Raw genomic sequence first — 60948 nt, 5'->3', positions numbered from 1 at the left:
AGCTTCCCTTTTTCCTCTGGTGTCCGAAGGTAGACTCGACTGTTAACCTCTCACACATTTAGGAATGGAGCTCCAAGGTGAGGAGAGAGGGAGGTGTTGCTCAAGGTTTCTGCATTCCCAGTCCAGCACCCTGAAGGAGACCTGTCCACTGCCCAGCCTCCCAGCAGGTATGCCTCAACAGGTGTACTTCATGCTTGGGCTAGTTTCTTAATGCTCCAGGGCTTGTCACACGCTTCACCTAGGGCCAGTCTCCAGGGAGGAAGCAGGGCCCTTCATCCAGCAAGTCCTAGCGAATGAAGCCAAAGACCACGGGAACCCCAGGGTCACCAAGAGCAGAGAATGATGCGGTGCACCTCAAGGCTCATCTATCCACGAGCCAGCCTCCTGGCGCTGGTTTTATCCCACCAACCAACAATGTGTCCTACCCAACTGACAAGATTTGCCTCCTTTAATCCTCTCCACCAAGACAGAACTATCAACCTCTTTCCGGGTAATGGAGTCCAGTGTCATATAAACCCTCAACAGGATAGCTGAAACTCAACACTATTTTGTTTTTTAAAGAGAAGTTTCACATGAACATTTCATTTATTAAAATAGTTTCTGTAAACTCTTTCAGAAGAATATACATTTTCCTTGCTTGAGAAGCATTTCAAGGCACCATAAGACAATGGTCTCTTTAAGAACACCCCTCTATTCATGTGTGAAAATTCCATCAGAAAAAATACACACACACACACACACACACACACACACACACATACACACACACACACACACACGAACCCGTACGTGATCTCAGCCACCAAGAAAACAGACACACAGTACAGGGCCTGCTGTGGCAGAATGATGGACAACTTTGGAGTGCATCTTACTGTTGATGTCCCAAAAGAAGAGGTGGACTGAATGCTTGTCACTGAAAAGAACCCGTGGAGCAGAGGAGGGGTACGCCTCAGAACCTAAAGTCCGAGTAAACGTGGCACCGAGCGTCTCTCCTCCACCTTCTCTCTCTCTTCACTTCTTGTCCTCCTCTTCACTCAGGGTGGAATTCTCCTGCAGTGGGGACGTCAGCTTGTTCTGCAGAAGGGCCGCCAACTTTTTGGAAGTCTTTTTGAGAAATGTGCTACCTGGATGGGCACTGTTCACATGCAGGTACAGGTCCTCCTGGGTGGGGCCCGTGTAGCCACAGTCCTCACACACATAGAGTTTGTCCCGACGCTGCTTGTAAGCATACTGCTGCTGCACACCGTGGATCTTCTTCAGGTGGGACTCCAAGGAACATCGCTGGGTGAAGGCTTTGTAACACACGTCACATTTGTAGGGGCGAATGCCTGTAAGGATGAGGGGCAGACACGTCACCAGCTGGTCATAGCCAAGCCCAAGCTTCCCTCCTAGGAAACCATTGAAGTTTCCCAGGACCAAGATCCTTGACAATGTGAGGAAGGCAGGGCCAGAACCATCCTGAAGGGTCCTGGCATCTACATGGACAAACCTAAGACAGGTGGGCACCAATGAGGGAGAGCCCAACACTGGACTCTGGGAGAAAGGCTTAGATTCTTCCCACTCATCTGACTTAATGGTTTCGTCTTTTAGTGGCAAGGTAAGCCATATTTTCATTTTTGTACTGTGGGTTTCCTTGGAAAGAGACACGGAGACAAAGATCCTAGGGTAAGTTTACCGGAGAGGCCATCCCAGGAAGCACGGGTTAGGCGGTGAACGAGAAAGACGGGGAAGAGAGGAAGCCAAGCAGGGCAAACTGTGCTGGGCATCACAGGAGGCGGTGCAGAACACACTTACACTGTGCTAAGCACTGCAGGGAACAGACGAAAGGAAGAACTAGCAGTAGGTGCCGGGGGAACAGCTCAGCTGGTAACGGGCTGGATCTGGGCGCAATCCCCAGAACCTGTATTTACAAAGCAAGGGATGGGTGTGGTGGCTGTCAGGTCCAAAGGAAATTCCATTCGATTAATGTTAAAATTCTGACCTTTAGAAGTCTTAATGTAACAATAGCACAGTGGGAGGGAAAGAAATGTAAAACATTTCTCATTTGCTCAGAACTATGCTTGTAGCCATGTTAAATGCTATGTAACTCATTTACAATGGCACACACCTTTAATCCCAGCATTCAGAGGCAGAGCAAACAGATATTAGCGAGTTCAAGGCCAGTCTGGGCTACACCATGAAACCCTGTCTGCTGTTTCTAGGAATCAATGACAGGTGGATCTCTGGCACTTACTGGCCTGACAGCCTAGCCTAATTGGCAAGTGAGAGACCCTTTCTCAGAAAGGGGGGCTGTGGGAGGTCGGGGGCACAGTGAGAAGACTCAACGGCTAAAGTCGTTAGCCACCAAGGCTGACCAGACGGATGCCACCATTTGTATACCAGAAAGCACATGGTGGAAGGGAAGAAAGAATTGGCTCCTATAAGTTGTCCTCTGACCTCCAAACTCACACATGGCAAGCACAGGCAGACACACACAGAGACAGACAGACAGACAGACAGACAGACAGACAGACAGACAGACAGACACACACACACACACACACACACACACACACACACACACGGGGGGGGGGGGGGGGGGGGGAGGATAGGGAGAAGATAGAGATCAATAGAGGACACCTGATGTCATTGGCCACCACGGCTTATGCTCACACATAAAGATGACTCAGTGTGTTGTTTTGTTTTTTAAATGAAATGCTGTGTGTAGTGGTGCCTTATAATCCCAGTTAGAGTATAGGGGCCGCCTGGGCTACTCTATACAGATAAATTCCATCAGACAGAAGCAGGGGGACATTTAAATCTAAAATCAACATCAGGTTCAGAAGCCCATGTCTGTAATCCCAGCACCTGGGAGGTGGAGACAGAAGGATCAGGAATTCAAGGCCAACCTGAGTCACATGACAATAATAAATAAACATTTAAAAAAAATCTAAAAAGGCCTCCCTCACCTCATACATGTCTCTTCCCCTAGCCCAGGCAAGAGTTTCTTGAGACTGTTCTGCTTTATACAAAATAAGGAATACATATGTATAGGTACATATTATTAAATATATTTTTACATGTATTTCATTGCTCTGGACATGGTCTGAACAAGGACTGGGATAAGAGAGGTGCTTGGGGCATCAAGGCAAAACTGCTCACCAATTACCAGGAAGAGTATTTTTAGCCAGTGAGGCAATGCAAGCCTGTAACGCTAGCACGGGCTATATAGTGAGAGGCTGTCTCAAAACCAGACCAAACATCAAGCAGACTCTAGGTTCCGATGGGGCAGAGCTGAGAATTTGTCCCTTGTTGTTGCTGAGATAGGGTTTCACCTTGTCACCCTGGCTGGCCTGGAACTCAGAGCAGTCCATCTGCCTCTGCCTCCTGAGGGCAGGAACTAAAGGCGTGCACTGAACTTGGCCTTCATTATGATCTCTTCAAGTGCTGGAGAGATGGCTCGGCAGCTAAGAGAACTGGCTGCTCATCCAGAGGCCCCAAGTAAGGTTCCCACTATCCACATACACAGGAGACCTAAAACCCTCTCCTGGCCTCCATGAGCACCAACCAGACCTAGGCTGTGTGCTACACAGACATAAAAGTAGACAAAACACTCCCCACAATATATATATATATATATATATATATATATATATATATACAAATAAATAAACCTTTCCATACACACATAAAATTTACTTTGATTCTATTCACACCCCAATGCTATTACCTACTTTTTATCCTTCCTCATTGCCTTCCTCGTCTCAAATGATCCACTATCTACTTTTTAAAAAGCCCATTGGTGGTGGCCCATACCTTTGGTCCCAGCAATTGGGAGGCAGAGGCAGACAGATCTCTGAGTTCAACGCCAGCCTGGTTTGACACAGTGAGTCCAGGACAGCCAGGGCTACACAGAGAAACCTTGTCTCAAAAAACCAAACAAAACAATAACAACAAAAAACAAAACAAAACAAACAAAAACCAACCTAGATTCCACATAAGAGAGAAAACAAATATTTTCTTTAGAATCACTTATTTCACTTAACACTTCCCAGTTCCATCTTCCGGCAGGTGACATAATTTTGCCTTTTTAAAAAAAAAGATATATGATACTCCATTGCACGTATAAATGCAAGAAATGAATGCTTCTGGTCCTAGGCATGGAGCTTCCTACTCCAGGGGTGACCCAGATGACACTGGGCCTAGCATGTGCAGAACCATATCACCTTTCCTGTAGTATTTAACACATAGTCTGCACATATCTTCTATGGGTAGAGCACCCAGCAAGGGCTGAGAAGCCAGGGCTAAGAGATTTTGGGAGCCCTGCACCACCTGGCCAGTAAAGAAAGGGGCTGACTAGGAGGTTTTTTTCCAAGAGGACATAGTGTAGACGCTGACCCTGGTTTTGAGGCTGGGTGCCTCCTGATGTAGACACAGGAGACAGACCATAAAAGCTCTAGTTATGACACTTCTAACTTATAAACCTGATCCCTGCCCCAATGTTCCTGCTTCGTCTTCTGACTCTGTGATCTCATTCCTGCGTCTCATCAGAAAAGCTCCTTCCTGGGCTTGGGAATTAGCTCCCCATCCTGGAGCACTGCTGTTTTCCACTCCTTCAAGGGAATAAAGGTAGACTGGTGTTAAGGGGGATCGATACTGAGCTTCCCTCCCCCAACACAGAGACCTCACACTTCATCTCACTCTCTAGCAAAAGCCAATCTTGTCCTAGTCAAAAGAACAGGTTGGGAACTGAAAGCACCATCTGTTGCCAGACATAATTAACCTACTGACACCTACCTGAGTAGTTCCAAAGTCCAAGGCCATTGAAAAGCCAGGCACTGCACATCTGCCACTCATTAACGGAGTCCACGGTCAATCTGTTAACCCCTCCACGGCTCAGTCTCCTCACCCACAAAACACAGATAGTACTCACAGCCAGGGATGGCTGGTCCGAGGATTAACTGGATAGCACAGGCACAGGACCTGACCTGGCCAACACTAAGTATTCAGGGAGCTAGGACCTCAGTGTTTAGAATCCAGCTCCATATCCCTAAGTAGTATTTGTCTTTCAACTACACCCTTTCTTATGAATTACGTATTTCACAACAACAAAAAAAAGGATTAAAAAAATGTGGTTCCGGTTGGGGATTTAGCTCAGTGGTAGAGCGTTTGCCTAGCAAGCACAAGGCCCTGGGTTCGATCCTCAGCCTGGCAAAACAAAACCAAAAACAAAAACAACCCTAAAAAACAACAACAACAACAAAAATGTAGTTCCTAGGTGACTATTAGAGATTGACTGATCTTTTGAATTCTCTATCCTAGGCCTTTATTACCTAGTTAAAAAAAAAAAAAGTTCTTTTGGGGGCTTAACAAAGAGCTTTGAGTTGTTTATCCTAACCCTAAACTGAGTTCATATCCCACATCTCCAGGTAAATTCCTCACTGCTGGAACTTTCTGCCTGCTTCCCTGCTTCCTGTCAAGTGCTCCTTTCCTGACTCTGATCCAACTGTGAACTACAGCCAGAAGCTTTGACGCTGGCTGCCTCCTTGTGGGAAGTAGACAGAGGGCAGCCTCCCGGAAGGGAAGCAGGCAATGCCCATGAGCCCAGACTGGCCTGACCCTTCGGCCTAGTGAGTTCACTGGTGGGAAGTTACATTATGAGAGAGAGGCTCACGTTGGTGGGGAAAGGCTATGTGAGAAAATTCACGGTAGCATTGTCAGAATTGAATAAAACAGAAGGGGGTGGGGGCAGAGACAACCTGAAAATGGAAACAAGTAGTTCTACTGGGGAGCTAGAAAAGGCCTGTGCCTCTGTGGTGGAAATGTTGTCGTGATTTCGTTTAAATGGACAATGATGAAAAGGAGTAAGGTACACGCACTAGGTAGACACCAAGCAAGGCCCAAGGTCTAGTTCCCATGACAGCAGCTGCATGCCTTAACAACTTCTGGGAGAAAAACAAAACAAAACCTAAAAACAAACGGCCAATCGCTTCCAGAAAGGAACTAGGGTTGTACGGACGCTTGCTTTTTTTAAATCTTATTTTCAATTTCCCCCACACAAATACATTATCTTTTTGGCTGAAAAAATATAAGTTAAACTAAGAAGGGAACCATCGAGGAGGCAATTCTGCAGGCGAGCTGGGGAGTGGATTCCACGCTTCTTCAGCAAGCAACCCTGCCTTAAACTTCTGATCTGCATTTTTCCCAATCCAGTCAATCCTTCTCCTTAGGCTCTAAACAAAGACACCATTGTCTTCTTTGCTTTAGTCAGGCGGCGGTTTGTTTGCCTTCTGGCCTCTCTCAAAGTAGCCCCTGATGTAAGATAAGGCAAGAGGGCCCCTGTCTGGTGGGCAGCCCCTCCCCAGGCCTGACCTCAAATTGGAATTCCTCAGGTTCTCTCTATGGAACTCAGTCCACAGGAAAGGCATGAGCCTCTTACTTCATCTGGAGCTCCAAGGTTTTTTTAAATATTTTTTTGTCTAGCCCAGGTTGGCCTCAAACTCACTGTGTTTGGGGATAACCATGAGACTTGATCCTCTTGCCTCCACTTGGGAGTTTGAGGCCAGCCTGGTCTACATGGTGAGTTCTAGGTCAGCCAGAATTACATGGGGAGAACCTGTCTCAAAAACAAACAAACAAACAAACAAACAAAAAAACCCCACAAAATATATTTATTTTTATTTTATGTGTATGAGCCTACATGTATGTACATGTACCACGTGAGTGCAGTGCCTACAGAAGTCAGAATACATCAGATCCCTTAGAGCTGGAGTTACAGATGGTGGTAAGCTACCATGTGGGTGCTGGTAACTGAACCCAGGTCCTCTGCAAGAAAAGCAAATGCTCAGGCTGACATTAAATTTCAGTAATCCTCCTGCCTCAGCCTCGAGTGCTGGGATTACAGGCATGAGCCACCACACCTTGAGAAAGGTGAGTTACCATTCTCCCAGGCCCAACCAACCAGCTCTCCAAGACTAAGCAGAATCCCACTGATGTGCTTGACCTTGCCAACCAGCCATTTACGACAGTGGACACTTGCTACGGCTTTTGTCTGACATCTTCAACAGCATAAACATTCATTTTACCAAATAGAAAAATAAAATACTTCCTTTTTTTTCCCCCCAGGACAGGGTTTCTCTGTGTAGCTTTGCGCCATTCCTGGAACTCACTCTGTAGCCCAGGCTGGCCTCCAACTCACAGAGATCCGCCTGCCTCTGCCTCCCAAGTGCTGGGATTAAAGGCATGCGCCACCACCGCCCGGCTTGAAAAATAAAATACTTTCAATAAATACTGTATCTGAACAACGAGGTTGGCACCTTGGGGCATCAAAATGTGTGGCTGTACATGCCCACCAACTCCCAGGTGCTGTGGGTCCTCAAACCACAGAATAGCATAGGTGTGGACACTCACTGTAGAGTCCAGCATGTGTAAGCGTTGGTCAATATTTTTTCATTCAAACACACAGATCTCTCTCCCCAAAACAAATCATTTTTGCCAAGAGGCAGCCACTCTTAGGAAGTAACCTAGCTGGCCTAACTGTAGAACATTCAAAAGAACGAGCTATAAAAACAGATCTGTGGTATTCTTCTCAGGCTATGAACTGAACATACATAGTTTGTTCCTTTAATTACTCAGGGCTCCTCTGTCTGTTTTGATGTAGGTGAGTCTGGCTTCTGTGGTCCTATTCCTGACACCAGACAAAAGCAATCATCTCAGTCAAGTACACAGAAGACAGTGTTGGCTTCCCACCCAGACTCACTTCTTGGGCTGATGTGTAGCCCCAGGGGCCATGTGAACTGGTGGCTAACAGCTCCTGGATGTCCCCTTCTCCAAGGACTGAGCACTAGCAACTAACTGTCCCAATGCCCAGGAGTGAAAAAGTCTTCTGCTTTGTCTAATTAAAGTGGGTACAGAAAGGCCCTCTACAAACCTGTGCACAGGACAGCACTGAGGTATCCTTCAAACCCCAGAGCCATCTAGGATAGGGCTGAGGCTAGCACATTTTTCTCTTTCCCACTTGCCTTCACTGCTCGACAAGTTCCCCCCAGGGGCCCTCCATAAATCATTTTAATACAGAGCTGCTTCCAGGGTGCAGGATCCAAGACTGTTTAGAATGAAAACTACCACTCATTTACTGATATTTGTTTGTTTGCTTGTTTTTCGAGACAGGGTTTCTCTGTGTAGCTTTGCGCCTTTCCTGGAACTCACTCTGTAGCCCAGGCTGGCCTCGAACTCACAGAAATCCGCCTGCCTCTGCCTCCCGAGTGCTGGGATTAAAGGCGTGTGCCACCGCTGCGCCCAGCTCATTTACTGATTTTTGTCATTAATTCTGGTTTGTTTGTTTGTTTGTTTGTTTGGGGGGGTTATTTGTTGCTTGTCTAGAACTCATGATGTAGCCCAGGCTGGCCTGCAGCTCACAATCCTGTCGTCTTCACCTCCCTAGTGATTATAGGCATGTACCACCACAGCCAGCTACAAACACATCCTCTGCGAATTACTAGGTGTATTCCAGTGAGCCATCATCTGGACCTTACCCTCACTCCCTAGTCCGGTCACACACACAAACCTCGAAGAGACCGAGACATGGTCAGGGACAGAGAACCCTGTAGTTACTTTTTTCTTGGTGAAGCCATTCCCCTCCCCACCTCCCCCCACCACCTCCCCACCCCCGGCCAAAAAGGATTCCAAATCTTTTCTTTCATCTGCTTGTATATTAATGCAAGACATTTTCAGGTTCTAGTTTCCCTGAACCTTTTCCAGAAAGTTTCCTTTGTATTCTGAGTCTTTCCTTAAATGCCCTCTACAGTTTCCAGAATGAAAAGAGACGCAGTTGGTGGTAGGTGAGAGGCAAAGTTAGCGCCGATTGTTCACTCCCGTCTTTGCCAAACTTATCAACATTGCTAACAATTCTCTAATGGAGGTTCCTAGGATTCCAGCTAGGTTTTTAAAACGATAAGGCTTTGGACTCGATGCAAACATATCCCTCACTTAGCCGTCTGCTGTATTTGTGTTGAGTGTCTGTATCTTTGTTTCTGGCCTAAATATACTTAGAATAGTCAACAGCCAAACTGTGATGTTCACAGCTCAACCAAAGGCAAAGAACAAGTTCCCACTAAATTCTAGGATGATCTTTTGGAGCCAGTGAGATTGGATCACATGAACTAACACAGCTGAGAACTTTCTTATTACTTTATTTATTTATTTATTTATTTGTTGTTGTTGTTGTTGCTTTCGAGACAGGGTTTCTCTGTGTAGCTTTGGAGGCTGTCCCAGATCTCGCTCTGTAGACTAGGCCGGCCTCGAACTCACAGAGATCCACCTGCCTCTGCCTCCCGAGGGCTGGGATTAAAGGCGTGTGCCACCACCGCCCAGCCCATCTGTGAACTTTCAGATGTTGTTTTGTAGTAAAATCATGCCTATGGTAAAAGCCCAGGAGACAATCTTAGCCTGGCCTCCTCCTCCAGCCCCTAGCACCATCGTTGCCTGCCTAGGTCAGTGATGGACTCATGTTTATCACCAGCTAAGACAAATATAAGGCCCCAGCTTTACGGTCTTTGGAGGCATACCTCCACCAGAAAGGAAGGCTGACCATGGAAGTGGGTTCATGTCATTTCCATGGTGCTACTCACTGACTACTTTAAAGGCAAAAGTTACGATTAAAATTCTGGAAATGTTTACCCATCCATTTCAATTATTATAGTGTTGTCCAATAGAAATTAAGAGGCAAACCACTTTAAAATTTAGAAATTTCTAGAAGGAGCCAGGTACAGTGGCATGCACCTCTAACTCCAGTACTCAGCAGGCTAAAGTGGGAGAATGCAGAGGTCAAGGCCAGCTTACACCAACAGGAGACATTATCTCAAAACAAAAATAAGCAAACAACCAAATAAATAGAAATAGGTAAGATTCTTCCTCCCTCCCTTTCTCTCTCTCTCTCTCTCTCTCTCTCTCTCTCTCTCTCTCTTTCTTCCTTTCTTTTTTGGAACAGGAATTTCCACTGTATTTCCCTAACTGGCTTAGGACTCCATATGTTGACCAGGTTGTCCTAGAACTCACTGAGATCCTCATGCCTCTGCCTCCTGAGTTCTGGGACTAAGGAGATAATCTTCAATGAATCATTTTAAACTTTAAAATTTGAGATTGTTTTTCTTATTAAGTCTTCCAAATCCAGTGCCTTAAACCACATCTAGTTGTTATTAGTCCCAAGGCAGGGGCTTAGCAGCCACAGCCAGTGGCTATGGTCCAGACTGATGTGGTCCCAGATTTCCACCTCTGAGGTGCCTGTCAATTATAGAACTGCTGGTTCACAACCGCCCAGGGCTATTCAATGAGTTCAAGGCCAGTCTGGTCAACTTAGTGAGACCCTTCTAGAAATAAAAAGTTAACACAGCTAGGATTATAGCTCACTGTTAGAGAACTTGCCCAGTGTGTTCAAAGCCCTGGATTCAATTTCCAGTATGTATACATAAATTAATGAATTAGTCTTTAGAGACTGAAAAAAGCCTATAGCCAGATTCAAAGGAGGTACAGATCCCACTTATATTATCAGGTTAAAAAACGGTTATATATTAATTAGAAGTCCTGACCCCCTTGGAAAGCAGATTACTGGGAGAGGGTAATGACTTCTAGGTCTAGAAATAGTCTGATTTTTTTTAACTTGATTTTAATTGTATGCATCTGGGCCTAAGGACTTGTAATTTATGCATTTTTCTAGATATGTAATTTTGTTTTGTTTTGTGTGTGTGTGTGTGTGTGTGTGTGTGTGTGTGTGTTGTTTTTTTTCTAGACAGGGTTTCTCTATGTAGCCCTAGCTGCCCTGGAACTCGCTCTGTAGCCCAGGCTGGCCTCAAACTCACAGAGATCCACCAGCCTCTGCCTCCCGAGTCCTGGGACTGAAGGCGTGAGCTGCTGCCGCCACCATTTAGTTATGCCATTTCAACGAAAAGTTCAGTGTAGGCGGCAGTGGTGGCGCACCCTGTAATCCCAGCTCGACAGGCTCCAAAGCTACACAGAGAAACCCTGTCTCGAAACCACCACCACCCCCAAAAAAAAGAAGAAAGAAAGAAAGAAAGAAAGAAAGAAAGAAAGAAAGAAAGAAAGAAAGAAGAAAAGTTTAGAAAAAAAAATTTTTTTAGAGGAAAGGGATAGTCAGGCATGGTGGCACATGACTTTAAGCCCAGTACTCCAGAGGCAGAGGCAGGTGGATCTCCGAGTTCGAGGACAGTCTTGTTTATAGAGTGATTTTCAGGACAGCCAGAGATACACAGAGACACTCTGTCTCAACACCCTCCCCCACCCCACCCCCACACACATGAAAACAAGCCCCCTAAAAGAAAAGTATCTTTTGTAGACCACCTCACTTTGTAAAGAGGGGGACACTCTTGCCAGGCCAGGGAGGCAGCTCATGTCACCACCACTCTAAGAAAAATAAAGCATAAGAATTAGGAAGGAAAATGGAGTAGACTGGACCTAAGAAGGTCCCTGGCTGAGACTGAAGAGCCGAAATCTGTCTGACGGGAGAACCCTAAATTCTGAAAGAATCGGAGGGACAGGGGGCTATGAACACAGTGTGAGAGGCTATTGGGAAGGTGGGTGGTGGGTCAGGACAGTACTTACTAGTTTAAGAGGGGTCATGTTTGCCTGGCAGTGGTGGTGCACTTTTAGTCCTGGCACTCAGGAGGCAGAGGTAGGCGGATCTGTGTGAGTCTGAGCCAGCCTGGTCTACAGAGTAAATTCCAGGACAGCCAGGGATACACATAGAGAAACCCTGTTTGGGGGAGGGGGGAGGAGATGGGTCATGTTTAAATGGCTTGAGCTGGGATGGAATTGATAGAGATTTGATGACAAGACCCACATAGCGAGAGGCCTCACATGAAATGGAGGTGTCTGTATCTACTCTACCTGGAGTCGCAGAATTTTGAGCAGAGAAGTGGCATCCTTACAATTTTCCTCCAGGACTTACTGGGCCAAAGGTATAAACTGGGCCTCAAGTGGAGAAGCCTAGGGGCCAGATGTGCCTAAGATAAAACTAATGAAGCTTGTGACCAATCAGCAGGTTTTGGACTGAGGCAAAAGGTCATCCCCCAGACTCTCTGAAACACACAAGAGGAGGTCTCGGATCCAGACAGCCTGAGTTGGAAAATGGGCTCAGGGTGGTTCAGTGGTGGAGTGCTTGTTTAGCATGTGCAAGACCTTAGGTTCTGTCCCTTGCATTAAACAAAGAGAGAGAGAGAGAGAGAGAGAGAGAGAGAGAGAGAGAGAGAGAGAGAGGAGGAAGAAGAAAAGTTGGGAAGGCAAGGAAGAGGCCCCGAGGAAGCTCAGGGCAGCTGTTCTGCTGCCTCAGGAGGATCAGGAGCCCTGAGTCAGACTGACTTTAGAGGTTAGCCAGGCACAGCGGCACATCTGTGATCCCTGCACTTGGGAAGCACAGGAAGGAGGACAGAGAGTTCAAGGGCAGGCCATGTGACCAGGCCTTCTCTTAAAAAACCCAAACCAATGACAACAATAAAACAAAAGTCAAGTAAGAGGTACAAGGGGTTTGAAGCTGGTCCAAAGCATCCCATTCTGCCGCCGGAGTACAAGGGGTTTGAAGCTGGTCCAAAGCATCCCATTCTGCCGCCGGACTAGAGGGGCTGCGTTACAGTAGAGACTTCCTTCGTCAGCCTGCCTCGAACCCGTACAACGTGCCCATCTTACGGGAGCAAACTCAGGCCACGAGAGGTGGCCTGCATGTCCCGGGTGACAAGGCTGGCAGGTGGCAGAGTCAGGGGGTGAACTCAGTTGGGATAGCCCCAAATGCCTCATCCTGTGTCCATCCTGCTCCATGCTGCAAACCTGTTTCTTGGGTCAAGGGTGGAGGTGGGGTTGGGGGTTGGGGTGGACAGACCAGAAGTGAGCCAGTCACGCGTGCAGCCTCACCTGTATGTGTGCGTACATGCCTCTTTAGGTCGAAGGTGTCGTTGAAGCCCTTGCCGCAGAAGGTGCACAGGTGTCTCTTTACCTGGTTGTGGCACTTGAGGTGACGGTTGAGCATGCGCTGCAGGCGGAAGCTCTTGCCACACAGTTCACAGTTGTGAATCACGGAGTCGTTGCACGTGCCTGTGGTATACTGGGAGCAGAGAGAGAGAGTGTGTGTGTGAGATCCCAGGGGCGAGCTCTCTCAAGGTTGAGAGAGCTTCTCTCAAGGCTTCTGTTCCCCTAAGCAGGCTCAGCTTTGGGAAAGGTATGAAGACACCGGTACTGGGAAATGTTTTTGCACAGCATCCTTCCTTCCTCCCTCCCTCCAGCAGACCTCTGACTCCTATCTATGCACTGTCTTGCAGCAGCTCTTTTGGTTGTTTTTTAAGACAACGTAAATCCTGGCTGTCTTGAAACTGTGTAGCCCAGGCTGCCCTCAAACTCACAGAGATCCGACTGCCTCTGCCTCCTGAGTGCTGGGATTAAAGGCATTTTACAGCAGCCTTTTAACAAGACACGAGCATGTGATCACCTGACTGATGAAAAAGACATCCCCTATAAGGAGAAGAGAGGATCCCATTAGCTAGAGCCCCAGCAGCCACCTGGACCACAAGGAAGAAGCCAATGCTGAGAACAGAGAAACAAAAGAAAGGGGGCTGGGTCCTGCTGTCAATGGTTTCCAAAGACAGCACAGTCAACTCTTTTTCTGTGCCTCTGAGTACTGTTCCAGACATCAAGAAATAGAAACGGGGCTGGAGAGATGGTTCAGTGAATAAAGGCACTTGCTGCCAACCTTGATGACAAAGATTGATGACCCGAATTCAATCCCTAGGACCAACATGGCGGAAGTAGAGAACCAACTCCTGAAAGTTGTCACACACCATAGCATACCCACCCCCCACAATAAATAAATGTAATTCAAATTTTTAAAAAGGAGTAGGGGAAAGATGGAGATGATTTCTCTTCCTCTGAACCTGGGCAGGGCTCATGACTAACAGAGAGCAGAAATAATGTGTTAATTCTGGGATACGGGACACCTGGAAGCTTCATTGCCTCCTTCTCATAAGCCAGCCTCTATGTCTGAAGCCAAGGAAGCACAAGCTAGCCATGTGGAGAGCCAGAACCCCCTGCAGAGGCACCTTGGTGCTAGCTCTGCATAGTTGGATCTTCCAACCTAACCCAGGGTCACCACCACCTAGCCGACTGGCCCCAGACAATGCCATTCAGAAGAAAACTGCCTAGCTGAGTCACACCCCAGGGCCAGACACCCAAACTGTGCACAAATAAAATCATCACTTGGGAAAGTGACTCGGCCAGGATTCCAGCCTCCAGACTGTCCCCATCTCCAGTGCAGGATTCTCTCAGCTACATTTGCTGTCTCCCTGGACAAACACTGGATTGACCCTCTGTGGGATGTGAAACACCACACCTGATGTGCTCAAAGGTCAGATGTAGATGGTCCATTTGCTCTGCCAGAATTGTCTATAAAAAGCCCAAGGACTGGAGCTACAGCTCAGCAGCAGGGCACTCACCTGCACATGCAGGTCCTGTGGGTATCCCTAGTACTACCAAAAATAAATGAATAGCTGGGTGGTGGTGGGGTATACCTTTAATCCCAGCACTTGGGAGGCAGAGGCAGGCAGATCTCTGAGTTCGAGGGCAGCCTGGTATACAGAGTGAATTCTAGGATAGCCCGGGCTACACAGAGAAACCCTGCCTCAACTAACTAACTAACTAACTAACTAACTAACTAACTAACTGGAAGAATGAATAATTGGGGGGGGGATTAGTGGAGTGGAAGGCAGGAAGAAGAAAAAGAAATGAGGCTAGGCACTAGTCCTTGGAATTCAGTCATCCTTGGCACATAGAGATTGGTAATAGGACCCTCTGCAGATACTAAATGCTTCAGGTGCTCAGGCTCCTGATCTGAAACACTGTGGCTTGGACCTAGTATGCATATCATCCCACATACAGCTGCATGACCTAAACAGATGTCTATAGAACCTTGTACCAATGTAAACTCTATGTGACTAGTGTTAGGCTGTACTATTTAAGGAATAAGGACAAGAGACAAGAAAAAGATCTGTACATGTTTAGCATAGACACTGTGTTCTTTCCAAATGGTTGAATCCATAGGATATTGAAGTCATGGGTATAGAGGGCTGCTTGTATGTACTTCACTGCCCTTTATTCCAGAGAGCATATTACATTTGTGCTTCTGAAGAGTTCATGTGGACTCCTCCATTCAAGGCCTTGAGGACAGTCAGCACATGGCCACTCACACCGCTGCCTCCAGTTCCTCCATGCCCGAGGGCAGCACATAGTGTGCCGGGCAGCTGGGAGCAAGTAGAAGGATGCCAAGGAGGCTGTAGGATTCCAGGATGGGGTTTCCTGGGCAGTTTCCTCTCCTATTCATTCTCACTGGTTCAGAGCTTAATTTGTCTGAATTAGCACTGAAGTGACTGATGGGCCCTATGGTCAAAGCACCACTACCAAAGTGGCTTTTTCCCAAAAAGATGCAATAGTGGCTGGGATATGGAACACCAAGGGAGAGGGTTGCAGAGACACCAAGTCCTGCTGTCAAACAGAAATGAGAGGAGATAAGAAAATGGTAGGAAATAGCAATCTATGTCTGGTTCAGTGTGAGCTGCCAGGCCTGGGAAAGCAGTTACCAGACTGTGGAAAAGGGCAGTGTCTACCTTGGGGACTCAATGGGTGGGATCTATTCCAAAGGCAAGAGAGAGCTCTGGAAGACAAAGGAGGAAAGACTAAATGAGGCCCACTGAGAACTCTAGGCTTCTAAATAACAAGTCTACAGAGGGCAAAGGTCACCTGACAGCGTAAGGAACTCTCAACCAAGACAGAGACAATTGAAGTGTGGTAGTACACTCCTTTATTCTCAGCTCTTGGGAGGCAGAGGCAGGCAGATCTCTGAGTTTGAGGCCAGCCTGATCTACATAGTGAGTTCCAGGACAGCCAAAGCTACATAGTAAGACCCTATCTCAAAAAAATATAAAAATAACAATTAAAAAAGAGAGGGCTGGAGAGATGCCTCAGAGATGTTAAAAGCACCTGTTGCTCTTGCAGAGAAAGGTCCCAGCACCCACGTGGTGGCTTACAACTGTCTTTAACACAAGTTCCAAGGGATCTAATAACTTCTTCTGATGTCCTTGAGCACCAGGCACACACATGATATATGTACATACATGCAGCAAAACATTCATACCCATAAAACAAATAAATCCTAAATTTTTAAAAAGAGAGACAACTGGCCAAGGATCACTGCCAATAACTAGTTCCTGCCATATTGTATCACTCCTTATAAGGGAAGGTGTATTTGGTTTGTGGGTGTATTTCATATGTGGTGCTTTAAAAATTTGGTCTAAGCCAGGCAGTGGTGGCACAGGCCTTCAATCCCAGCACTCGAGAGGCAGAGGCGGGCGGATCTCTGTGAGTTCAAGGCCAGCCTGGTCTACAGAGCAAGTTCTAGGATAGCCAGGACTGCTTCACAGAGAAACCCTGTCTTGAAAAACCAAAATAAAATAAATAAAAATTTGGTCTATAATAGCAAGAGACTGGACACTACCTGACTGCCTATTAGTACAGGCTTCAAAAGAAATGATGAGAACGCTAAGCGGTCCAGCAGGGACATCTGGCTGCAACTTCCAGAGAAAGCTGGCAAGAGCTATCCAGCCATTCCACAGACATAGAGAATATGATAAACATTATTTTAGCTACTAAATTTGGGGTTACTTGCACAGAAGAAATGGGTTAACAAAAACAGTAACCGTGGGCTGGAGAGATGGCTCAGCAGTAAAGAACACATACTGCTTTTGCAGAAGACCTGAGTCCAGCTCCCAGCACCCATGCATGACAGGTGACTCCAGCTCCAGGGTATCTGACACTGTCTTCTGGCCTGAGGACACCTGCACTCATGTGCACACCACCCTCATCTGCACATAATTGAAAATAAATTGACTGGAGAGATAGCTTGGTGGTTAAGAGCATTGGTTGCTCTTCCAGAGGACTTGGGTTCAATTTCAAGCACTCACATAGTAGCTCACAACTGTGTGTAACTCCAGTGTCAGGGGATCCAAGACCCTCTGCTGCTCTATATGAGTACCAGGCACTTACATGGCACACAGACAGCCATGCAGCATAAATTCCTCTACACATAAAATAAATACATTTTTAAAAATAAATAAATCAAAGTAAAATCCTAAAAAATCAATAGCAAACAGATTTTTCCCAGAATGTATCATACTGCTTGCATTATTTTCCTTGTTAGTTTTGGAACTGGAGATGAAACCCAGAGCTTTTGTACATTAAGAAGACAGTCTTAGGGTTGGGGATTTAGCTCAGTGGTAGAGCGCTTGCCTAGCAAGTGCAAGGCCCTGGGTTCGGTCCTCAGCTCTGAAAAAAGAACACAGTCTTATCAAGCAGCTGCATCCCCAGCCCCAAGGTGCCACTTCTCAGTCCCCTCTCCCAGGATGGGATGTATGACATAGAAGACATGATTCCTGGACCAGTTCTCCCTCCCCAGGTCCTGTGTCTGCTGTCTGGGCCATCTTCATTATGCTCACACAGATATACAACTAACATCCTCTCTCCTCAGTGTTCAAAGCAGAAGTATCCAGTCTGATTTATTTACTTGGTTCTACAAGTAATAAGTTACATCATGAACCAAAACTCAGACCAAAATTACATCTTCCCCATGTTAATTATAAAATGGCTGTGGCAGACTGGGGAGATAGCTCACTAAGTGAAGTGCTGACAAGCACGAAGACTTACTTAGATGCTCAGAACACCTAAAAAGACGGATGGAGTGGAATATGATTGAATCCCAGAGCTGAGGAGACCCAGAGAAGGATTCCTTGGATAGGCAGTCTAGCCTCACTGGTGACCTCCAGAACAGGGAGAGACTCTATATATCAGAGAAGGTAGACAGTGTCTCTGAAGATGACACCTGGGGTTTCCTCTGACCTCCACAGGCTGTACCCACACTTACATGAACATGCTTGTACCACCTCCACATACACCCAATAAACAATCATAGTGTATAGAGAGGCAAGAAATGCCAAGAAATTGAATAAATATTTAGCTCTGATCATCTGTATGATATGAAATGCCATTTAATATCCTAGATCATGCCAGGCATGGTGGAACATGATTTTAATCCCAGCACTTAGAAGGCAGAGTTGGGGGGATTTCTGAGTTCAAGGCCAGCCTGATCTATATATACAATGAGTTCCAGGACAACCAGGGCTACACAGAAAACTCTGTCTTGAAAAACCAAAATCAAAACCCCCGGATCACAGTTCCTCTATGTGTAAACATACTCAGTGGTACCACACAGTCTCCTCAGGAGTGTGAGAAGCTAAGACCAGAGCCAATGCTTTACGACCCACAATCCGAGAATGTAAGCAAGTAATTTAACTTCTCCAAGCCTTAATTTCATCACCCATAAAATATGAATAATGGGGGGTTGGGGATTTCGCTCAGTGGTAGAGCGCTTGTCTAGCAAGCGCAAGGCCCTGGGTTCCGTCCTCAGCTCTGAAAAAAAAACAAGAAAATATGAATAATGGTATTTTCCTCTTGGGAGTAAATTAAATAATTTAAGAGAAGAAAGCTACTTATTTAAAAAACAAAACAAATCACAACAAAAGTAAGTCTTATTACACTTAGAGCAGTTCCAAATTTCTATAATGCTAAAACAAAAGTAACTGAGGGCTGGCGAGAGAGATGGCTCAGAGGACAGTGATGCTTGTAGCCCAGGCTGATGATTTCTGAGTTTGATCTATGGAATCCATATGTGAATGGTGGACTAAGAACCAACTCCCACAAGACATTTACACACACACACACACACACACACACACACACACACACACACACCCAACACACACACATAAGATAATTGGTCAAATTTCCCTGTTCCTTAATCTGCTTTTCAATTTTGCTCTCTCTGATGGGAGAGAGAATTCACCTTTAGTATGAGTCGTAAGCCCAGAGTCCTTCACCCTAAATTCTGCAATTCAAAAAGCTGAGGCCACTGACCTTCTTTCCCAGCAATGTTGAAGTAAACATAGACCCTGTTCCCCTCAGGGTCAGTATCATTCTTTTATTAAAAAACCTTTTTAGCCGGGCGTGGTGGTGCACGCCTTTAATCCCAGCACTTGAGGTAAAGGCAGGTGGATCTCTGTGAGTTCGAGGCCAGCCTGTTCTACAAAATGAGTTCCAGGACAGCCAGGGCTACACAGAGAAACCCTGTCTCAAAACAACAACAACAAACCTTTTTAGATTTAATTTTTAGTCTGTGTTTTATGGATGTTTTGCCTGCATATATGTATGTGCACTACATGTGTGTCTGGTACTCTTGAAGAGTACAGAAGAGGGTATCACTGCCCCTAGAAGTGGAGTCATCGAAGGTTAGAAGTCACTTTGTGGATGCTAGGAGCTGAACCTGGGTCCTCTGCAAGAGCAATGAGTGTTCTCAATGACCGAGCCATCTCTCCAGCCCCTTCCCCCCCGACTTGTGTTTGATACAGAAGCTACTCATGTGTTTAACCTCCGGGTGCTGTTTCAGGTCTTCCAGGGGGAGATCTTCTGGAAATGCCCCCTGGTCTCACCTTATCTGAAGTCAAGGCTTTGCCAGGGCTTATTAGTGAAGTAGAGAAACTACCACAGAGGCTGGGAAATGACATCAGCCTGGAAATTAATTCAGAGCAAGATAAAGAGAGGATGAGTGATTCACTAAGCCTGGGACTTGGCTTGTCTCTGCTCACAGCCCTGTTCTCTGTTGGATCTCAGCTTTCATTTAATAAAAGAAGCCAAATTCCAACTAAGTTCTAAAAAGCAGGCCTCCGTGGCCAGAAACAAAACAAAATACAACAACAAAAAACCAACCCCCAACAAACTAATCATTGTGTGAGGACTGACGGAAGTGTCCGAAGCATCCAGAGAGGCAAGGACCCAAGCTGGATCTGACACAGACTTTCCAGGTGTCTAAGATCATTGCCTGCCAAACTGCTAAGGGAAAACCCACCCAGGAGGGACGGCCCTTTATGTTCTTGTGATGCTTCTACAGACCAGGCCACTAAATTAATGCTTCTATATCCACAGGAGAATCCTGAGTCCACAGATACTCTCTGGTGGCCATTTGGGGGCCGCTGTCATGTGTGCCAGCTACATCCACCTGCTCAAAACATGCATGCTAAATACACTTCTCCAACTCCTTTGGCCTCCTGGGTCCATGTACCATTACCTAAGGCTCCTCAACTTCTGCACATGACAGAATGGAGCACCTCCTCAAAGGAAGAGATGATAAAGAGAATGTCTCATTAGCCAGAAGTGGAGCTAGAGAGATGAGATGGCTCAGCAGTTAAGAGCACTTACTGTTCTTGCAGAAACTCAAGGTTTAGTTCCTACAACTGCCTGTAACTCCAGTCCCAGATGATACAATGTCCTCTTCTGACCTTTGTGAGCACCTGCACACACATAGTGCACATAAACTCACACAGGCACACACACACACACACACACACACACACATGCAAATAAGCAAATAAATAAGCCAGACTTGTAGATAAATAAGTAAGTAAGAAACCAAAACTTGCCCAGCGGTGGTGGTGCACGCCTTTAATCCTAGTAATTGGGATACAGAGGCAGGCAGATCTCTGTGAGTTCAAGGCCAGCTTGGTCTACAGAGTGAGTTCCAGGACAGCCAGGGCTACACAGAGAAACCCAGTCTAGAAAAAAACAAACAAACAAAAGCAAGACTCAAGGAAATGGGATTGACCTGTGGAGATATGGCTTATAGATGTCAAGTTGAGATTTTGAATGTTTATTCCCCCAAAATTCTGTGCCTACATTTCCTCAAGACAAGGATAGAGATCTGGCCATGAATCCTTATTTATCTCATATCATGGTAAGGAATACTCTCCATATTCCTTAATCTAAGACTCAATAATGGCTCAAGTGTCAGAGCTACATGTTGACGATGGCAAGGCACTACTGTGGCATTGAAATGATAACTGTATGAGCATAGCCTCTAACAGCCACCAGGAACTTAGTGAAAACTCTCTAGTTCCACAGTTCTTCCCCGGAAAGGGGGTCTGGGCCGTAGAAAGTCCCCATAGTTTATCCTCCAAATCTTCAATCATAAAAGAAACCAAGTCTTCTTGTTGGGTTTTCTTTGTGTTTTTGGTTTGTTTGTTTGTTTTTTTGTTTTGTTTTGGTTTTGTTACTTTTTCCCCCCCAAGACAGGGTCTCACTGTGTAGCTCTGGTTGTCCTGGAACTCACTATGTAGATCAGGTTGGCCTCAAACTCACACAGATCCGTCTGCCTATGCCTGCCTCTCAAATGCCCAACAATGGGTTTGTCTGTCTGTCTGTCTGTCTGTCTTTCTTTCTTTCTTTCTTTCTTTCTTTCTTTCTTTCTTTCTTTCTTCTCTCTCTCTCTCTGTCTCTCTCTCTCTCTTTCTTTTTTTTTTTTTTTAAATGTAGTTGTGTGGTTACTCAGTTTGGCTTGCCAGAAACTACTGCCTTCAGCTTCCCAGTTGCTGGGACTGTAGGTATGCACAATCATCACACCAAGCAGGCATCAAGCATTCTTCTGCCTTTGCTAACAAACTATCCCTATGAAACCACACAGAATGTGAGGGAAAATCTGTCTCTACAAAAATATGCCTTCCTTGCCAGGTTGTGGTAGGAACTCAGCACTCAGGAGGCAGAGGCAGGCCAATCTCTGTGAGTTTGAGGCCAGCATGGTTTACATGCTAATTCCAGGGTAGCCAGGGCTACACAGAGAACCCTTGTCTCAAAAAACGTAAAAACAAACAAACAAACAAAAACAACATAGAAATACGTCTTCTGAAAGTCTCCTAGGGTAGGGCTCAGTGAGAAAGCATGTAATTAGCATGAGCAAGACCTCAAGGTCAATACTGGCTACAGCTAACTGATGAACAGAACTGGAATATCACTATTTTGCAATACCAAAATATTTATGCCCTAAGCACCAACAGCTCCTATCATCACAGAAAGGTAACAAGCATGCATGCACCGCCTCTTTAGGGAACCCAACCCTTCACCCGCTCACAGGCACTGTGACATAGTCAAGCCGAAACCCAGTAACTGACCAAACATACAGAGCAGTGCTGTCCCATACAGCTTTCTACGATAGGAAATTTTTATCTGGAACTGGCCAATTCAGCAGCACTAAGGACTTTCGCTTTTAATCCTATGTGACTTAAGCTACATGTGACAAGGACTACCCTACCCTGTTGGATGATATGATGTACCCTTATCCCTAAAATCCACTTGGAGTTAACAGAGACTGAGAAATGCCCAAGGTGACTAACTGAGCAAAACTCAAATTGTTGGGACCTCTACAAAGCGAATGACCCACTGCTCCAACAATTAGCTTGCAAGTACATAAAAAAGGGGAGGAAAAAATATGTAAATTAAAAGCAACTAAAAGCCATGCCAAACGTCAATCACAGTGTGTGGACATTACGTGGACCTGATTAAACAAACTGGAGGAGGAGAGTAGGCATTTACAAGCCATTTAACAATGTGAACACATAATTCAAGTGGGTGTGATTGGGGCACATTTGGAACCACTTATAATTGAAATACAGTCAGTCATTGCTTAATGATGGATCCATTCCGAGAAAGCTGGGTTAGGCAATTTTACCATTGCATGGACATTACAGAGTGTGTTTACACAAACTGAGCTGGCTAAGACGTCACACAGCATTATAATTTTACAGGATCACAGTTCTATGTATGGCCCGTAGTTGTGTAGAACATAACTAGTACATCTGAAAACTGCTTCAGAGTCATATATGGGAAGGTGGGGGATGGAAGCCAGTAAGGATGGGCTGAGACCAAGTGGCAGATATCTATTATTTTGTCTTCTAAACTCTTCACAATTAAAATTGGTAGGAGGAAAAGGGCATATATTTGACATATACTGTCACCACCCACTAGAGAGCCAAGGGAAAGGTGGACTGCTTTTTCTTCTTTATTGAGACAAGGCCTCACTATGTAGCCCTGGCTGACCTGAAACTGCGTATGTAGACCAGGGTGCCTTTGAACCCATGAAGATCTGCCTGCCTCTGCCTCCAGTGCTGGGATCAAAGGCGTGCACCTCCAAGCCTGGCTGTACTTCTTCAGAACTCACAAGGGAGGGGAAGGCCAAAGGGAAAGAGAACAGATGGGATGGGGTGAGAACAGAAATTCGCCTGCTAGTTCCTACTAGCACCCTAGTGAGTCAACTCAGAACGGTCACTTTAGATCACTTAGACTCAGAAGACTTAGAGACAGAAGGCACCTGCCTTTCCAGGCTTTGTCCAGCCTACAGGTAGAGATCTGCAAATGAGGTCCTTGACTGGACCCAGATGTATGTAGCTCCCCACCACAACCTGTTTTTTAAATTACAGAATTCTGAGTCCTAAAGAGAGCACGTCACAACCTGACACAATGGAAAGTCGGACAGGCAGGGACGTTCCAAGCCGCCTTCCCAGACCCACTCACCACCGCCAACACAACCGGGTTGTCAAACCCCAGGTTCCTGCTGCAGGACAGGGCATTAACAAAACCTTCCCCACAGGGCTGTCGGCTGGCTTCCTGTTGGGCAGGTTGTGATGGCACACGAGTGCTAATGATTCCCCACTCTTTTTTTTTTTTTTTTTTTTAATGTAACTCACACAATTCTTCACAGTGAGGCTTTGAGGAGCAAGATGTTCCCAGTCAAGTCTTTCCTTCTCAGAAGCCTTCCAAAGCTGCTCCTCTGCCCATGGAGGAACATTCTTCTTGGCTTGGCCCTTCAACTCATATTGTCCTAAGCTTCATTGCCCACTCCACACTGCCAACTCCGCCCCTGATCCTAACTGGTACATTTCCTATCCTTTGCTCACCAGAACATTGATTCCTTACTCAAGCACAAGGCTCAGCGCACAGCACCCTAGGACCGGTCACCCTCATTTTCACAGCCCTCCCATCCATATCAACAACCCTTCCCAACTCAGCAAGCACATCTTGGCTGGTGCTTCTGGTTTGGTCCTTACGTTCCTCTATGGAGATGCTGCAGGTGTTTCCCCCACCAGACCAGAGAGCATCCATGGTTAGTGAGCATACACCATGCTGCACCCTTTGCTCATTCCACCTCACACTGAGTTAGGTAGAGATCATGAATACATGAATACGTTTTATAAATAAGGAGAGCGAAGCACAGGACAATGAAGAACTGCTCAAACTCGCGCAGTCCTTAAGTAAGAACTTAACAAATGCAGGTCTTTGATACTTAATCACTACTGCTAGAGTGTTCTGGAAGGAACACACGGAGTTGGAGTGTTTTATCTCTTGGCTGTCTTGTACACAGCAGACATAATGTATGCTGGTGGATGTTTTGTGTAGTGTCCCCCACCCCCGCCCCTCCCTGCAAGGCACAGGCTCACTTGCTCTTTCTTTGGTCCTACAAGCCCACTGCCTCAGTGTGTCTTCAAGTTTTAAAACTAAGTCATTAAAGCAGTACACATGGCTGGGGCTACAACTCAGTTATATAGTGCTTGTCTAACATGGAACGTGGGGGTGATCAGCTCTATGGGGGTAAAAATATGCCATGCCATGAGTGGACCTCATCTTTGAATGGCTTTCTTCCTCTTCCAGTCCAAAATAAATAAATAAATAAATAAACCTGTTTTTGTTTGTTTGTTGAAACAGGGTCACTCTATGTAGCCCTCTCTAGCTTGGAACTCCATTATGTAAACCAGGTTGGCCTGTAACTCAGAGATCCATCTGCCTCTGCCTTGTGAGTGTTGGAACTAAGGGCATGGGCCACCCTACCAGGCTAAGAAACTAATTCTTAGAGGAAATTCTTTGAGTTATGTATGCCTTATGAAATAGTCACATAATGTGCTAAGAGATGGGCAATTTGATCAGCCATTTGAAAACTGCTAATACCAGGGCAGATATTTCCAGAGGCTTTGGCGATTCTCATACCAAAATGTCTCCAATGTTGGCCTAGAAAGGAAGGTTAGAAGCCTGAACACCTTTAGACGCCTTCAGTGAATAAATACTCCCTAGGAAATGGGTAAGTGTGGGGAGTAGGTTGCTTGCTAACGGTCTGCAAACATGCCCAAGCCCCTCCCCCACCACAGAGGCAATTTATCTTGGAAATGACTGGTTTATTGACTCCCTTAATCCAAAATTCCAACACCTGTGTCTGCCTAAGGCAGAAAATAGATCTTCCAGAATTTCATGAGATGGGCTTTCTCTCTTTACCAAGATGGGGATGGAGGAGGGGCAAACTAACGAACTACTGTCCCTCCCCAAACAACCTTACAATTGTCTTTCTAGCCAGGTGATAAATATGCAAGTGGGACACTTTGTAGAATTTCCCAAAGGGCAAGAGCTATCCACTTCAGGGAAACGTTTCCCTCCCACTTAACTCCACCTGGCCCAGAAGCCTCCGGACTACTCACTCAAACCTCAGCGCACTCTGTGAAGTATAGTCCCCCAGCTTGCAACAACCTAGAGTCTTTCCGGTGCTCTGGCCTCAAATCCTAATTCAGAACCAAATGCGCCCCGGCCCACCGGGGGAGGGGGCTCAGGGGGAGGAGGAAAAGCTGCTTTCTTTATCCCCATCTAACCCCTGGATTTACCCTTCCCTCCCCGCATCGGCCTGGGGGCCTGGGTAGCCGATACTGTGGGGCGCCCTAGAATTATGGCCCACTTTATACAAGATGGCACTATAGCGGGCCAGGCTAGGACCTGGGGTTTAAGCATAAAACCAGCCGCCTCCCCTCCCCCTCTAGCTAGCTGTGAGTCAGCGGGGCAGGATTCCTTAATCCTAGGGGTAGCGGATACCTTTGAACAGGTGGTCATGGAAAGAAGTTCCACCCAACAAAGCGCTGATGGCTATCCAGATAAGATTGCCTTCTATAGCTTTTGAGGGGCACAGACATTCCAATCCACTAGGGGACGGACGCTAAAGAAAAAAAATCTGCTGGTGAGCCCTTTTATCTTTTACCCACTAATTTAATTCTTGAAGATTTGAGAGAAAAGGCAAATCTAAAGTGCCCGGCACAAGCTTCCCGTCTAACAGGCTCTATCAGGGCACTGGAAATAGCGGTGACTGCGAGGCCCATTGTGTCCCAAAAAAACAAGGAGGGAAACAACACTCTCAGGACTTCAAGGTGCCAAGGTCTTAGAGCGCATTACGTCTAAGACCGCGGGTCGCGCTTTTTCTCCACCCGAAATCTCGGGCTGTCTTGTTAATAGTCTAGCCTTGGACACAGGATGGGCAGTTGAACCTGGGTAGTTGGGTTCGATCTTAAGTGGTTCCCGAAGCCACTGCCAGCGTCAGATAGGGCCACCACCTTGGGGGTTGGGTCCGCTTAAGATGTTGGCAGCCCTGGCACTGTGGTTCAGGGGACAGGTCGCGCGGAGCCTGGCTGCCGCCCAGGGGCAGGTGCAGGAGTGACGGGCCGGCGTGCGGCGCCTGGGCCCCGTTGCGCGGGCGGGCGCGGCAGGGAGGGGCGCCGGGGCTCCGGAGCTGGACGCCAGGGCGTGGTGCAGGTGGCGGCGGGGGCAGAGTCGACACCTTACCTTGATTTTTGACCTGGCAACCGGGCGCTGCATCGCTGCCAGGTGTCCATCGGGGCCTTCGGCGTCGTGGAGCTCTGGAGTTTCAGGCTCCGGCGCGCGCGGGGACGAGCTGCTCTCGGTGCCTCCAGGCTCCCCGGCGCTGCTGCTGCTGCTGCTGCTGCTGCTGCTGCTGCTGCTGCTGCTGCTGCTGCTACTGCTGCAACCGCTGCTACTGCCGCCGTCGCTGCGGCAGTCCTCGGGGGGGTCGGAGAGCAGACAGCCCAGGCTCACTGCGGAGGAGGGGGCCGCACCCCAACACTCAACCACACGCGGCGTCACGCCCGGGCGCCCACGGCAGTTTGACCTGCGGGCGGTGCCGCCGCCCCGCCCCGGACCTGGGCACCACGCCAAATGGGCGACGTCCCGAGGGTAGACGAGTCAACCGGGCGATCAGCCCCTCGAACTAACTTAGGGTGCCAGGAGACCGGTCCTCAGGCCACCCCGGCGCCCACTAAGCACCAGGGGCCATGCGCCGCGGAGAACCCGCGCGCCAAGTTTCCTCTCGCGCCCGCGGAGGCGGGTGTACCCTCGCCCTGTCTCGCTCCAGAGAGGTTAGCGGACCTTCACGTGCGGCTTAGAGGACGTAGGGTGCAAGGGAACCCCAATGCCTTCCACCCCCTTCCAGGGCCAGGTCGGCCCGCGCTGCAGCCAACGGTCCCGCCGCCCCGCAATTAGCCCTGTCTAGGGAGAAAGCACCGGGCGTCCCAGGTTTCCCAGTCTGGTCCTCGATCCCTCTCCCTCAAGACACCCCACGATCCCAGCAGAGAGGGGGAAGGGCTGGGAACGTCAGCCCTGGTCGCGATCAGGAGGGCCGCGGTCACCCTGCCCCCACCCGGGAGCCCCGCGCCCAGGCCGGGCCCCCGCGCTACTCACCTGGGATGTAGGTGTCTGCCCTTTTGTCATCCGGGAGCTCATCCCAGCTGCGGACCGAGACTCCCGGGCTCCTCCTCTTCACCAGAAAGACTTTGGGCATGGTGGGATCTCCTCTTCCGATTGCGGCCCCCTCCTCCCCGCTGCTCCCCGCTAGTGGCGGTGGAGGCGCCTGAATCCCCTGGCTCCCGGAGTCCGGAGCCCACCTTCCCGCCTTGGCTGCCCTCTTCCTGCACCTCCCGCCGCGCTGCCCCGGCCTTTCCCCTCACTCCGGGTGACTCGTAGCCTCTGGGCACGGCGACACCTATGCCTTAAATCGCGCGTGAGACCACGCCGGGGAAAAAGTTTCATAAGGTGGAATAGAAAAGGCACCAGGAAACTTGGGAGTGAGCATGCGCCCTGCAACATAACGGTGTCAACAAGCTCGCTACCTGTCCGACCGGTTCCGGCGGCCGGGGCTGCCTGATCCAGCCCTTCCTTAGGCATGAATGTTTGCAAAAGAATTTAACGTCTGATTCTTCCCCCCTCCTCTTTTTAAAAAAGGAAGAACATTTTTAAAATAAACCCTCTGCCTCATACCTCCATCACATGCACTTTATAGGATAAACTCTTCAAAACAAGCCCCAGGTCCACTGCCCCGGGACACCCCTCCTACGAGTTGGGGGTCTCCCATGAAGTGGCCCCCCCTCCGAAGTGGATTTGTCTCCGTCAAGCAAGCCAGAAATTGGCTCTGAACCTTGTGGGACTGTTTCCAGGCTTTCTGGAACCTCGGTAGTTGGATGTGGGAGGGTCTTCAGGACGTTTGTCAGGTAAAGGGAGGGGGGGCTGAGAGGTTGGGTTTCCTTCCTATCATCTGGAACACCTCTCAGCAATAAGTCTAAAAATCTTGCATCACTGGAGCACGTCGCTTTACTGATCTGTGCCACTCAATCTAAGAAAATAAGGCTTATTCTACCAAAGCAGTTTCTACCCCGAAACCTTGCACCCCAGGAGTCCCTTCACCCAAGATAAACGCACAATCCAGACAAAAGCCAAGTGCACGTTATGAGAACGCTTACTTAAAGCGAGTCTCTAGTCCTCAGCTTGTCCCATTACTTCCTACCCTAACCACTGGATCCTCAAATTCGGAGGCAGGAAAGGACCCATCCAGGAAGCCTATGATTTGAAAACTGATACACTCTCCTCCATCAACAAAGACGCCTAGAAAGCTTTGAGTTGTTTTTATTTTTTCCCCGTTTACCTTCCTTCCTGGAGGGAAGTGTGTGTGTGTGTGTGTGTGTGTGTGTGTGTGTGTGTGTGTGTGTATGTATGTATCTGGTAGATACTAATTTTATGGGGGTGGTCTGCTCACTTTGGGGACCCCAATCCCCCCATACCAAGGCCCTGTTGCGCTGCGCCCAGAACAACCCGCGCAGCCCACGTCGTGGGCTCCCGGCTCCAGGGAGTGAGCGGATGAATGCCAGCTGCTAGAGGCTGCCGGTGAACCGCCAGGCTCACCTGCCCATAACACTACCCGGTGCGCTCTCGGCTCACTTGGCCCGAGGAATCAATACAGGGGCTGTCCCCGTCTTCTTCCGCCTTTGGAATGGCCTTTAGGGATACAGCAGCCTGGTAACGGATTTTCTGGACTTGGCTGGCGTATTCTCAGGGAGCACAGAGAGGGGGCGCAACTCTGGCGAGGCTGTGCAGGGGAATAAGGCTTACGCACCTTGACTGCCGGTCCGCCTTCAAGGATTGACCCCACCTGAGATCAACTCTGAATTCAGGTTCCCTCCGAGAAAACTCTTGTAAGAATGAAAAGGACTTTGATCCTGGTAAACTAGAGGAGGGAGACATGTCTATAGCGGCACAAGAAAATGAGGCTTGTTGGCTACAGAGCTGATGGCGCAGCTTCTGGGCAACTCTGCAGATGTATTTTTATCTGCCAACAAACTGGAGACTTGCTAGAAAGAAGGAGCGTGGTGAATGAAAGAGTAAAAATAAAACCACGAAGCCACAGAATTATCCTCCATCTTTAAGAATCTTCAAAACTTCATTCAAAATTCCTTATTTTTATTCAAGAACCAGTCGATTCTATTGATAAAGCTAGCCTTTCTGCCTTCCTTCCCCCCTCCCTCCCTTCTTCCGGGGTTTCAAATCACTGATCACCTGGGTCATTATTTTTTGTTATTTAAAAAGATCACATAGACTTGTGGTTTATATGCTTAGACACCTCAAAAGGCTCTGTAAACTCGAGCGCAAACGAGAATGAGGAATAACATAATTGCTTTTATTCTAAGATTTGGGGGGTATACACCTATGATATTTGCTAGATGTTTCTTTTTTATTGAAAATAATTATTTTTCATATATTCTGATCATAGTTCCCCTCCCCCAACTTTGCCAGATCCTAAGAAGTATTTTAAGGGAAAAGAATCCTAATGTGTTTTTATTCTCTTATTTTTAAAACTCAATCTTGATATGTGTTTATCAATATCATTAACATACAAAGGACCAGTCTTGCCTTTAATACAGCCTCAAAAGCAGTATGCAAACAACCCTAATTAAAAAACAAAACAAGCCAGGCGGTGGTGGTGCATGCCTTTAATCCCAGCACTTGGGAGGCAGAGGCAGGTGGATCTCTGTGAGTTTGTGGCCAGCCTTGTCTACAGAGTGAGTTCCAGGACAGCCAGGACTGTTACACAGAGAAACTCTGTCTCGAAAAACCAAAACAAAAACAAAACAAAGCAAAATCCAAAGTCTCAGGCTTGAGAGTCTTGTATGGGATCCTTAGACTGGATATCCAGTCTTGTATGGGATCCTTAGACTGGATATCCAGTCTTGTATGGGATCCTTAGACTGGATATCCAGTCTTGTATGGGATCCTTAGACTGGATATCCAGTCTTGTATGGGATCCTTAGACTGGATATCCAGTCTTGTATGGGATCCTTAGACTGGATATCCAGTCTTGTATGGGATCCTTAGACTGGATATCCAGTCTTGTATGGGATCCTTAGACTGGATATCCAGTCTTGTATGGGATCCTTAGACTGGATATCCAGTCTTGTATGGGATCCTTAGACTGGATATCCAGTCTTGTATGGGATCCTTAGACTGGATATCCAGTCTTGTATGGGATCCTTAGACTGGATATCCAGTCTTGTATGGGATCCTTAGACTGGATATCCAGTCTTGTATGGGATCCTTAGACTGGATATCCAGTCTTGTATGGGATCCTTAGACTGGATATCCAGTCTTGTATGGGATCCTTAGACTGGATATCCAGCTCAGTAGAATTCTTCCAACGCTAGGATTCTCATTATCTCCAACAATCCTGGGCTGTGGTTAGACATATCTCCTTCAGCTTGTGTTTCCATCTCAACGCTTACTCTGTCCTGGAGGAGACACACTATTCTTGAAGTCCCCTCCCCTGTCTTCTCTTCCCATGGTTCAAGTTCTGGTCAGCAGATTTACATATTCTTAGTTAAGGCTTCTTTTCTCTAGAAACTACTGTCAGGCTGGAAATAGACAGGTCCAGACCTGCTCAGTTGTACTCGTAGAATACACAGCCACAGGAAATAGGATGTTGCTGGAGGAATAGTCCAATGTTTAACGGACGAGCCAGAAGTATTCCTCCCCTGCCCTCCTTTGTCTCTCTGTCTCTCTGTCTGTCTGTCTATCTCTCTGTAACATCAAGGTACAAGGATTTTAACAGAAAAAGATATGACTACTATTTATTATACTCAGTTTGGATATCTATGTGAGCAACCCAGGAGAATCTGTGAGTATATTATTAAATGAATAGAATTTAGCAAGGTAGGTCATTGTAGAGAAGATGAGTGTGTATCATGACTACATTTCTTTTTTTTTAAATAATTATTTATTTTTATCTTACATTCTTTAGCATTTTGCCTGCATGTATGTCCATGGGAGGGTGTCATATACCCTGCAATTGAAGTTACAGACAGCCATACTACGCTGCCCTGTGGGTGCTGGGAATTGAACCCAGGTCTCTTGGAAGAGCAGTCAGTGCTTTTAACTGCTAAGCCATCTCTCCAGCCCCATGACTACATTGCTAAAGGCTGGCAGCCATCAGGAAAATAAATTGACGAAGAGGAATGGCTTACAGTAGCACCAACAACATGAAGATTCTGGATTATTTTGGAGAAACTGAAAGACATTAAAGAAGATACTCATTGGTGGACACCATGTGACAGACCCAGAGACTCCAAACCAGGAAGAAAGCTCAAGTCCATCTGTAGATTTCTTACATTGTCATTCACTTACTTATTTTGGAGTCCTGGGACGCATTCCCAGTGCTCATCCATGCCTTGCAAATGTCCTGACACTGAGCTATAGCCCAGCCCTCATATGTAGATTTAATACAATCCTTTAGAGTACTTGGAACAAAAGGTCTTTCCTGGTTTGTGACAAACTTGTTCCAAAGTTCTGTGGAAGCCAGGAGTAGTGGTGCACATTTGCAATCCCACCACTCAGAAAGTAGTGGTGAGAGGATGGTTCCAAGGTTTATGGTAGCCTGGGCTAGTAGTGAATTTCTTTTTCTTTTTCTTTTTCTTTTTAAAGATTGATTGATTGATTGATTGATTGATTATACAGCATACAGGCCAGAAGAGGGCACCAGATCTCATTACAGATGGCTGTGAGCCACCATGTGGGTGCTGGGAATTAAACTCAGGACCGCTGGAAGAGCAGTCAGTGCTCTTAACCTCTGAGCCATCTCTCCAGCCCCAGTAGTGAATTTCAGATCAGCCAGGATTGCATAGAGACTCTGGAAGTGTGTGTGTGTGTGTGTATAAAAGACTCAACGTTCCTGAAGGACTAGTGTATGGACCCAATATAGGCAGAGTTTTTCATCAGGACTGCTGGCTCCCAAATAACCACACAGAGACTTCTTATTAATTATGAAAGCTCAGCCAATAACTTAAGCTTGCTTTTAGCCAGCTCTTACAACTTAAATTAACCCATTTCTATTCATCTATGTGCTGTCCTGAGGCTCATTTACCTCATCTATGTGCTTTTCATGTTACTTCTTCTGCATCTGGCTGGCAACTCCCCCAACTCCATCCTTCGCCCCAGCATTCTCTCTGCCCCGAATATCCTGCCTAGCTACTAGTCGTTCAGCTTTTTTATTAAACCAGTCACAGTGACATATATTTACACAGTTTAAAGGAACATTATACAACCCAATGGACCAGATGCCAATAGAAATGTAAAAGAAGTGGCATGAATGCTCTCAGGCTCTCATCTGGGATTCTATAACGTGTAAAGCTCCCAGTAGGAACCAGCAGGGCCTTTCCCACTTGAGCCAAGAGTCCCGAGGGAAACTTCGCTGCTGTCTACTCAGTCTGCACACAGTGGGAGTTTCCTGAGAATATCTCAGTGTCTCCTCCTCTGAGGCATGCCATGGTCTGGGAAAGGCAGGAGAGTTTTCTCCTGCTCTAGGGCATGCCTTCCCTGTTCTCTTTCTCAGTGGCTAATTGCTTCTTCCAGCTCTAAGCCTATGTGATTCTAGACAGGCTGGATCCACCCCTCCTGTGGGAGGTGGACATCCCACCCAGCTAATTAGAGCCTCTGGTGGCCATAGAGACTGCCTCAGTGTCAAACATGAGACCCAAACAGAACCAGTTCTGAAGATGAGCAAGGGATGAGAGCCTTGTCCTCCAGGATGTGAAGAGTGATCAAGCCTGTGGTAGGCAGCCTCCTAAGAAGGATGCCAAGAAAGGCAGGTAAGGCTGAAAGCAAGGTCTTTTCCTCTAGAGCTGTGAAAGCATGCTGAACTTTAGACATGGCTGAGGTCCTAGGTCTTTTCACTGTTTCTGCAGCCATGGCTGTGAGTGGCCACTGGTGCTGTTTATTCTAAAGGAACATAGTCCTTAAATAGGAGGGTCTGAGATCTCAATGTCCTTTCCTTTTCTCCCTTGCTTTTTCCCACTGTCATAGACTAAAATATGCATACTGTCTCTCATAAAAAGGATATCCTGGTCTCTATTCATGGAAGCCATGGAAGAAACCGTGAGTGTGACCTTACCTAGAACAAAGGCTTTTACAGGTATAATTAAGGATTTGAGATTAGATTATCCTCAATTATCTGGGAGGCCACTAAATGTCGTTATAAATGTCATTATGAGAGGGAGGAAGAGGCAGATTATACAGATAAAAAGGATGTCTTGTGACTATGTAGGCAGAGCTTGGAATAATGGCACCACCAGTCAAGAAATGTTGGTGGCCACAGAAACCACAAAAGGCAGAAGTATAGTAACATAGTTGACACCCTGGTTTCAGCTCTAGGGTACAGGTATAGGACTTCTGTCCTCCAGAACTATGTAAGAGCACAGTTCTGGGTTTATTTATTTGCTTTGTATGTGTTTATGTGTGCTTGTGTGATGTGGGGATGAGTGGGGTGAGAGTGTGCACCTATGCTCTTCAGAGGTCAGAGGAGGGCTGCAGGCGTCCTCTTCTTCTCTTTGTTCCTTTGAGAGTCTAGTCTCTCCTTGAACTCAGAGCTTGCAAACCTCAGAGACCCTCTGTCTCCATTCCCTCAGTGCTGGGGTTACAGGCGTTCATAGGACCATTCCCAGCTTTTCCCATGGGTGCTGGGATCCAAACCACAGTCCTCTAACTGCTGAGCCATCTCTCTGGCTCCAGTTTCTGCTGTTTTAAGCCACCAAGGTTGTGGCAGTTACAGCAGCCACAGGGAAGCAATGCTCCCATAACCCCCTGCTGCTCCCTCCCCCTTCCTTTTGTGCCTCCTCTTCTTTCTCTGATCATGTCCCCCATTTCCCCTCTAGCCCTCCTTACTAACTCTGCAAAAGAAGAGTTAACTTGGTAATGAATGTCCCTTCCATACCTCTTTGTTAGTAAAGTTTCTGTCCTTGAATGTCCTCTGTGTTATTAGTCTCATTCGGTTTTCTTTTCTTTAAGATCTGATGCCAGGCTGGGTGGTGGTGGTGGTGCACACCTTTGATCCCATTGCTTGGGAAGCAGAGGCAGATTTCTGTGATTTTGAGGCCAGCCTGGTCTACATAGTGAGTTCCAGGACAGTCAGGGTTGTGTAGAGAAAACCCTGTCTCGTGCTTTCCTAGCAAGCGCAAGGCCCTGAATTTGGTCCTAAGCTCTGGGGGGGCGGGGGGGGAGATATATAGAGAGAAACCCTGTCTCAAAAAGAAAAAAAAAAAGATTTGATTTTGATTTATAGAGAGTGGGGATGAGGGTGGGATATGCACCTTTATGCAGCTTCCTCCTGGAGGCCAGAAGAGGGCGTCAGATTCCCATTAGTCACACCGTGTGACATTGTTTCATCCAGTGATTCACATACAAAACTCTGCCAGGTACAATGCATGGATGTTCGGCAGCCACCTTGTAACAATGAGGATGTTAACATGATACTGGAAACCCCAAAGCAGAGAGTGAGCCTTTGAGGGCTTGAGCGGCTGAAACCAAGCTGCGACTGTCGAGTTCATGAAGGGCGTGGAAGAAAGTGCTTTCGGTTTACGCCAGTTCCAGTTGTGCAGCAATGCGTGCCCAGCACAGTCAACACGTAAATCCCGATGAAGCCTGATCTAGATGGCATTGGAGAGAGAACTTTCTTCTTGCCAGCAAACTCCTGATATTCGTTAGTCGTCTGACACGTGTAACTTATTTTATACAGATATCAAGAAAGTTCATTATCTCAGTCTTTTCCTTAATGACACAGGGTTTCGTGTGAGTGTCCTGTGTCAAAATGGAATTCATCTGGGAACGGGAAGCATACCTCTAATTTTAGCAAGATACAAGAGGGTCACAAGTTCGAGGCCAGCCTGGAGTGCAAATAGTGAGGCCTTGTCTCAAAAATCCTACAACTAGGAACTAGAGAGATGGCTCAGCACTTAAAGCACTAGCTGTTCTTTCGGGGACCTGGGTTCAATTCCCAGAACCCACGTGGCAGCTCACACAACTGTCTATAACTTAAATTCCAGGGAATCTGACACCCTCTTCTGGCCTCTGAGGGCACCAGGCACACACATGGTGCATAGATATACATGCAAACGAAGCACCCATACACATGAAAAATAATAAATTTTAAAAGTTAAATCCTGTGGCTAGGGAGGTGACATGGTAGTCAGGTGCTGGCCTAGCAGGCATAAAGCTACAGGCTCAGGCTCTAACTCCTATAGACAAGATCTCACTCTGTAGCCTGGGCTAGCCTCAAACTCATCTGCCTATCTCTGCCTCCTGAGTGCTAGAATTAAAATCGTGTGCCACCACACCTGCCAGATTGAAAAACTTATTATTATTAGGACGTGCATATGGTGTATATGTATGTTTGTGTTTGGTTGTTGTGTGTGTGTGTGTGTGTGTGTGTGTGTGTGTGTGTGTGTGCAAGAGCTAGCCTGCAAGTGGAAGTTAGAGAGAGGGTGGCTTCTGGGAGTTGGTTTCTCCTTCCACTGCGGGATGTAGGGATTGAACTCAGGCCATCAGGCTTGTGCAGCAAGCATTTCAGCAGCTGAGTCATGTGGCTGGTGCTGAGTCCCCATCAGCACTGCTGAGTTCTGTTGTACTCAGACCAGTACAGAGCCTCGTTTATTTGCTTCATTGTCCTGGGAAATATTTGTCATGTGAGTGTCTGAAGCTCCTGCGTGGTGAGCAGGGCATCTTCCTCAGTCTATGCACAGTGCAGTTACCTGCCTTTACCCGTCTTCCTGGATCAGTCTATGCACAGCACAGTTTACCCATCTTCCTGGATCAGTCTATGCATAGTGCAGTTACCTGCCTTTCTGGATCAGTCTATGCACAGCACAGTTACCCATCTTCCTGGATCAGTCTACACAGCACGGTTACCCATCTTCCTGGATCAGTCTATGCACAGCACAGTTACCCATCTTCCTGGATCAGTCTATGCATAGTGCAGTTACCCATCTTCCTGGATCAGTCTATGCACAGCACAGTTACCCATCTTCCTGGATCAGTCTATGCACAGCACAGTTAGTTACCCATCTTCCTGGATCAGTCTACACAGCACAGTTACCCATCTTCCTGGATCAGTCTATGCACAGCACAGTTACCTGTCTTCCTTGACCAGTCTATGCACAGTCACCTGTCTTCCTGAATCAATCTATGAACAGTACAGTTACCCGTCTTCCTGGATCAGTCTATGCAAGCACAGTTACCCGTCTTCCTGGGTTCTTCACGTTCCTTCTGTGTGCTACGGGCACTTGCACAATCATTTCTCAACTCTGGATTTTGGAGGTGCTTTGCTGCTTCCTAACTACTGAAAATAAAGGTCGCTGGGCGGTGGTGGCACACGCCTGTAATCCCAGCACTCGGGAGGCAGAGACAGGCAGATCTCTGTGAGTTCGAGGCCAGCCTGGTCTCCAAAGCGAGTTCCAGGAAAGGCGCAAAGCTACACAGAGAAACCCTGTCTCGTAAAACCAAGTAAGTAAATAAAGGTCAACTTAGAGGCAAGCAAAGCCATTTCTTCCCTGGGTGACTCCAGGATTGAAGACACTGGTATTTGGTGGCTTTGCCCTTACTAGAATCTCAGAGATCTTTCTTTCTAGCCAGTAGAATAACAAGATTTGGGGTTTTCTACTCATGTTTTAAAATTTCCGACCTAAGGACTGGAGAGGTGGCTCAGCAGTCACGAGTGCTCAGTGCTGTTGCAGAGGACCTCAGTTTGGTTCCTGGTAGCCACATGGTCACTCAAACATACCTGGGACTCCAGTTCCAGACCTGACGTCCTCTTCCGACTTCCATGGGCTCCTCTCCACACTCCATGCCTATATTTCTCATACAGGTTCACACACATACATATTAAATAAATAAACAGTAAAAAAAAAAAAAAAAAAAAAAAAAAAAAAGAATTCCAACCCAGAAGTGGATGGGAAGCCATCTTCAAGAGACAACACCACACTTTAGGATAGATAAATAGTGAGAACTTTCCAGGGTCATCTCTGCTGGGATAAGACAAGGTCAGGAAGCACAAGCGGGAAGCCAGGCTAGGCAAGATTTGGGTGATCCTTCAAGATGAAAAAGGACTCCGACTGGGTGTGCTGATGGCTCATGTCCATAATCTCTTGCTGAGTGACTTTTTCTGGGGAGACCTGAACACACGTCTGTTCACCCTATGTAGGTCACCAACGACAAACAAACAAATGATTCCACACAGGTCTAGTTTTGTGAATCAGGGAGTTAAGTGGGGTTATTTACAGGAGCAGGGGTGACTCAAATGCAGCTTTGTCACAAAGAAGACCAGCCAGAGCCGGGCGGTGGTGGCGCATGCCTGTAATCCCAGCACTCGGGAGGCAGAGGCAGGTGGATCTCTGTGAGTCCGAGGCCAGCCTGGTCTAAAGAGCTAGTCCAGGACAGGCTCCAAAGCTACACAGAGAAACCCTGTCTCGAAAAACCAAAAAAAAAAAAAAAAAAGAAGACCAGCCAGAATGCTGTTGTGGTACTGAGTATCTTGTGGAGTCCTCCAGTGTCTTTGCTATGTGGTGGTTTGAATGACGGTAGCCCCCATAGGCTCATATATTGGAAAGCTTAGTCCTCAGTTGATGAACTGTTTGAGGATTAGAGGAATTAGAAGGTGTGGCCTTGTTGAAGGAGGTGTGTCACTGGGGATGGGTTTGAGATTTCAAAGCCCATACCAGGCCCAGTCCCTCTCTCTCTCTCTCTCTCTTTCTCTCTCTCTCCCCCACCCTGTTGCCTGCCTGCAGACCAGGATGTAAAGCTCTCAGCTACTGCTCCAGCGCCATGCCAGTCTGCTTCCTGCCATGATAATTGTGAACTAACCCTCTGAAACTGTAAGCAAATGCTTTGTTTTATAACTTGCCTTGGTCATGGTATCTCTTCACAGCGATAGGACAGTAGCTAAAATGACTACCATGGAGAAGCCGAGGTGAAGCTAAAAGGGTGATTATCTCTGCCCTTTCTGCTGAGTCCTTCCTGTCAGAAACAGGCACAAACCAATGAAGTAACTCACTCTCAAGATTGTCATCCCTGCCTCGTGCACCTCCAACCACTTAGCCTGCACCCACAGCCAAGGTCATCCACAACAACGTTGGCCTCGTGGAGGAACATATGGCCACACTCTGTGCTGTCACTGCCACCCAGAAGGCCATAAACAACCCCTCCAAGAGAGGTGGTGAGATGGCTGTGGGGGCTCCTCATTCTGTCATACCTGTATGTTCTGGAGTTGCTGAGCCATCCCAGAACTGAATGAGAAGCTTGTTAGCGTAGCCTTCCATGTTTCCCACTCTTACTGTGCCTGTTATGGATCTGACCTGCTGCCTGGAGAAAGCTGTCAAATACAATGACGTCAAGAAGGTGGTGACTGCCAGCTGTGGTGGCACATGCCTTTAATCCCAGTATGGGAGAGGTAAAAACAGGCAGATCTTTCTGAGTTCTAGGTTAGCCAGGACTGTGTAGTGAGACCCTGACTCACAAAAACCAAAACCAAAACCAAACAACAACAACAATAGCAAACCCATACAAGTGACATGGGCATCTGAGGGCCCCCTGAAGTACATCCTGTGCTATACCAAGGGCCGTGTTGTCTCCTGCAACTTTAACAGACTCACCCATTCTTCCTTTGATGCTGGGGCCAGGATTGCCCTCAACAGCCACTTTGTCAAGCTCATCTCCTAGAACGACAATGAGTTTGGCTGAAGCAACTAAATGAGAGACCTTGCAGTCCACATGGCCGCCGTGAGTAAGGAGCCCTGCCAGGACCACCACCCCAGAGGAAGGGGGTGTCCCTCAATTGTGGGGGAGTTCCTGGCCCAACTCAGTCCCCAACACTGAGCATCTCCCCTCATAGTTCCTACCCCAGACCCCCAGAAGAAGGGGAGGGGCTTAGGAAGCACTACTTTCTCACACACCATCAATAGAGCTCACTGCACCACCACACTCTCCAAATTCATACTTGATCCTATGGGCAGCAGAAAGGTGTCCGAGAGGTTTTGAGCTGGAGGCTGAATGGCTAGACCCTTATTAGAATGAACTCTGCAAGGGTGAGAGAGGTGCTAGCGTTTGAATATGGAGTTCCCCTTAAAATTCCTGTTGAAATTTGATCCCAAATGTGGTAGAACTGAGAGGTAGGGCCTTTTGGAAAGTGATTAACTTCCATGGTTCCATTCATAAATGAACAGACCTAAAGAAGAGACCTCAGAAAGAGATCACTTATGCTTCCCTCTGCCTTCTGATGTGAGGATGAGCCAGCATACATCAGTGAAAACATCCTGCTCTCGGGCCTCTAGAACAGTAGGTGATTGGCTTCTGTGCTTTATAAATCATCTACATGTGGTATTTTGTTATAGTAGAACAAACAGACTAAAACAATACTGTATTTGCTATATCCAGTACTGCCTCTTTAGATGGTGTTTCAACACAAACCCTGGCCTGGTGGCTTCAACTCAGCTATCACCATTCCTCCCATGTCCTCATTTATCTGTCTGTCTGTCTATCTATGCCATTTCTCTTTTGTAATATCAAGTTGCCTCCATTTATTTTGAATCAGGGTCTCATTGAGTAGCTATAGATGGCCTGAAACTCACTATGTAGACAACATTGGCCTTGAACTTGTGGCAATCCTCCTGCCTCTGCCTCCTGAGTGCTGGCATTATAGGCATGTGCCACTATGCCTGGATTCCCTCTAAATACTTGTCCAGTCGTATTCCAAACACTGCATCAAGATGATATGCTATCTTCATTATACTCCAATTTTTATTTCTTTGAATAAAATTTATATGTTTTCTGAATTTCCTAATATTTGTGGATTTTTAAAGCTTAAATACCTCATTTTATTTCTCTCTTTTTCTACACATCCACTGGCAAGAAATTCTGCTTTTGATTATAAGAAAACATCTTGCTCTCTGTCTCTCTGTCTCTCTCTCCCTCTCTCTCCCAATAAAGCTCTATAAAGGTAACCAAGGCTCGTGACTTTCCTCCAGCATGACCCTCCATTGGCATGGCCACCGCGGGCGGCAGCCAGCCTCGAGCAGCACCGCTTTAACCAACATTTGGTGCTGTAACTCGGATACACCAACCAAGGACCTGCTTGCTGACTGCTGCCGCTTGCCCCCCCCCCCCGCCCCAGTACACATCCCTCGCCTCCACTGGACCCCTATACAGCGACCGCCATGATTCTTCACATTCCCTGTTCTAAGTCACTGTTCAGTCAATGATACAGGACCACTACAGAACCAGAGTCCAAAGATCATCAAGTAAGAAACTGTAACGGCTAAAAGGTATTTACACCCCCAGACCCAAAAGTGTCTGGGCACTACAAAAAAAAAAAAAAAAAACAAAACAAAAAAAAAACTTTAATGTAAACATCTATTACTATGAGATTTTTTTTCTTTTTTTAATTTATTATATTTGTGTTTTAATTTTACACATCAGCCATGGGTTCCCCTGTCCTCCCCGCTCCCGCACTATGAGATGTTTTTAACAATTGATCACCTGGATGCCGAACTAGTAAAGGAAACAGGTGTTTTAAAATAATATGTCTCAGGTTGGGGATTTAGCTCAGTGGTAGAGCACTTGCCTAGCAAGTGCAAGGCCCTGGGTTTGATCCTCAGCTCAAAAAAAAATATGTCTCTGATAAAGCTTAACATGTTTCAAAATCCATCTGGACAGGCTAGATTTACCAACATAAAATAATAATGATTGTTTTCTCTCTAAGCTTTTCTATGTCACCAGCATCTTATCAAACAGAAAGTTCCCAGCCACAGCCAAGAGGGATACATGTCTCCAGTAAACGGATGACAGACAGCATCCCACAATGCCTGTCTACCTTGAAGACTCTCCTTCTCCATTCCCCCAAGAGCCAACCAACATCCAAAAGTCAGCTGGAAGCAGTTTTTGAGAGGAAGGACACCCCTATTCCCATCTACCTGCTTTTTTAAATAGTAAGTGAAAATCTGGGATGTAAGGACTATGTCCTTAATTATGTCATCAGCCTGCAACAGTGTCCCACCCTAAAAAGCTGGCAGGCCCTCTGTGTGTTCCTTTTCTCTTTCTTCTCTCTTCCCTCCATGTGGTCTCTCTGTCTCTGTCTCTGTCTCTCTCTGTCCCTCTCTCTCCCAATAAAGCTCTAGAAATATTAAAAAAAAAAAAGAAAACATCTTATTTTACTTGCATCTTTAAACAAGTGTTTCAGTGTAAAATGGAATAGTTAATGTCTACTTTCCTCTTAGCTCTTTAAAGAAATCCCAACACATTCAGGATCCCATTGTTTCTGTTGAGAAGAAGTAAGCTGCAAGTCTTCTTGTTTTCTGGAGGCTGCAGTGTCCTTTTGTTCCTCTGGTTGGTTCTTAAAATCGTGTCCTGATATTTTCTTCCATTGCATAGCTGCAGGTAAGGTGTATCTGTGAGCAATGCTAAGAAAACTCATTGTACACCCGAGACACACACACACACACACACACACACACACACACACACACACACACACAAAGGGAGCTAGTTGGTAAGAGGAAGGTAAGGGAGACAAGAGAGGGAAATGGGGAGGGGAATATGATAGAAACACATCCCATGCATGTGTGAAAATCTCATAATGGAACCCATCATTATGTTAAATCAATATATGCTAAGGAAACATTTTAAAATGTGTGTTTTTAGTTTTCAACAGCTAAATGAGAAAATACTACTATGTAAAATTCTTTTTTTTTCTTCAAGACAGGATTTCTCTGTAGCTGATAGTTCCTGGCTATCCTGGAACTCATTCTGTAGATCAGGCTGGCTTCCTCAAACTCACAGAAATCCACCTGCCTCTGCTTCCTGAGTGCTGGGATTAAAGACAAGCACCACTACCACCTGACTGGACTTCTTTACATTTGTTTTGAGGAGCTTCTTAAATTCTATGACTTTTTTCTTCTGTTTTGGAGAATCCTCTATAGTTAGAGTTTTCCTGCCTGGCCCACAGTCAGGACAAATCTCTCTCACCCGCCAGGCCCATAGACACTCAGAACCAACCAAGTAAACACACAGAAACTTACATTGTTTATAAACTGTATGGCTGCGGCAGGCTTCTTGTTATCTACTTCTATCTTAAATTAACCCATTTCTATTAATGTATACTTTGCCATGTGGCTCATCGCTTACCATTACGTTACATCTTCCTTGTCATGGTGGTGGCTGGCAGCGTCTCTCTGCCCTCGCCTTCCACTTCCCAGAATTCTCTTCTCTCTTGTCCCGCCTATACTTCCTGCCTGGCCACTGGCCAAACAGCATTTTATTTATACAGAGCTATATCCACAGCAATCCTCAGCCACTATTGATTCAGTATTGTTCCTGTCCCTGGCTTAGTCACTGTTATATTACTATCAAGAGACACCATGACCAAGGCAACTCTTATAAGAGAGAGCATTGAATTGGGGACTGGCTTACAGTTTCAGAGGTTTAGTCTATTGTCCTCATGGCTGGAAGCATGGCCGCCTACAGGAGGAGCTGCAGCAGTATCTAAGAGCTACATCCTGATCTGTAGGCAAGAGTGAAGTACTGTAGCAGGCCCGAGCATGGCAAACACACCCCACCAGGATTTGTCCTTCTCCTTTCCCTTGCTAAACTGTTAGATTACATTCCTAAAGCTGGCCACCAAGATCTATTCCCTTATTTGGCCACTTTGTTATCCCTGACTCATTCCTAAGGCAGGTCACCAAGGTCCACCTACCAAAGCATTCAAGGTCCAGCAATCAAAATTCATTATTTTGACTAACCTAATTAAAATACCCAATCAGAACTTACCAACACACCCTAGCTCATTCTAACACAGACCTCCCCCTTTTCCCTCTCAAAATTAACACCTGCAAGCTGGGTGGTGGTGGCTCACACCTTTAATTCCAGCACTTGGGAGGCAGAGGCAGGTGGATCTCTGAGTTCAAGGCCAGCCTGGTTTACAGAGTGAGTTCTAGGACAGCCAGAACCGTTACACAGAGAAACCTTGTCATGTAAATAAATAAATGGCACCTGCAAAGCTGTTTGCTGCTGTTTCTGCCTGACTCAGATTCAGCTACCTTGTCTCTTTATCTTGTTTAATAAAGGACCTCTTTGTGTTTGAAAATTGGTGTTTGGGTGGGGTCTGTGCCTAATTCGGGGTCCAGAGGGGAGCATCCAAAGTATGTACAGGTCCCTTCAGAGAGGGACTTGGCATGGGCTTTTGAAACCTCAAAGGCCACCCCCCAGTGACACACTTCCTCCAACAAGGCCACACTTTTTAATTTTTCTAAACCTATCAAAGAGTTCCGTTCCCTAGTGACTAAGTATTCAAATTTATGAGCCTTTGGGGACTCATTTTATTCAAACCACCACAGACCCATTACATCTTTTCAGTTTGTTTTTGGTATTCCACTTAAGGAATTTTCAAATTTTTCAACATGTGTCACATTTTCTATGCTTTAAAAATGAGTTTTTAAAATGTCCCTGTTATTTTTGTCTCTGTATTAATTTTCTCTTCTTGAGTCTAATCCATATTTAAGACTATCCATTGGCTTTCACTTTCAGTTATTAAATTTTTCAATTCTCATTAGACTCTTGATTTTCAAAGATTAGTTTTAGGGGTGTGTGTGTGTGTGTGTGTGTGTGCTTGCCACATCACAGTGTAGAGGTCAAAGGACAACCTGTGGGAATCAGTTCTTCCACTCTGTGGTTCCCAGAATTGAACTCAGGTCCTCAGGCTAGACAGTAAGTGCCTTTACCCATTGACCTACCTGGTCAGTCCTTTGACTCTTTTTCACAGATTTCAATTATTTCTTTAAAGTCTCTGCCATTTGTTATCTCTCTTTTTCTTTTCTTTCTTTCTTTTCTTTTCTTTTCTTTTCTTTTCTTTTCTTTTTCTTTTCTTTTTTTTTTTTTTTTTTGAGCTGAGGATCGAACCCAGGGCCTTGCACTTGCCTACCACTGAGCTAAATTCCCAACCCCTCTCTCTTTTTTCTTTTAGGTGGCAAAGCATGTTCTCCAGGAGCAAAAAAGAGTTCAGGTCTGATACTGCAGAAGAAAACAGTGCTCACATTTGTTTTTTTGAAACAGGGTCTCATGTATCCCAGGCTAGACCTGAACTCTTAATTCTCCTGCCTCTACCTCCTAAGTGTGGTATTGAGGTTCCATCTCTTCCTCTACCTCCATCTCTTCCACTTGACTGATGACCATCATATCATCATATTATTCATATATTCTTAGCATGCAAGAGCCTGGGTTCAATCCCCAGACTCCTCAAATAAAGATCAAATATACTAATACCTAGACTATTCATTTGTTAGACTACTTCCCTATATATCTATCTATCTATCTATCTATCTACCTATCTATCTATCTATCTATCTATCCATTCAATCATTCATTCATTCATTCATTCCTTTGTTTGTTTGTTTATTTCTGGCTACTGTCTCCTGATTTTTTTTCTTGACTTTCAGTCATATTGCGTACATACTAAGATTTTGTTAGTTTCTGGAAAGGGTATCTGGCTGCCCTGGAATTCACTATGTAGATCATGTGGGCCTCAAACTCCCAGAGATCCACCTGCCTCTGCCTCCCAAGCAATGGGATTAAAGGTGTGCACCATCACACCCAGCCGACCTTGAACTTCTGATCCTCCTGCTTCCATCTCCCCAGTATTGGAATTACAGGTATGCAACACCACAACCAGTTTTATGTGCTACTGAGGATTGAACCCAGGGCTTCCTGTATGCTTAGGCTAGCACTCTATCAACTGAGCTACATCTCCAACCCCTGAATGATAGGTATTGTGCATGGAGGATTTAGAGGCTTCGGGTGATGGGTGTATTTCTCTGGTGTCTCTCTAGTGACCTGTTTCAAAGGCATGGCCCTCTAATGCTTTTTTAAAGATCTTTTTTTGGTTTATTGAGACTTACTTTGTAGACCAGGCTGGCTTTGAACTCACAGAGACCTGCTTGCCTCTGCCTCCCAAGTGCTGGGATTAAAGCAACCACCATGCCTGGCTTTTTTAATGTGTATGTGTTGAGTAAATGTCAGTGTCTATGGCTGCCAGAGAAGACCAGAAGAGGGAGCTGGTAGTTGTGAACTGCTCAAAGTGGGTGCTGGAAACTGAACTTGGATCCTGTGTAAGAGCAACAGGTGCCCATAGCTATCTTTTCAGCCTGACTGTAATACTCCAAACTGTAACTGTTGTGTGTTCTTCAAGCGCTGCCCTCTGGCAGATCTTACACTCTCCCCCTTTTAAAATGTTGATATTCTGGGGTTTTTGCTGTTTTTGTCTCCCCTTCAGGCTGGTCATAAATTTGTGGCAGTCCTCTTACCTCAGCCTCCCAATTGCTGGGATCACAAGTGTGAGCCACTATACCCAGAGACATCGTGGTTGTATGCAGTTCTTGCTGATAATCTGACAGCTCCGGAGGTCAGAAGTCTAACAGTTCTCTGTGGTTTTATGTGGATGCCCTAGGACAGAATCAATATCCTTTCCTGTTCTGGAATCTTCATCTTTGGTTGGCTTGCTTTCAAAGCCATGATAGTTCATCTTTCTCATACTTATCAGTCTGGCCTTTTCTTCTGCCCCCTCTTTCACTTCAAGATCCCCTCTCTATTTTATATACAGTTGCCTAGCTCCATGCCAAGAGTGTGCTCTGTGAGATTCCACAACAGCCAGCTAAGCCAGAGCAGACAACCACAGAGCAGAGGGCCAACCGGAGCTGTAGAACCGGAGTCAGCCACAAACTTGAAGCTACTAAGCACATGTCATGATCCTTCTGGCATGGTCCACAGACCATTAATATGCTTATAATTAATTCAAAGGCAAATAATTCAAGTTTATATTTGAGAACTTGCCTTTATGCTGGTTAAGTGAATGTAGATTTATGAACCTTTCATTTTAGGGTCTCCTAACCTCAATTGCTCCTGAATCATTGTGGTTATTTCTTAGCTGATCTATCCTCCTTCATTCTCAAATGCTTTTATTTCATGGTTGCTGGGAAGCAAGAGAAATAAGAAAGGACATGGGGAAGGGGTTGGGTTTCAACGTCCACTTCAAGGGCACACACCCCCAGTGATCCACACTACAGCAGACTGTAAGCACTTACCATGAGTACCAGCTCTTCACCTCTGCAGCCTTCCACCCTCAAAGCCATAGCCCTGGTGTAAGGAAAATTCTACCGAAGACCTGCTTAGCACTCCTCAAAACGGCTTAGGTCATTAAAAAGCAAGCAAGTAAAACCTCAGAAACAGTAGCATTGTAAACATACAGCGATGCCACAACTAACAGTGCTGGACTGGCCTGGTGGGATCACAGAACAGAGAAAAACTGACGAAAACGGAATGAAATATAGACTTTAGCTAACAACATCATATATATACACTGTTTCAAAGAACAAACAACAAAATTCTAAGTTCTCATTTTAAAAGACAAAGACTCTTGGTTGGTTTCAATGTCACTAATAACATTGATTAAAAATTGTTTAGAATTGGGATTGGAGAGATGGCTCAGTGGTTAAGAGCGTTGGTTGCTCTTCCAGAGGACCTGGGTTCACTTCCCAGCACCCACATGGTAGCTCACAACTGTCGGTAACTCCAGTTCCAGGGGATCTGGCATCCTCACACAGACATACATGCAAGTAAAACACCAATGCGCATACAATAAATAATCTTTTTTTTTAAAGGAAATTGTTTAGAATAAAATAATGAGAATGAAAATAGAAACAGGGGGTTAGGGGTTTTCGCTCAGCTCAGCGCAGGGCCCTAGTCCTCAGCTCCGGAGGGACAGGGTGAGGGTGGGGGACAGGACGGAGGGGGGGCAGGGCCAAGGGGGGCTGTGAAGACAGCAGAAACAAGGATAGAAAGATGTTCAATTGTCACATGCCACAGACTGATTCAACTCATATGTTGTACATCTGCAAATATAAGTTGCATGGCCTCTTGGCCTTTGGTTAGGCCCCAGTGTGGTAAACACGAGCCCCATTGCAGCCACGACTGGTGGGAATTGTGATCAGCAGCTTTCATGCGCTCTGCCTTGGGAACCACTCTGATTTTTGTTTTTCCCACTCATCTTCCATGACTGCTTCATCTGCTACTCAACAGTAGAAATAACAGGTTTTTAGTAGCTGCCATCAACTAACTAAACCATACATAGGAAGTAGGACATTGAGGAAGGAGGATGGAGAAAAGGCATCTTGAGTCAGGTCCTTCTTCCTTCCTTCCTTCCTTCCTTCCTTCCTTCCTTCCTTCCTTCCTTCCTTCCTCCCTCTCTCTGTCCCTCCCTCCCTCCCTCCCTCCCTCCCTCCCTTCCTCCCTCCCTTCCTTCTTTACTTTGGTTTTTCAATACAGAGTTTCTCTGCATAACCCTGGCTGTCCTGGAACTCCCTCTCTAGACCAGGCTAGCCTCGAACTCACAAAGACACCCCTGCCTCTGCCTCCTGAGTGCTGGCATTGAAGGTGTGTGCTACCCCCACCGGGTATGGGTCAGGAGAAGCAGAAAATACTATGTTGAGGAACGCTCACAGGAAAGCCTGGAAATGAGGGCAGAAGGAGGAAAGGCCAGAGCATCCTACAAGCCTAAGTTCAGCCTGCAAAACTACTGTGTTTCAGTCAGCTTTTCACTAGATCATCTTGGGGCGTGTGTGCGTGTGTGGGTGGGGGTCGGTGTTTCCTGGGGCCAGTGTCAAAGCTGTGTGGCAGTACCTGTTACCCAGTGGCAAGCTCTGGGTCAGTGGTTCTCAGCTTTCCTAATGCTCCAACCCTTTAATACAGTTTCTCATGTTGTAGTGACCCCCAGGCATAAAATTATTTTGTTGCTACTTCGTAACTGTAATTTTTGTCACAGTTATGAATTGTAATGTAGATGGCTGATATGCAGGACATCTGATATTCAACCCCTGTGAAAGGGTCACTTGCCCCCTAAGGAGTCGTAACTCACAGTTTGAGAAAGCTGCTCTGGGTGAAGGTGCAGATGTGAGTCTTCAGCAGTTTCAGCTGTAACAATTGAGAGTATAAAAGGGATCCCAGGGGAAGTGGGCAGGGCAATGGTAGGTAGCTTCTGCTACAGAAGATGACTAATTCTTCGCATGATTTATGACAACGACAAGATCTAATTTGTATGCGCACCCACAAGAATGGCTGAAGTGTTACACATGCACGTGGGTCATAGTGCTTCCTAAACGTGGGTGGAGGCAGCGCCGGGAAGTAGCTTACGTTTCTAGCTCAGCCACTTTGGGAAACCATTTGGCTGAACTCACTATAAACATACAGAGACCCCATGATAAAGTAGCTCTACCCTGTGAATTTGTCCAATAAAAATGACTGCTCAAATCCACACACATCAAAAGTGGGCCTGGTTCTGTCTACTGAGAACCCCAGCACTTGGGAGACTGCAGCTGGAGGTCTGTGGGTTCAAAGGGAGCCTGGGCAACTTGATCAGACCCTATTTCAACATTCAAAGAATATTTTAAGTGGGATGGCCATATATCTCAGTAGTATAGTGCTTGGCTGGCATGCTCAGGGACCTAGATTTGATCCCTAACACTGTCCACCAAAGAGACAGAAGCCAGTGTCTACTGGTTACATGTGATAAGTACATGATTCCATAATTATGTGATTATTTTTAATGTTTTAATTTATTATGTAATGATTTTAATTAAAATGTAATTACGTAATTTCCCCTTTTCCCTTTTCTCCCTCCCACGCCTCCCATGCCCTCTTCCTCCATCCCCTCCTAACCTTTCCTCAAATTGATGCTCTTTTCTTTATTATTTTTACATATATATGTGCATAAGTATATAAATACAACCTGCTGGGCCAATTTAGTGTAGCTTGGGTCTATATGATTGGATAACCAATTAGGGGCTTATCCTTGGGAGAGGCTAATTCTCTCTCTCAGCCATTATTAATTGCCTGTGATTATTTGTCTGGGTGTGGGACACTGAAATTTTCCCCTTCTACATTAGCATGCCTGTTGGTGTTATTGTTCAGGTCTTATTTAGGCAATCTTATTGATGAAGTACCATGGATACAGCTGCCTTGTCATCTCCAGGAGATACAATCTCATGGACTTCCTGGTCCTTTGGTTCTTATAGTCTCCCCTCCCCCAAGATGTCCCCTGAACTTTAGGTACAGCAGTTTTGTTGAAGATGTGTGTCCATTGGGGACACTTTTTTTTTTTTTGGAGACAGTGTTTCTCTGTGGAGCTTTGGCGCCTTTCCTGGACGGTGGATGGGGTGGAGGGTGCTCTCCTGAGCTGCAGGAGTGGGCTGGTGTTGAAGATGCACACGTGTCAGAAGCATTAGCGCTGTCCACAGCCCACAGTGGAGGCCTTCCTGCTGCTTGTTGCTCCTGGGCCTAAAGCTCCACGGCTCCCCACTGAACATTTCAATTGTGTGCTATTTTTAAAACAATCGTTCAGTTTTCACAATTTTACACATATTTTTGCATATTGGTCCTGTAGCAGATTTGTCTTTTTCAGTTTCTGCTAACCCATGGCTAGTCATTTCATTCTCTTGATGGTATCTTTTACAGAGCAAAAAGTCTTTACTTTTATGAAATCCAGCTCACCGATGCATTCTTCCAGGGAATTGGTACTGTATCTAAAAACGCATTACAAAACCCAGAGTCCTACATTATCGTCTAGCAATTTTACAGCTCTGCACTTTTTGCTTATGCCCACAACCCATTTTGAGTCGATGTTGGTGAAAGGTGGAAGTCTGGATCCGTTTTTCCTGTGGATCTGCAATGGTTCTGCCGCCATGCCTCGGCAGTGTTTGCTTTCGTCCACAGCGTTTTCTCTGCTCTTCTCTGCTCACATCTCTTGACTGTGCTTACAAAAGTCTAGTTCTGTGCTCGCTCACTCTTCTGGCCCATTGGTCTATTTGCCCATTCTTTGACCAATATCACACTGTTCTGATTACTGGGGCTTTTTTTTTTCTAGTGCATATTGAACTTAGGGTTTCTCACACACGCTAGTGATGTAGTCTACCATTGAGCTCTGTTAACGCTAGCCCAAAGATTTTTTTTCTTGTTTTTATGTATGTACATGTTGTGTGACTTTGGGGTATATATGATCTTTATTGACAGATAATTCACATAGTATACAATTTTCCTGTTTGCACAATTTGATAGACTTTAGTCCAGCATCCTCATAGGCCCATGACTCCATCACCACTTCCTTTTTTAGAACATCGCCTGTCTTCTTTCTATCTTTTTTTTTTTTTGAATGCTGAATGCTGTTTATTGAAGGAAGGAGGAGGTCTTAAATACAGGCTTACAGCAAAATGGGAGAACCATGGGAAGGCAGAAGTTCGATTCTGATGTTTTACAATCTTGCATCTAAGCTGTTAACGCCCAATATACAGGATACACAGATAAGGAGCTTCCCTTAAGCATCCAGGAGGGTGGAATCTCGCAGGGAATTAGCATAGGGAGGATACCAAGGTCAAGGTCAGCAAGCAAGGCAACAGTTACTCAAAATGGTGGCCAGGACCCTACAGGTCCCCCCCTTTTACTGACTTAGGTTGTGTGGGATGTCAGCAGGTCACCATACCCGTCATGGAGACACCTGTCCAGGCCACTCAGGTGTTCTGTGACTTTGTCTTTTTAATGATTTGTTATTATTACTATGTGTGTGTGTTTAAGTGCAACAGTGTGAAGAAGTAGACTCTTTGCTTGCTTATATTCCTGGGATGGAAGCTATTGGCAAGCGCTCTGTTACTGATCTATACCCACAACCCTTTATGGTTCTTTGTGATAGGAAATCACAACATGTCCACACGGTTGGGCTTTCCCGGTGGACTGCCTAGTTATTTCCGGTTCAAAATAGCCATTTCCAGGTCAGAACATCTCGAGTGGCTAGGACTCCGTGGCTTTACATGGTTGCGTAAAGCGCGCGCACGGCTATGTAATCTACGTGCATGTGTGGAGTAGCCACATGCGGTCCTGTACGCATGCTCTGCTCACTCTTTAAAAAGCCGGCACCATTTTGCACAGGTCTCTCCTCTTCTCTCTTCTCCTCTCCTCACCTCACCTCACTCACTCACATGTGTGCTTCACACAGGCCTGTCACCTCTATCCTCTATCCTATATTAATAAACAGCTCTTCTGTGGATTTGTCGTGTTCGGGACGTGTTCCTCGCGGGGTAAGAGCGCCATAATAACTAACACTTTGTCCCTGCACATAAACATTAGGATAAGTTTGTCAATATGTGGAAACTGACTGGCTGAGATTTTTATTTCATTAAAATAAATTTATTTATTTATTTATTTGTATTTGTTTATGTAGATCAAGTCTGGAGGAAGTGATGTCTTGACAGTACTGAGTCCCCTATCTATGAACATGGAATAATTCTCTGTTCTTTAGTGATGTGATTTCCTTTATCTACTTTATAGTTTTACTCATATAGATATTGTCCATGTTTTGTTATGTTTGTACCTTAATATTTCGTTTGGTGATGTTAATGTAAATTGAACTTTGTTGGCTTGGATTTTTGTTTGTTTTTGATAGGGTGTTGTTTTACAAATGAGGCCATGTAGCCCAGGCTGTCCTTGAATTTGCAATTATCACAACTCAGTCCCCTATGTGTTGGAATTACAAGTGTGTACTGCCACGTCCTGGACTAGCTCTATAGACCAGGCTGACCTTGAACTCACAGAGACCCACCTGCCTCTGTCTCCCGAGTTCAAATTCTGCATTTTAAATAAGGTTTATTTTATTTTATATGTCTGAGAATTTTGCCTGCCTGTATGTGTAGTTAGTTAACTTATGCTTGCAGAGGTCAAAGGAAGGTAGATACCCTAAAAATGGAATTACAGATGGTTGTGAACCACCATGTGGGTTCTGGGAATGAAACCATCGTTCTTGGCAAGAGCAGTGAGTGCTCTTAACCATTAAACAATATCTCTAGCCCTAAAGGTTTAAAATTGTATTTATTTCTTCATGTGCATGTATGTGTGTACATATGTGTGTCATGGTACATATAAGGTCAGAGGAAAATTTGTAGAAATAGCTTCTCCCCTTTTACCCTGTGGATCCCTAGATAGAACTTGGGTTGTCTGGATTAGTAGCTACTGAGGTTCATTGCTGGCCCTCATCTCTACTTTAAAACCAGAAACAAGGGCTAGAGAGATGGCTCAGAGGTTAAGAACATTGGCTGTTCTTCCAAAGGTCCTGAGTTCAATTCCTACCAACCACATGGTGACTCACAACCATCTATAATGAGGCCTGGTGTCCTCTTCTGGCCTGCAGGCATACATGCAGGCAGAACACTGTATACATTATAAATAAATAAATCGTAAAAAAAAAATAATAATAAAAATAAAAAAGTGTCACATGCATTTAAGCCCAACACTGGGAGGCAGAGGCAGGAGATGTTTTCTGAGTTAGAGGCTAGCTCTGGTCTACACAGCCAGTTCCAGGACAGTCAGGGCTATACAGAGAAACCCTGTCTTGAAAAACCAAAAAAGAAAGAAAGAAAAGAAAGATTATATAATCCAATGCATTGTTGCCATGATTTTGAATAAACTTTTTTCCTAGGTCAAGCACAAATAGGAAAATAAAATCTTATTTTTTCTTTCAATTATTGTTTTCTTCAATAGGCTTTTTTTAAAATTTGTATTTTACTTAGTGTGTGTATATGTGTGTTGGGTAGTTTTTGTCATCTTGACACACCCTAGAGTTATCTTGGGAGAGGGACTCCCAGCTGAGAAAATGTTCCCACCAGATTTACCTGAGGGCAAGCCCGTGGTGCATTTTCTTTATTGATAAATGATGCTGGAGGGCCCAGCTTACTGTGAGTGGTGGTGATCACCCCTGGGCTGGTGATCTGGGTATAAGAAGGCATGGTATGCTGAGCACTCCATGAGAAGCAAGCAAGCCACTAAGTAGCATTCCTCCACGACCTCTGCATCAACTCCTGCCTCCAAGTTCTTGCCTTGAGTTCCTGTCCTGACTTCACTCAGTGACGGAATGCGACGGTGGGTTGTAAGATGAAATAAACTTTCCTCCAGGTGGTAGTTTGAATGTAATTGGTCCCCATAAGCTCACAGGGAGTGGTACTATTAAGAGGTATGAGCTTGTTAGATAGAGGAAGTGTTACTGTGGGGTTGAGCTTCGAGGTCTCCTTTGCTCAAGCTATGCTCAGTGTATGCAGTTGCTTCCCGTTGCCTGTGGATCAAGATATAGGACTCTCAGCTCCTTCTCCAGCACTGTGTCTGCCTGCATGCTGCCATGCATAATAATGGACTAAACCTCTGAAACTGTGAACCACTCCAGTGAGATGTTTTCTTTTTAAGAGTTTCTGGGGCTGGAGAGATGGCTCAGAGGTTAAGAGCACTGCTTGCTCTTCCAAAGGTCCTGAGTTCAATTCCCAGCAACTACATGGTAGCTTACAACCATCTCTAATGAAACCTGGTGCCCTCTTCTGGTCTGCAGGGATATATGCAGACAGAACACTGTATACATAATAAATAAATCTTTAAAAAAATTGTTTAAAAAAAATAAGGGGGATTGGGGATTTAGCTCAGTGGTAGAGTGCTCGCCTAGCAAATGCAAGGCCCTGGGTTCGATCCTCAGCTCCACAAAAAAAAAAAAAAAAGTTTCTGTGGTCATAGTATCTCTTCGCAGCAATAGAAACCCTAACTCAGACACTCCCTAAGTTGCTTTTGGTCATGGTGTGTTTTGTCACAGCAATAGAAACCTTAACTAACTAACTCTCTCTCTCTCTCTCTCTCTCTCTCTCTCTCTCTCTCTCTCTCTCTCCTCTCTCTCTCTCTCTCTCTCTGTGTGTGTGTGTGTGTGTGTGTGTGTGTGTGTGTGTGTGTTTTGGGGATTGGACTCTGGCCATCAGGCTTGCATGGCAAGTGTTTTACCCACTATGCCATCTGACCAACCCCACCTTTCTTTTTCTTCATGTAGTTGGAGTTTCTAGTTCACAGTTGCCTCCTTCTCAGTGGGCTGTGGATGTCTTCAAAAGCCCCAGTCTATGCTGGCAATCAAATGCAACCAAATATCTTATATCTGGTGTTCTTCCCAGTCACATCTAAAGCCAATGCTCTTTCCATCATAACTAAGCACTTACCAAACACCTCGGTTGTGGTTTTGGTGGCTTGGGGTGCAAAAGTAGCATAGCTTTCTTTTTATTTCCCAATTTCACAGACGGATTTGTTCTTCCTGTAGATCTGAGCAACCTCAGCATTCCTATGCTTCTTTCTTTTTAAGCTAAGAACGTTCTTCTTTTCACTTAAGGAAGTACTCTGTGATTTCTCTCTATGCATCTCAAGCCTAGCGTCGATGCTCTTCAGGCACCTTATGAAATGAAGCAGGCTGGGCGAACACAGGATTGCAATGTAGTGACAGTGGATTTGATACCAAAGACAGCTCCCAGTGAGTCCTGAGTGGGCTAATTCACATTCTCCACAGGTGGAGCATGGTCCTGTATATGAGACTGTTTCACACTACTCAGAATGGTATGCAGTTTAAAACATGAAATGGGGCTGGTGAGAAGGCACAGGGCTTAAGTGTACTTGCTGCCAAGCCTGGCCACCCAGGATCACATAAGGAGAGAGTCATTTCCTTCAAGTAAAAAATAAAATTTAAAAAACCCATAAATTGTTTATTTGTAACATTTTCTACTTAATGTTTTTAAATCACTGTTGACCATGCATACCTGAAATTTCAAAAAGAGAAATGTGAGTAAGGGGTGACTGAGCAAGCCATGGCACACATGTGGAGGTCAGAGGGCAATTTGCAGGCATTGGTTCTCTCCCTCCACTGTGCCAGTTCTGGGGCTCAGACTCAGGACATCAGGCTTAGTAGCAAGTGTTCTTCCTCACTGAATCATCTAGTCAGCCCTGCCTTTGCTCTACTACAGAGATTATTATACTCTCAAATAATGATGATGGTGGTGGTGGTGGTGGTGGTGGTGGTGGTGGTGATGATAAAAGACTGTGTGGGGTGCTCATGCCTGGGATCTCAGCACTCAGGATATAGAGGCAGGGAGATGAGCGGTTCAATGTCATTCTCAGGTATATAATGAGTTTAGGGTTAGCCTGGACTATATGAAACCCTGTCTAACAATAAAACAAAATGTCAGTTATAATCTTAGTTTACTCACCCCTTTTAATTTTTGGCAGGATTTAAAAATAAATACAGGGGCTAAAAAGATGCCTCGGTGGTTAAAGAGCATCCATACAGTGGCTTACAATCATCCCTAACTCTGGTTTCAGGGGATCTGAAGCCCTCTTATAACCTCCACGGACATCAGGCACACACATGATACACATACATACATGTAAGCAAAATACTCATATACATAAAATAAATAAGTCTAAAAAATCACACACCTATAAATTGATGTTAATAAGAATAAAATTATATAAAGCCATAATTTTTTTGTTTGTTTGCTTGTTTGAAACAGGGTCTCACTATATAGCTCCAGCTACCCTGAAACTCACTCTGTAGACCAGGCTGGCCTCAAACTCACAGAGATCCACCTGCCTCTGCCTCTGTGGTGCTGGGGTTAAAGGCATGCATCACCATGCCTGGCTAAATTGTATAAAGTCATAATTTTTAATATCAATAACAAAGTGGAAAGTTTTATAAGAGTAGGATCTTTGTGACTCAAATTGTGTATATCAATTCAAATCATATAACTTAGATAATTTATGTGATCTCCATGGTAACAACAGCAGCATTTACAGAATTTGCACAAAAGCAAATGTGATGAGAATAAGAATGTATCAGTACACAAAATCAATTCAACACACAAAAAAAGAGAGCAATAAGGCAAAATGTCTTCAGACCACTGGGGATGGCCATCAGATCCATTTAAATAAAGGAGTAAGACAAAAGTAAACAGGGATTATGGTCATGGAGTGAAGCCTAAATATCACAAACTGATGGTAAGGGAAGTCGACCTAGTTAGCTTTCTATGCTGTGATAAAACGTTCTGACCAAAACTAACTCAGAGGAAAGGGTTCATTTGGCTTACAAGTCCTAATCCTAGAGGGAACTCAGGGAGAAGCAGAAGCAGGAACCTGGACACGGGAACTGAAGCTGAGGCCCTGGAGGAACTGGCTTCTTATCAACTTGCTCAGTTTTTTTTTTTTTTAAATACAACCTGCCCACATCCGGCTGGGCCTTCTCACATCAATCATTAATCAAGAAAATGTCCCCAGACTTACCTACAGCCCGGTCTTATGGTGTCACTTTCTTGCTTGAGGTTTCCTCTTTCCAGGTAACCCTAGTTTGTGTTAAGTTTCAAATAAACAAACAAACAAACTGACCAGCATTGAATGACACAGCTAACAAGAGTTGAGTAAGAAAAAGACACAGGCTGGGCGGTGGTGGCGCACGCCTTTAATCCCAGCACTCGGGAGGTAGAGCCAGGTGGATCTCTGTGAGTTCGAGGCCAGCCTGGTCTACAGAGTGAGATCCAGGAAAGGCACAAAGCTACACAGAGAAACCCTGTCTGGAAAAACAAAAACAAACAAAACAAAGAAAGAGACACAGGCAGCAAGGCGGCCCTATCTGCTGACTTCTTTCATCTCTGGCCCTTGTGCTGGTAGTTTTATGTCAACTTGACATAAGCTCGAGTCATTAGAGAGGAGGGAACCTTAATTTAAAAAGTTCCTCCAGGAGATCAGGCTGCAGGCAAGTCTGTGGGGCTTTTCTTAATTAGAGATTGACGGGGGAGGGCCCAGCCTATTGTGAGTGGGGCCACCCCACTGACTTGTGGTCCTGGACTCTATAAGAAAGCAGGCTGAGCAAGCCAGTAAGCAGCACCCCTCTGTGGCCTCTGCATCAGATCCTGCCTCCAGGTTCCTGCCCTATTTGAGGCCCCTGTCCTGACTTCCTTCAACAATGAACAAGGATGCAGTAGTGTAAGATAAATAAACCCTCTCCTCCCCAAGTTGGTTTTGGTCATGTTGCTTTATCACAGCAATAGTAACCCTAACTAAGACAGACCTGAAGACCACAAGAAAAAATTCATTTCAAGCTGATAAATCCAGCAGAGAGGTGTAAATATATTTAAGATATAAAATATGTTTAATCCTTTAATCCCAGCACTCAGTGGGCAGAGGCAGGTGGATCTCTGTGTTCGAGGCCAGCCTGGTCTACAGAGTGAGTCCCAGGACAGCTAAGTATACACAGAGAAATCCTGTCTCAAAAAAAAAGGTCTGCCGGGTGGTGGTGGCGCATGCCTTTAATCCCAGCACTCGGGAGGCAGAGCCAGGGGGATCTCTGTGAGTTCGAGGCCAGCCTGGGCTACCGAGTGAGTTCCAGGAAAGGCACAAAGCTACACAGAGAAACCCTGTCTAGGAAAAAAAAATGTGTACTGAGTAACAGATAGGGTCGATGCATGCTGTTTGCATCATTTGCAGAAAAGAGTTGCTAGCAGGAAGGAGTCCAAGCTACAAGATCTGTTTCACAAACAGAAGAAGAAACCTCAACGCAGGATGTAGGGAGACCATACTCACTCAGTAACTGTAGAATGAATATGGGTCACAAAACTTTAGAATGAATGGGATCACAAAATAATAGCAATGGAAACCAGCATGATAGTTGATACAATTTTTACCATGGAGTGGAAGATTAAAATCCTGAGACTCCTCTCCACACATACTGACTTAACAGTTGTGTAGTAGATGGTGATGGGGATAGCCAAGTTGTTTGACGTGCTGTTTGAAGAAGAATGGCCCCCACAGGCTCCTGTATTTGAATGCTTGATCCCTAGTCAGTGAAACTGTTTAGGAAGGATTGGGAGGTGTGGCCTTGTTGGTGGAAGTGTATCACTGGGCTTGGAGTTTGATGTTTCAAAAGCCATGACATTTCCAGTTGGCTCTCTTCCTACTTCATGGTTTTGTTACCTGATGATGTAAGCTCTCAGCACCCTGACTGCCTGCTTACCCCCATGCTCCCTACCATGATGATCATGAACTCTCTCTCTCTCTCTCTCTCTCTCTCTCTCTCTCTCCCGGTTTTTTTTGAAACAGGGTTTCTCTGTGTAGCTTTCTGCCTTTCCTGGAACTTGCTTTGGAGACCAGGCTGGCCTCAAGCTCAGGAGATCTGCCTGCCTCTGCCTCCTGAATGCTGGGATTAAAGGTGTATGCCACCACCACCTGGTAAACTCTAACTCTCTGAAACTGTGAGAAAGTCCCCTATAATAAATAAACTCTTTCTTTATAAATTTCCTAAATTGCCTTGATTGTGGCATCTTATCAGAGGAATAAAATAAAAAGTGATTAAAACATTCACTTGCTGGAGCCAGAGTTTACAGATAAGTAAGTAGTAAGGGCCTAGAGATGGGGATGTGAGAACAACTTATGCTTTACTGTCTATAAATTCAGATGGTTGCATGGAGATACCATAGAAGAAATACTGGTACATACACAAGTTAGTGTGTATATTGTTTCCCTCTGTGAGATAAAAAGGCCTAAATAAGACTGTTAAGTCTCAAAGTGGGTCCCAAAAGGGCGGTGCTGATGGCAATGTTTTAGGGTTACAGCGCAGGTCCCACCTGGGCTGGATTTGACTAGAAATCAATCAGAAATCTAAAATGTTTCTTGGAAGCCCTTCATGGCTGGCTGGACATTCCTAACTTCAACCCTCAGTACCTCCTCTGTCTGGCAGAGCCCCATGCCCTGCCTCCTGGCTGTTCCCGCTTCCGAGCTGCCTCCCCCTGTTATCTACCCACATAAAACCCAACAAACTTTTGCAGCTGTTACTGCACTTTCTGAGGCAGCCTGGCTGTTTTGCCCTTAATAATAAACTACTTTTCTCTACACATAGTGACTTTGTTTGGTGGTTTCTTGCTGGGCCCCCCTCTGTATTACAGAGACAGTCCTTCAGAAGCAACCAGCATACCTAGGCTTAGATCTTGGTTTCCAATGCCCTTCTTGGATCCTTGGAGAAGTGGCACACTAGGGCAGGAAGCATATAGGCCTGATGCTCCTTATAGTGCCAGAAGTAAGGAAGTGCGAAAAAGCATTCACATGCTCACTTCAGCAGCACATATATGAGTGTTGGCATAGTACAGACAAGATTTGCATGACCTCTGTGCAAGGATGACATGCATATTTATAAGGCAGTCCTCTCTCCACCTTGTATTCTTGTTGAGGCCTGTTGTAGAATATTACTTTAACTATGCAAAGGTGTGTTACATTTGTTTATGTTGCATTTGTTTAATTCTGTAAAGATGTGCTACTTTGCCTGCCTAAGGCACCTGATTGGTCTAATGAAAACTGAATGGCCAATAGCTAGGCAGAGGAGGGATGGGGGGATGGTGGGCAGAGAAAATAAGTAGGAGGAGGAATCTAGGCTACAGAGAGGGAGAAGAGAATGAAAGGAAAGAGAGAGAGATGCCTGGGGCAAACCAGCCAGGCAGTCACCAGCCAGCCAAACATGGAGTAGGATGTATAGAATGAAAGAAAGGTAAAAGGCCCTAAGGCAAAATGTAGATGAAGAAAAACAGGTTAAATTAAGTTATAAGAGCCAGGAAGAAACAAGAATAAGATAAGGTCAAACATTCTTAACTAATAATAAATGTCCATGTCATGATTTGAGAGCTGGTTGGTGACCCAAAAGAAAGCCTACTACAGAGGCCATTTTAAGTTTGACTAGAATTTAATCTCCTTATTGGGAAGGCCAATGGAAAATTACCCTAGGAACTCGAGATTAAGATGCCTCAACTAACTTAGCTTAGCTTCTGTTAAACTGCTTGCTTGCACAAAACCTCCCTTTGCAACTGCCCAGTGAGACAGTAAAATGTGTCTTTTTGCCTACATAAACCCCTTTCTCTAAACCCTCAGCACTATACGTGGGTCCCAAATACCTGAATATCTGGTGGTCATCTCTGGTGGGCTCCCCATAACACACATGCCACAGTACCTCTGTAGAAGTCAGAGGACAACATTGTGGAGTCATTTTTCCCTTCTACTTTTACCTGGGTTCCAGAGATCAAACTCAGGTCACAAGGCTTGCACTTTACCTTTTCCCCCTGAGTCATCTTAATGACCATTCTTCAGTTCTTAATAGTCATCAGAGAGGAAAAGAAAACAACTTTTTTGGAAGGGGGCTATGTATGCATAAGAATCAAAAAGCCGAGCCCCTCTTCCACTTGTGGCTTTGGGGAGCTGGCCCCACGGGGCGGGGCGGCTGTGATGCCCTGACGAGGAGGGGAGGGGAGGGCTGGACCAGCCAGTGGCCACGCGACCATGCTGAACTTCTGCACAGCCCCCAACTGCACACGGAAGAGCACGCAGTCGGACCTGGCCTTCTTCAGGTTCCCTTGGGACCCGGCCAGATGCCAGAAGTGGGTTGAGAATTGTAGGAGAGCAGACTTAGAAGATAGAACACCTGATCAACTAAATAAGCATTATCGACTATGTGCCAAACACTTTGAGACCTCTATGATCTGTAGAACTAGCCCTTATCGTACAGTTCTTCGAGATAATGCAATACCAACAATATTTGATCTCACCAGTCATTTGAACAATCCACATAGCCGACACAGAAAACGAATAAAAGAATTGAGTGAAGATGAAATCAGGTCACTGAAACAGAAAAAA

The 60948-nt window shown here is 45.8% G+C and overlaps 1 protein-coding gene, 1 non-coding gene and 1 pseudogene across 2 annotated transcripts; 2 read left to right on the top strand and 1 right to left on the bottom strand.

The window, feature by feature from the left end:
- Positions 1 to 637: 637 nt before the first annotated feature.
- Ovol2 (ovo like zinc finger 2) lies at positions 638 to 27593 on the bottom strand. Its single transcript, XM_036186118.1, has 4 exons — positions 27460 to 27593; positions 26548 to 26816; positions 12898 to 13087; positions 638 to 1328 (listed from the first exon to the last, which is right to left on the bottom strand). The coding sequence occupies exons 1-4, from the start codon at positions 27557 to 27559 to the stop codon at positions 1012 to 1014; spliced, it is 876 nt and encodes a 291-aa protein (XP_036042011.1). The 5' UTR covers positions 27560 to 27593; the 3' UTR covers positions 638 to 1011.
- A 31780-nt stretch (positions 27594 to 59373) lies between these two features.
- Positions 59374 to 59480, top strand: LOC118583262. Its single transcript, XR_004944851.1, has one exon. It is a non-coding gene; the product is annotated as a U6 spliceosomal RNA (small nuclear RNA).
- Positions 59481 to 60594: 1114 nt separating this feature from the next.
- The window catches only part of LOC118583054, a 2406-nt pseudogene continuing 2052 nt past the window's right edge, over positions 60595 to 60948 (top strand).

The sequence above is a fragment of the Onychomys torridus genome, chromosome 4, assembly GCF_903995425.1.
Source record: "Onychomys torridus chromosome 4, mOncTor1.1, whole genome shotgun sequence".
Lineage (NCBI taxonomy): Eukaryota > Metazoa > Chordata > Mammalia > Rodentia > Cricetidae > Onychomys > Onychomys torridus.
This window is presented reverse-complemented; position numbering and strand designations above follow the sequence as displayed.

What these genes read in the sequence shown, in the direction of transcription:
- Ovol2 (XM_036186118.1), bottom strand. Translation starts at nt 27,559, where the DNA reads ATGCCCAAAGTCTTTCTGGTGAAGAGGAGGAGCCCGGGAGTCTCGGTC. An exon ending in TTGCCAGGTCAAAAATCAAG is followed by an intron (nt 13,088 to 26,547) that starts GTAAGGTGTCGA and finishes CTCTGCTCCCAG; the next exon opens with TATACCACAGGCACGTGCAA. An exon ending in GCATGTACGCACACATACAG is followed by an intron (nt 1,329 to 12,897) that starts GTGAGGCTGCAC and finishes TCATCCTTACAG; the next exon opens with GCATTCGCCCCTACAAATGT.